Source organism: Pollachius pollachius (assembly GCF_949987615.1).
Source record: "Pollachius pollachius genome assembly, chromosome: 1".
In the NCBI taxonomy this organism is placed as follows: domain Eukaryota; kingdom Metazoa; phylum Chordata; class Actinopteri; order Gadiformes; family Gadidae; genus Pollachius; species Pollachius pollachius.
The window spans coordinates 6,993,595-7,065,683 of NC_136934.1; the positions used below are offsets into that span (position 1 = coordinate 6,993,595).

Genomic DNA, 72,089 nt, shown 5'->3' on the forward strand with positions numbered 1-72,089 from the left:
TCTGGAGGACCCCAGGTAAGGTCCGAGACAATGACCAAAGCTAAAGGGAAATAGCACTGAAGTCATAACCAAGACTAATGCAATTCTAAACCTGCTTGAATCCTATGAGAATCCATGGGTAAATCGAGCAGCAATGAGTTGCAAACTGATTTGCCAGCAAGAAATATAGAAATAGGTGAGAAATGATGCAGCAACGACAGAGTGCACATCACAATCAATATGCTCTCTGCGTTGGCCATAAACTTGTGGCCAATAACCTCAAAGGAAAACATACAAGGTATTAGTGCAACTCTGATTCTGCTCTACCTTGTATGTTGTGCCAATCTTACATCAACAACTATATTACTCCCGTACCTTTTCATGTCAATATTGCATTTCTTTGCTTTGGGAAAAAAACAATGCACTGAGAAGAAAAATATTAAGTCAAGCATCTTCCTTTTTGCACCAAATTATGCTTGCCAAGCTGTAATAAATATTTGGGGCAAACGAATGAAGGGATTTGATTCTGCCATCTTTTTAACCCCCTTCTCTTCCACCATATTTCCAGGGAAGAGGGACAAAAAAAGGGATGTCCATCCCTGGTGCTGGCCTGTTTAATATTCACAGCACGCAAAGTGGGTCTGTGTTCCTCATTTAGATCCATACTGTACAGCTGGGGAGCTGTCGGCCGCACCACGGCAGTATGCAAATGAACGTGGATTTGAATGGAGATGGTGGTAGACACAAAGCTCAATTAGAGTGGTGGTGGTGGTGGGAGGGAGGCGGGAGGGGTCTGAGTGTCTGGAGGGGAGGGGGATGGGGGGCCTTGACTGCTTAATGCCAGCAAAAAAAATACATAGGCTATACACAATGTTCAGAGACATTCAAACACAAAAGGGGGGCTTACGTCCCTGGTAAATGCATATAAACGGCCATAATCACATGCGCATGCAACGTGCATTTCCTTTACACGTCCGACGCTTTCCACTGGCAGTAAAGGCGGTTGACATGTCAACTGCCCGACATCGAACACACTCACAGAAAACATTTACAATAGTATGTGAGCCCTGACAGTACGGCCGTAATGCTAGCGTTAGGGCGCGGGGTTGGCCAGACGCCCCCCCCCCCCCCCCCCCCTGCACTCCTGTCCTTGGTAGGAGCGCACTCACATCAGTCCTGCCATCCCCCTTGTAACCATGGCAACCAGTGTGCAAATGGGGCCGGGCATTTACATGGGGGAAGAAGGGCAGGGTAATTAATATTCACATGGTGGGTGAATTCAGGATTTCATTTTGTTGGCTGCTGTGGTTTTTGTGAAGTCAACACATGGTGGTGGACGAGGGAGAACACATCGTTACAATCACTGACAGGTGTACTGTAAGAGTGATGACAAAATAACCGGTAACATGAATTATCTGAGCTCACTGGACAGTGGAAATAAATTAAAAGGGGGAGATGTGCACCGGTTGGAAACAATCATATTGAATGTGATCATTGTCTTCCTCATGTTCGGTTTAACATCTTTTCACACAAGCCAAATACAGCACATTTGACAAATCACACAAGCAAGTCATACTATGCAATCGTTTGTCATTTCCCGCAAATGCTTTCATATGTGACTGCAATATACAGACTCTGGTGCTGAAGAAAATAAACCGCAGGGTGGTCTAGATTTTTGGGGATAAACCTAACTTGTTTAGGGAGACATGCATCAGACTGATGGGAAGATGGCGCAAAGTTTGATTTCCCGGAACATACCGTGTGTCAGAATGCATAGGCGCACCCTTTAGTCACAGCAGCACAGACGCAGAGCCTGACATTATCCCCAGCAGGAAAAAACTGTATATCCACTATACAATATCTTTCTCTTGTCATCCCTCTCTCTCTCTCTCTCTCTCTCTCTCTCTCTCTCTCTCTCTCTCTCTCTCTCTCTCTCTCTCTCTCTCTCTCTCTCTCTCTCTCTCTCTCTCTCTCTGTCTCTCTCTCTACAATCCTTTTTATCACTTTACCAGTCTATAGTCTTATCTATCTTCTAGAATTATGATTTGCGTCACTTTTTTGCAGCCGTTATGCGTTTGTGGATATTTGAAATTAAATCTTGAAATCAAATGTTTGCAATATATATATATATTTTTTTAAATATATATTATTAGTTTTAACAAAAAAGTCTAATTATTAGAGGCGTCATGCTGACTTGTTTCCCTGCATCACAACTCAATGTAAAGAAAAAAACACCACCCAGCTTACTGCGGCGTCATAAGAAAAAGAGTAGAAGAAAGGTTTTTTGTCAAATTGACAAGGCAAGCACACATGCACGCTTTATGGCACGCACGGCACTGCCCATGCCCTCGTGAGCGCGCACACACGGGCGTACATACAGTAAACGTTGCATTGGTCTCATCAATAATGCATTGGCACTTCATGTTTATGCAAGTTACAGGGCAAGACGAAGCGATGGATACCGAAGCCGCTCACACATGCAGCGACCCAGCGCATCACAGAAATCACAGTCAAAACGTACACGATGAAATATTGTCCGATTTACCGAAAGAGATTAAGATAAAAGTATTCAGCACATACCTGTTAAATCATTATTTCTTTGATGCGGGTGTATGCAGGGCTTGAATGTTTCATGATAACACCGCACTATGAAATAAAACTGTAGCTGTGGTGATATGCAAATTAACAGCTCCCACCAAATACACGGGCATTTATTATTCATAAATTACTCATGTTTATGTAAATTAGGTCATACGGAAAACCTGGCGGGGATGGGATGCTCTGTCTAAACATACAGTGTGATTCAATTCCGGTTAGTTTATTCAATCTAACAGCAAAAGGCTAGTGTTTTTGCAGAATAAGCAGTTGACTAAAGTAGAGCTTGCCTAAAATAAAAGGATGTTTTTTTAAGTGGCACTGCTGAAGATAAACAACACGTTAAAACATGGTTGTTTAATCTTTGTATTTTAAGAAGGGTTATGACTTGGAAGGCTCACAGAAGGCCTAAAAAGCACAAATGTATATATATATTTTTGTCACGTCTTTAGTGTTGCCAAATGACGTCTCAGATAATTGAAAGGCTGGTACGCTCTTTCCTAAATTATCAATAATTATGTATGTTTATACCTTTTATTTTTATTTTATTTTTGTAGATTTTCATGTAGACCTAGGCCATATATGCTTATATAATGCCATAGTCCTACCTATTTATCTTGTTAATAATCAAAAAATGTTTTTTTAACAATAACAATCTTATTTATATACTGATGTATTTATTCAGTAATTTTATTTCCTCCGTCCAAGCACCATTTAGATAAAAGCCAGCCACACTGTAACCCTGTGGGCCAGCGGATCATAGCAAACGAAACGGGGGGGTGGGGGGGGGGGGGGGGGGGACTAGGCTTTCATAAGGCCTAACTGTTAATAAACGACAGGATGGAACGACCGCACGTCTCAGAGAGAACTTTGTCTTTTATGTTGAAAATTCAAAATAGTTTTTTTTATGTCACCTGATTATCTTATGCGCAGTTTGGCACGCCATTTGAATACATCCATGCACATGGAACAGCTTACTAATGATAGTAGTAACATTTGAATATAATGAATATAGTCGAATTAAATATTATATAATATAAGCTATACTATTGTTATATGTGGCACTACTTTGAAAAAAAGATTTCTTATCACCCAAATCAACAATAATCAGCAGTTCATTGGATTTCTTTTGCGCGCTCTCTATCAGAAGCTACGGTAAATTCAACGTCATAACCAAGCGACGAGGCGACATGTTTGAGTTAGTGGTGAGGCTGTTGTGTTGTGATGTTTGAAACTATATGACTACAAGTAATTGCTAAGTACGTTTTTTTTGTTTAACATTTTCCAGGTACTCAATATGTATCATAATAGCTCACACAAAACGTTTTGGATTTTTGACAATGAAGACGCTTTGGAGAAATTAAGATGCGAGGCGAACACGAAATGCATTAACAAGATGTCAGCGAGAGGGAAGGTAAGCCCCCCCACCCCCCTACGTACGAACTGAACACCATCCTTTACGCTGTATCTGCTAACTATTCTTTGACCATAACAGTAATATGTCATTACCTTAAGGAGTCCATGTTGTTGGGGCGGTACGAGGAACAGGTGTTGTTCAGATACTATGAGAAGAGACTTCTAGACTTTTGCAATGCGTTCAAGCCTACGATGCCAAAGGCCGTTGTGGTACGTTCATCATTATACCATATTGATGTAAAACAGATTGTTGTTACAGAACATCATTGTATTTAGACACTTCAAATAGAGACGCTGCACATGTCTCTACAGGGCACAGCCATCATGTTCTTCAGAAGGTTCTACCTTAACAACTCCCTAATGGAATACCACCCCAGGATTATCATGTGAGTTAGGATTATTAGATGTTAAACTATTCCTTTAAAAAGTGTTTAATTCCTTGCCATTGTTTTCTTTTAACATCTAATCGAGACTCTGTACATTGTTTAACATTTGATTAACTGTAGTGGCCCTTTGTGGAAGGGTATGGCGATCTTGTCGAAATCTTTAACTCAAAACATGGGAATTGGCCTAGCTGCAGTGAAATGCATGAAATATCTTCCAATCTTCAATTAAAATGATGGATCTCCCTCTCTCGCTCTCCCAGGCTGACCTGTGCTTACTTGTCCTGTAAAGTGGATGAGTTCAACGTCTCCAGCACTCAGTTTGTAGGCAACTTGCTGCAGGAGACCCCTGCCGGCCAGGAGAGGGTGCTGGAGCAGATCCTGGAGTTCGAGCTCCTGCTCATCCAACAGCTCAACTTTCACCTGGTGGTCCACACTCCGTACAGGCCAATGGAGGGGCTGCTGATAGACATCAAGGTGGGGTGGATCCCTGGGAGAAGCTTGTTTCCCCCCACTCCCAGCACTATCATAGTATAGTGTTATCTTTGGCTAGGAAATTTATCTAAATCTATTCATGTTGTGGTTGATATTCTCCACCCCATCACAGCGATGTCAGTCTATTAGGTGGAGGTTTTTTATATTATCTCCTCAGTGGATAACATGCACATGACCCCTGTCTGTGAACAGACCCGGTACCCCCCGCTGGAGAACCCCGAGTCGCTGAGGAAAAGTGCAGATGACTTCCTGACCAGAGCCACCACGACGGACGCTGGGCTGCTTTTCGCCCCGTCTCAGATCGCCCTGATTGCCATCCTGAACAGCGCCTCGCGGGCAGGCCTCAACATGGACAGGTGGGTCATCCCCCCGGACCACATAGCATGTGCCTGATTGTCTAGGTTTACATTGTGATGGATTGGTTTGATTTTTTTTTCCAACTCTTTCCAGCAGGTTATCTTACAAACTGTACAATAAGCAGTTTTTGCATACAAAGTTACTTTTTAAGGTGCATGTGACTGCTACACATTAGTAAATGTAGGGTAAAGGTATAAAACATGGAGATAATGAGCTGCATTATATTTTCGATCCCAGTTACCTGACCGAATGCATGGGGATGAAGGACAACAGAGAGTATATCGTCAAACTTAATGAATCAATGAGACGTGAGTAAACTTCAGAAACACTTTCCACCACAAGATGGCACTAGCGTACAGTTTCTGTCCAAACTACGCATTGTTTAAGGGCATGTCTTGTTTTAATCCAGGGATGAAGAAGCTTATAAAGGATTATGAACTTCCCAAGGCAGAAGAAGTTAGTGCCTACAAAGAGAAGCTGGAGAGGGTCCACTTGGAGTTTAACACATCAACAAAGTAAGTGGGCAGTTTATATGATATATCAAGGATTAAAAAGACCATGCAAATTAAGTAGCATTGCACATAAAGCAGCATTTTGTAGTTCTGATTTCAGATTTCAAAAACGTTTATATCAATCAGGCATTATTCACAGGCCATAAAAAAGTATACACAGTTGCAAGATGTTAGTAAAAGGAGATAAAAGCACAACAATTCACAGGGTTCTACGTACTAACATTTTTTATTCAGCCAGGTTGTATCTAAGATGCAAAAGATTGAGGTTCGGTATCAGGTAGAAAAATAAAAAAAGGAACACATCATTGGCTAATATGAAATACAATAAGGAAATACAACAGCACATCGCACACCCCCTACCCTACAACAACCAAGACTTTGCTGCTTATCGCGGGGTACTGGGAGGAGGAGACTTTGACTTAGGCTCAATCTCCCCGTCGCCCCCTCCCGCGGTCGTCCTCCTTAACACCCGGTCGAGGTCTGTGGTAGCGTTAGTGCATCAACGGTAAACAGTTTGGTAAACTCTTGAGTTCTGGCAGGCACAGATTCAAAGGGATTACTAGCTGTGAGGGACGGATCCCTGGCGGCAGTCATAACAGTTGCGTACAGTCACAGGTTTCAGCGCAGGGAATTCCTGCACGCATTAACCATTGTGTTATGGATGTGACTGTAAACACATGAAAGCAGTTCTGTTTTTTCTCCGATCTTAACGGAAGCTTTTAGTGAAGTTTCTAAAGAGCAGCATATATGTAGGCCCATACACTTTTAACAAATCTTCATCTATGGTTATTAATCACATGCACAGGACAGCTTAGATATCCTCTACACACATCATTTGTTAGCACGTCATACAACTCCGCTATGGTTCAACCCATTTCCGCTACCTTAATACAAACCCCCTCAGCACAAGCCTATGTGGATAATACTAACAAGCAAAAAGCGGCGTATAAAATGATGTTGGGTTCCGGCTTAGCATATTCCCCCCGACACATGGACGAATGGTGGAGCCGCACATGAACAAATACTTGAAGAGCTTGTGTGGTGAAGTCCCGCGGAGGAGGGTTAGAGGTTGCTGTGCAGAAAGGTTAAGGGAGTTAAGGCTTGTTTTGTTGTTTGTCAGAGAGAGGTTCTAAGTTAGAATTCCCTGATGATGGCAGACAGTGCTACTTTTTAATGCTTTGGATCACCTCTCTGTCCCGACTCGGTTTCCTCGTCAAAGTGTTTGTTTAGGGAGAGGCATAGAAAAAAAAGAAAAGTGAATGAGTCCCAAACCATGGTTTTCCAGGTCACCTACATACTTGCCTTCTGTGTCGTACTGCATGGTTAAGGTAAAATAACGGCGGTGTCCATGTAGCCGAAGGTAAAATAAAGAAGCGGGAGATATAAACTGTTCAGGAGAACTTCTGGGGAGGCCTCTACAGTGAATGATTCAAAATGTATCTCAGGTCCATCTTCAGAGATCCAAATCTCCTTTCAGAAGCTTCACAGTAGTCCCCCCCCCCCCCCCCCCCCCCCCCCCCATACACAAACACGAAAGTATCTGAAGTAAACTTGTCTCGGACAGGCTTTGGAAGGTTTTCAAAATTTGCAGGCGTCATCCCCAGAGAAAGTGAGTTCCTGCAGCAGTGTTGCATTTAAAACGGCCAATAAGGGCTTTGCACATGGCTACGCAGCTACATGCTTAGCAAAATCATATTCAGTTTAGATCTTCTGTCCCTTCACACCGAACCAGAATGTGTAGCTGACTGGCCAGTCGTTCCGAGCATTGTCTTTGTCTCTCCCTCTCTGGTGGCACTTGCTAATTCACATTACCTGGATGGCAGCGGCCAGTGACATAATGGTACACTCCGTCCTGCAAGATAGTAAGCGGACATGTTTGAAAAGCATTTGGAGAGCTGTTCAATTGAAAATAAGATAATATTACAGTTCAGGATTAACTTGGCTTAACCCATTTGTGCCGGCTGCTGCGCGGCGCAACATTGTATCTAGTAGATACAATGTTGCGCCGCGCAGCAGCTGGCACAAATGGGTTAACAGACTAAAAAGAACTACAAAATGACTTAGTAGTTTTAAGTTCTAACAATTGTCTCATGGAACTACAACTACCATGATATGATGGTCATGAGGACGTAGATGGGGACGTACTGTACCTAAGTGACCACATGACAATGGGCTTGAAGGTATGGGGGGGGGGGGAGGTGGGATTGATGCAAGGAGACGGTAGATGTCGGTTTAGAGTTCGTAAAAACGACAGCCTGCCAAGACAACCTTGATTCACAGCCATCACTGAGTACAGTACAAAACGTTATTTCATTTTTTCTGACCTTACCCACTGATTTATAGTAACCAGTATGCCGTCTCTTGCTTTCTCTGATACTGCAGCAAGAGAAAACGAGGCTACGAGGAGGATGGCCATGTCGCAAAAATACAGTGTCGTACTGAAGACGAGGTAAGCCACCGGTCGCTTAACGAGACCATCTGCCACAGGGTTTTCCTCTGGCAGAAATGCTTTACGATAGTACACAAGTGTCTATAAATCAGAGGTAATGGCAATTATAACAAACGTTTTTTTTTACTTTTAGGAATGGACCGATGAAGACTGATTTTTAAGCCAAATCATGTGTAATTTAAGGAGATCCGTTTGCCACAGATTCTTTTAATTATTGCCATACCCTCCCAGTTTCTCCTTGAGTTTTGTAAAATAATAAAAATATTTTTTATTAGCGTCTTATATTCTCTGTGCACACAATTCGCCATTTCTTTCTAGGGACAATGACACTGTTTATATACTTAAACAAAAACAAGTTTAATAAGTGCATGCAGGTCTGATACAATCTGTATTTAGTTACTGCTGTAAACACGTCCATTAGCTTGGTTTCTGATTGTCTTGTCCGTTGATAACAAGTTTCAAGGGAGTCTGAGCCAACCAATCAAAAAAAGAAACATTTTTGAAAAAAGGAATTAACTCATCTCATTTATATACTCATGATTCCAGCAAGAGAATTTATTCTTAATATAAAATAACCACTTTCTGAAAGATTTCTCCAAATCTAAATAAAAACAAAAACATCAATAGGCAAAGAGAACAAAAAGGACAGAGGCTAGCTTCAGCACTTGAGCAGATACTGCCACAGACAAATAAATTGGTCACTAATTACAGTATAAAAAGCATAATCGCTCATAATCCAGTTATAAGTAAAGAGGAGAAGTAGCTTCTTAGCGTCAGTCAACTATCCTCAACGGGGAGAGGGGGACACTTTGGCAACCTGTGCTATCAAAACAAAACATTGTTGGCACAACAGACGCTCGCTTTCCGTCACGCCTAACCGTTGGCCCTTGTAGTGATGGGAATCACGTGTACCCGAGTCATCAAACCACAGAACACAGCTTATTTAGCAAGGAACACAAGCAACAAAAACGCCCTCCCCATGTGCATACAGCAGTCAGAGTCACTGGTGCGAGTGTTTAGTTTTTGTTTACAGCTACTGTGTTGGTTGTTGCGTTTGGCCGCTGTTGTTGCATAGCTCTTATTTTTGAGGAGAGGGGATGGGGACGAGATGGCAGGCAGTTGAGGATGGGCGGTGGCTATCGGAGTAGGAGATGATGGAGGAGGAGGAGGGTGGTGGAGGAAGAGGAGGGGGTTGCCATGGTGATGAAGGGTAGAGCATGCTAGGCCCCCCCTCCCCCCTCTCTCTCTCTCTCTCTCCATGTGTGTCCCCTTCCGGTGGGAGAGCCGGGTCGGCGGAGGGATGGAAGGAGGAGGCGAGGAGGGCAGTACTACCTGTTGCTATTGGACATGGCATAGTGACCCTGCTTCTGCTGCAGGAGCTCTGTGATGGCCAGCAGCTTTTTCAACACGTGCTGCATGGGAAACGGGGCACAGAGCAAGGGACGTTGAGACGCGATGTGTGGCAAACTTTGCAAATAAATAGTACATGTGCTCTGATTGATAGGACCCGGTAGCATGCCCTGGGGCGGAGTTTCTGTCTAGCGCAGGACTTTGCCAAACAATGTATGCTAAACACAAGTGGAATAGAGTAGAATTCAAGCTAACCAAGAGGCACGGGAACAACACCACTGCTAAAGGTCTCAAACTACAGGGTGAGGGAGATAAATAGGACGTCATTGAATACCACAAGAAAAATGAACAGGAGATATTGGGGGGGGGGGGGGGGGGGGGGGGGGAGACATAGGAGCAGCCGGGGGGGGGGGGGGGTCTGTCTGACCTGCTGAGCTCCCCGCTGGTTGCTCCGGATGCGCAGTTCGTCTGAGTGGGCGGCGCAGAGCTCATGCAGTGCCGCTAGGTCCCGGGACAGGTCTGTCCTAAAGTGCTCAGTCGTCTCGGGGAGGTCTGGAACGTTCTGCAGCACAGGTTATTGATCAGCTATTGATATCTGAATCCACGACTGGCTGGGATGAGACGCATAGCACACGTAACACAGACCCGGATGTAACTCACCCCCAATTCATCCAGAAACATGATCATCCTATGTTTGTTGTTCTTAATGAAGGGGTTCACTCCTTCCATGTAGGGCTCCTGAGGTAGAAGAATACAAAGAATTGGTTAATGAGGGATTGCTTGAATTGCTGTCATAGCCTAGACTTCCAGTCTACTCAAAACATTGTCCACAGAACCATAAACTGTTGGCAAATTAAACTATGAAAATAAATCATTATCTTTTAGCGCCATAATGGACTGATGACTATTGTATGATTGGGCGTTTGGAAACCAATCAAAGGGTTGGGGTGGACAGCGGCCTCTACCTTGGCACCAAACTCCACCAGGTTGGCAAGGTTCTGGACCGACTTGGCCACCAGAGTCAGCGTCCTGCCGGCTATTGAGGACGGAGGGTCTGCAGCACAAAACAAGCCCCGAGTCACCACCCTGATCCGACTCCCAACACAGCTGGGTGCCAACGGGGGCAGGTTATACCTCCATTACGTTTGTGTGTTTGTGTTTGTTTGCTTGCTCACCAGCGATGATGTTGAACATTCTGGGGTTGAGGATGGCAGGGCAGATCAGCCGTAGGAACACAAACCCACTGTGGGAGCAGAAGGTAGGTCAGCCTAGGTATAACAAGTGTTCCACTTCACTTCAGGGGATATATTGGTGAGTGTTGCTGTATGTTTTACCTGACGACCCTGGTCCTCATGGTGGTGTTGGCCGGCCATTTCTGCTGTACTGACTGCTGCAGGCAGCCATAGATGTACCGCAGCGTCCTAACATCGATAAGAGCAACAGTAACGTTAGGTCAGGTTCACATGTTAATGGCGGTGACTTATATAGCAATGTGTCTTCATCATCGCAAACAAAACAACCAATGAGCTACTCCAATGTCACTGTGGCTGAATGTGTCGGAGCAAGGCACTTTGCTCCAATTAAAACCAAGCATCTGTGCCGCCCTGATTGGTTTTGTTTGCATTAGAAACATCCATGTAAGCATATTGAGTTGATCGAGGTGACACCGGACAAGGACACTGATGCATAATGCAGGAGTGGGTGTTGGTGTATGTGCACTACCACCTCACGTGGACACAACGAAACAATACCGATCCACGAAGAGCAAAGTGCTTACGGTGGCAGGATCTCGGCGGCCATGAAGATCTTCTCCACCAGTTCAGATAGGATGTTGAGGAGGTGCGCCAGGTTCAGGTTCACATCGTCGTTCTTGTCCAGCTTGGAAGGGTTTAGCTGAGAACACGGAGGGTTGGAGTAAAGGGGTCAATGTGACGGAGATAAGAGTTTGGTACAATGAAACGAGAGAAGGGGGTGGACATGGGTCAGACACACTGGGTCCCCAACCTCATCCACATGAGTATGATGAGTGAGTATGTTCAATGGCACAGGTTACATCATCATTCATATCTGCTGATCAACGTCAATGCTCTGTCCCGTGTCATTTCAGTTCAAATTTGATAGGCGCTACGCCCCATTTCCATTTATGCTGTCAGGACAATTTTTATAGTCGTAAACAAAGTGATACATAGCTCCGCCACTGGATGTGCAATGAAAAATACATGGGTTGGTATTGTTGTGGTCTACATGGGAGGCACGCAGTTGTACTTTGAAGGTCGGTGGTGGTGTATAACAAGAGCTCTCGTGTCTGTGAAACAGTGTACATACACACAGTAGTAAAAAAAAAAAGATGTCCATAACAACAACACTCTCGGTGTGCCCTTAAACACCCTTGCCCGTGTCTGTTTACAGCAGCAGCCGCCGTTACCTCGCAGGACTGCTTGCTCTCCATGATCTTGAGGATGGCTTCTTTGAGGGCGTGGTGGACAAAGGGCGTGGCGGTGGCCTTCATGTACTGCTCCATCAGCGTGCTGGCCAGCGTGGTCGCTCTGAACAGCGTGGTCGCCTCGTCTAGAAGAACAAGGCATCACATCAGTACTTCATTCATCCGGCGAGGTGCAGATGGAGATTGCGGAACGGCAGCACCCACGTCAATCGGAAAGCGATTGTAATAAAAGGATATGAGGTGGACGATAAAATACTGATATGCATCAATAATGCATCAATTAATATAACTAGACTTGAGCGGAACAGGAATCCAGGCATGAGTAAGTGAATATAAATCGCTGATTTGCTAAATGAGAAGCATATAAATTGCAACAAGTAAAAGGAAATTAGGAGACAATTGCACCCCACAACACATAATCCTTAAGACTTCAGCTTGTTGGCAAGTGTTGGCTCTTACCCTCCATATTGATCTCCCTGTCGTTGAGTGTCCTGAGTAGGGGGGCCTCTGTCTTCTCGTGCCTGAAGATCCGGAGCAGCAGGCTGGCCAGCAGGGTGCGGTCTTGGCCGCACACATGGGCCAGGTCGTAGATAACATGAAACTCCTTGTGCAGTATCATCTACAAAGAGGCAGAAAACACCGCTCCACATGACCTTTCCCGCACAGATGGAGAGCCGGTGTGATTCTCACCGGAGACTTCCAGAGGGGGCCAGTTAAGCTGATTTCAAAGCAAGGATCCACGCCGTGACTTGGAGACATGAGGCGGATCTGCGCTGAACTGCCAGCATTTATACGTCCATGTCATGTGTCACATGTACACAAGGGGGCAGCATAGCGCTTTTGACACGCAATGTTCATGAACCGATGGTTAACTCTGGAAATGGAATCACAAGACTGAGAAAATATGTTGAGAAAATACATCCATGTAAATAGGATGTTGTAAAACCATTCTCTAAAACCAGCACTACTGAAATTAGTTGGTGCATTCCGACCAACTGAAAATGTAGTTTTTTTGATATTTCAAAGTGAGTTCTATGTATTCTCGTTCTCTCCATCTGTCAAAAAAACAAAACACTACGGCCGTTCGCTGCTGGACTAATCCGCACTCACTTGACCCAAACCTCCACAGAGAAGGGCGACACACTCCTGCGCTTTAATCGGTGCACCACTGGGGCGCCCCAGTGGGCCACACTTTTAAATCACACAACGAACCGACCTCTTTGAACTCGCTGTACTCCTCCTCTGGCATGATCTTCTCCATGGAGTAGCGGGCGCGGACACGCAGCGACCCCGGCTCGATGCCCTTCAGCGGGACGTGGGAGCTTAGCGGGAACCACTCGTCGATCATCTGGCCCTTCTGCAGGCGGTTCAGCTGGCAGCGCATGAACACTGTGGGGGGAGAGGCGGGAGACGTGAGGCCGGGTCAGTGGGTGGTGGGGGGGGGGGGGGGGGTTGCGTATGTTGGTGGAAGGATTAGGCGGTCTGTTGGGCCTGTTTCCCAAGACCCAAGGCACACTTACAAATGTCACTTTCTTTGCTCTTTTTTGTCTTGTTGCTCAGGCTGATTTCGAATCGGTTGATTTCGCACGACAGGTCACTGAATAGAAAAACAAACAAAAAGACGCGGTCAACCGTGAGAAACAAGCACTGTCCAAATTTGTGCAGAACGACCGCTTAGATAGAGCCGGCTGTTATTCAGGGCAGGGTCCGGCGAGGTTGCACTCACTCGAAGATGAACTCTTCCGTGAAGACGGGGTTCTGACCCTCCCTGGGGTGTGTCTTGGCCACCTGCACGCTGTTCAGGTAGATATTACAGTAGGGCTGGTTGAAGTGCTTCACGGGCAGCTTGTGGGCCTCCTCCACGTACAGGACCAGTCTGCTCACCTGGCAGGAGTTCCACACACCACGGTCAGCTGACACAGTTATTAGTGGTACCCGAGCATGTGCTGGCTGTCTCACCTCTCGGTCCTTACCTGTCTCAGTCTCTTGTTGGTCGTCTGCTGTGTGGGTTTCCTTAGGTTACTGCAGAAGGTTTGAAGGCATTTCATCCAGTCCTGCAAAACAGATGAGCAAGACAATCAGCAAGTGAAAATGCTTCACACGCATCCAACCCCCCCCCCCCCCTCCTTCCAAAGCCCCGACACGTACCTGTGCGTGCTCTGGAGCTTCCCCTGCAAAGTAAAATATGTACTGCTCCTCGCTAAAGTGCTGGACCACAACCTGGAAACAATTTGGCCTATGAGGGAAAAAAATAAAGAAAATGGGAGCAGAAAACCCCATGTTAGGGTAAAGCCAATGACAGAGATACAATCGTGCAACAACTTCTTCCATCAAGCGTCTCAATAAGTGATCACTCAAGAGTTGATGATCGCACTTGAAGCAAACAGTCAGCCTTTTGGATCAATGCAAAGAGGAGTGTTCACCTGCCAAACAGACTGTCATGCACTCCGTAAACGGAGCACACGCTGAGGTCGATTAGCCCTTTGGGTTTGGTGGCTCTCTTCTCACTCTCAAAGTAGATGAGCTGCGCGTCGTTCCCCTCCAGGATGAAGTAAAGGTTCTTCCACCGCTTGCCTTTACCTGTGCGTGTGAGGAGCAGACATAATGGAGGTCATTATGGAGCTGCAGACAGCGGCGATGGGCTGGTTGAAAGTACGACAATCATGAAGTGCATCTAGCAGTGTCACTCTGAGGAGAAGAGACCCGGGGTGATGATGTACCTTTGTTGAATAGGAGGTAGCCTTTTTTGACTATGTTCTTGTAGAAGGCGTCTTTCGTCTTCCGTCTGATAGTGTTGTAGATTTCCTTTCCATCCACGATGTCAGAGAGGACTTGTTCTTGATGCTAAGGCAGATGTACATATGCAGAATTAAAGTTACAGGAAATCCAAATACCAATATCTATATGGTTTTATCTGGGCAACACATTTTTTAATTTCTCTAATGTCAAAACCATCACAGAAGATACTGGTAGTCTGGCATTGAGCACAAAATTGTGGATCAGTGTGTATTAAATTGATGTTGTAACATCAGTCATATTGTAAGACCACCACAGACATACCTGAACTGAAACCGCCTCATTCAGGTTGTAGCCCTCAACAATCTGCTCTTTCTTGTAATGGTCAACGATGTCATCAACACTGCAAGAGTGGATGAAGAATCAATGAGCTGACCGCATGAGGACATCATGAGATGTGAGATAACGTTATGTTAACCACGACGAGTCTTACATACCTGTAGTAGTACCTACCCCCCATCATGTACTGATTGTTGGGGGTAGGGGAGATTTTAAACCTTTGGATGTTTTCGTTGGTGCGAAAAAACAGGGAGTAGTCACCCGGCGTGTTATCAGATGGCCGGACGAGGAAACTGCACACCTGGCCTACTGCACGAAAGGTAAGAGAGGGTTAGAGATATTGGGCCAAAGAGTTTGGGTCTGCATGCTCAGCATTTGTTTAATGATGAATGGACTTGGAAGTTTAAAATCTCGCGTCGGCATAAAGAATGTGAGGTAAGGCCACGAATGATTCATATCATGGGCCTGATGCAAGGAAGGGAGGGATGGTACCTGTCATCAGCAAGTTGTAGGCCTCCTGCTTGCTGATCTTGCCGTGATACCAGCTGCACGAGGGTCATGCCGTAAGCAGCATCCAGAGGAAAAAGGCCCAACACACATACACTCACATCAAAAACATGCTGGATGTTTAAAAGCCCATCACCAATTTTAGATCCACTCTATGCTGCACATTCACATGGGACCAGATCATTTCGTATGCAAATAATAATATTAGTCCCAAACTGACTGATGGACATCTGCTGAATAAAAAGTGTGTAGAAGACTGTTTGGCAAACCGAAACGTCAACATGAGCGGATCGTTTGGCTTCGCCGGCTGATAGTCATTTGAGGATCGCTGAGATGAGCCAACCCGATATGTCAGCCGTCTGCAGTGAGTCTTACTCCTGTGCTTGCTCAGGCGGAACATAAAAACATCACTAAGAGCTACAGGACATGATGGCGGGTTGCGTGTAAAGAGGCGACCGGCGAGGCCGTTCTGTCGGGGATCGCTTCTAAGCCTATAATGATAGGTTGTCTAGAAAGTCGGCACTCATTCACCACTAGGGCTTACTGTTAAGAGAGGGCACACTATAACTGTGGTACATTCCACGGGATTTGACTCTAGAATGCATTTAAAACACAACCACACACACCATGATTACCGGTTTCAAAACAACCAATCAAATCATTATTGGAACTTACACTTTGCCCTCATGTGGATCCTCTTCACGGCCCTTAAAAAAACACAAGACACAATCATCAGTGGACAAGCTCCTCACAGCTCCCACACAAACGGTTGCTCTACTTTAATTACTGAGAAGGACCCGAACGCGAACTGTTTGCGTTCGAAGTGCACTGTTGCACCCTGCACGTGTAAGCTTTGAAGGTAGTGAGCAGCCGTGACAACTGAGGGCCTGACCTGAGTTTTTGCGGTACAAATCTAAAGAGAGGAGTCCTTCCTGAATTATTGATGGTGATCTTTGCAAGTGGCCTGTGAAGGAACGATGACACAGAGCCCTGGGGACAGAGTGTCTCCTCGCCAGTGGGTAGTACTCACCACCTCCTCCACCAGGTCTTCCACGATGAGGCCCTGCTCCTCAGTGCGGACGTTGGTCACCCACAGCCAGCCGTCATCCAATTCATTGTGAACGATAAACATGTCCCCTTTCAGGAAGCTTGGGATACAAAGGAGTAAAAATACATTATGAACCTCATGAACTGTCCTAGGATATATTTCGTTGAACTCCTGCTATGGGATTTAATGTTGGTCTTCAGCCCTAGAAAACTTGTTTTAGACAAGGTTTTTGATGCCATGGATTGTATTGCTTATATTGTATAGCAGTATCACTTAACCACCAGTAGGGGTCTCTTGTGGGACACTTAACATGTTGGGTAAGTGTGTAGGCTCTGCTTCAAGCTAAGCCTGTTAGTCAGACACAGAGTCATGTTTCTGAATGAGGGTTTGGATCCAGACAGATGTTTATCAGATTTAGGAGATCAGGCTTAGGATAGCTAGGATCACCAGCAAGTGTGCCTTTCTCAGATAATTTGACATGGACGTGAAATCTTTTCCATTGAGAATAAGTCTGAAGATAGAACCCGCTACTGTCTAGCTAGAAGAACAACAGCAGGCTAACTTGCCATGTTTGTGCTGGGCAATGATCAGAAACTTATGATATGATCTTACTAAATAGTGCAGGAGTAATGCACGCCATGTTGCTCGCTGCTTAGCTTCTCTGTAACGGCAAATATTCAGCCCTACTGCGTGTGTAACTGTATGAAGATAAAGATAAAATAAGATAAGGAGATAAAATGGCCACAAAGGGAGACGAGTGAGCAACACAGGAAGAGAGCACCCACCTGATTTCATCGGTATCTGGCACTTTGGTGTATGGAAGTATAGCCCTCACTCGTCGCCTGTCTTCTACAGGCTGTGGGCACATTCAAAAGAGGAGGATTTAGAAACACATCATAATAGAAAGACATACTCAGCAATCAGCAACCTCAACCCCCCCACCCCCCAAAAAAAAAAAATATATATATAAAAATATAAAGCTAAACCCCCAATTATCCCCGTCTGGGAAAGCCCCCTCTGGGAGATTTGACATGCAACACTGCTCATTTGCATTAGACAGAGCCTTAAGCAGCGCTGACTTTATTGCCTGGAGGCACAAGATGAGAGGCAAAGGGAGAAGGAGGAGGACATGAAAATCAGCACTTGTGAACACATCGGCTGGGTAGAGAGAGAATAGGGAATGCCCTCGAGTCATCCCAAAAAGTTCATTCCTCTGTTCCGTTTTTCCCCGTCAACTTCTGGGGGAAGTTGTCAGGGGAGCTTGGAACAAATCCCATAGATACGTCAGGACCTCAACCTGTTGAAGGTTGTGTATCTGTTGGGGCAGAGGAGCCGGCCTCACCTCTGGGGGCGCCACTGGAGACAGCAGCTTCTCTTCCTTCAGCAGACAGGACACATAGCTGTAGTAGCCAATCAGGTCAGACAGGGAGGAGAACCGCCGGCCTCCAATGTAGTAGTCCCCACACATGGCAATAATCCTGTTGAGAACGCACGCACACGCACACGCACACGCGCACACACACACACACACACACACACGTTAAAACAGCTACTGTAACACACAACCTTGCAGGTTGCTTTCAGGCCTCATTACTCAATAAAATGAACTAGGGGTAGTGCACACTGCTCATTCAGCACTGCACCGACACAAGGGCTTACGTGGGAAAAGATGAATCCACAACCGTGTGAACAAAGCAGACTTGATGAATGGCTGCTTTGGGAAATCAATTGAAAAATAAGAGCATGGAGTTTCCTTGTTGAATTACACCACCCTGGCCCAGCTAAGGGCCACTAGAAACTACGCCAGTAAATGATGAATATAGTTAAGTTATAAAATGTATGGGTCTGTACAAATTCTGATTGGACAGACGGACAGGGGTCATAATTCTCTACTGATGTGCTGTTGAGTGGACCCCTGGTTGTAGGGAATTGATATGCATGTTTTTGCGTGTTGCCTGTTATAAGAAAGAAACAGTTAGCCTAGACGGGAGACTGATGGTTGGTCTGTCTGTAGATTTATTTGATGGGGGCAAATGGAACAAATTACATAGTTAATACAACCATTTCCGGAATGGCATCTGCATCCATCTTGGTACATTTGAACGAAAACATTAGCCAACATTAACCGCATTGGTGTGATGGCACTTAATTAACCCTGTTTATATTATTCACCCACAGAATGACTCTTATCTCCACCAAACAGAGATATCCTTTTCCTACACATGACCAGCGTGAGGGAGGGATCCGGTTATTTATATGTTGCATAATTAGCTATAGACACAGTTTAATGAGGCGACTTAGGGGGCTTAGACTTGAGAACACAATCCTAATGTATAGCCGTAGAGTAACTTGATCTGGGAACCTAATGCACTGTTACAGGCATTTTATTATTAGTCTAGGCAAGAAGGAGACAAGGCTCTTGCTGACACCATCAAACTGATCCCTTATACTCCATTGAGTGAGAGCGAGAGAGTGAGGGAATGAAAGAGAGCAAGAGACAGAGGGAGAGTGTGAGACAGTCAGTGAAGGGAAAAAGAGAAATAAAGAGAGGGAGAGAGAGAGTGAGCCGTACAGTCGGAAGAGACGGATGTTATCACCAGGGAGGTACGACCAGGGGGTCTGCAGGGATATAATACAGCTAGTGAGGGGTGGACAGGTTGTGAGGCGCAGCCTGTCCGGTCCGACTTACTTCACCGCCATAAGATACTACACTGCATTGTTGCCAGACTGCTGCCCCTCCATCTCTCGTTTCAGCACCGCCCACGCTACTTCCGTCCCTCTGCAGTCTTTAGAGCACACGCGAACAAACACACCATCTCATAGTTCTGCCCGGGCCGGATACATGGCGACGAGGCCACGTGTGTCTACTGGCATGACTTGTGAAACTTGCCTGGCAATTTGCAAATGCTGAAACCCAACCAAGTATTCTGTGTGGCTGAAAGACTAGGACCATTTGCAAGGCAGTGTTAACCTTTAAAGTTCAGCAGACAATGCCTAACCGCAACCGTTTCCTAGTTCCTACTGGCCAGGGGAAGTGGTGAGGGCTGATTGCGTCTCTGTGCTAGGAACACACCTGAAATGGTTGACCACGCCGGTCATGCTGAGGAAGGACAAGACGAAGGAGCCGGGCCGGCGGTCGCTCTCCCTGATGAGGTAGCTGCCGGGCGTCTTGGCCTGGCGCAGCCGCTCCTCTGCGATGGTCCGATCCAGTTTGCCATGGTACCACCTGGAGTGAAGGGATGAGCGGAGGGGGGGGGGGGAGAGGAAGTTAGAGAGAGAGATCAACTGTATGTTTGTGGAGGGAAGCAGAAAGACCGCACCGCCACATCCCCCATTGCTATGAATACCAGTATGGTTTGAGAGGGGGAAAATTAAGATGAATGCTGCTTTGAGCTCAAATGGTTTTTTTTGGTGTTTGTTCCTGCGTGCCCGAGGCAGCTTGTGTACACCAACTGCCTCTTAATCTAGGCCACCACGGTGTAAATTGAGGACAGTGGTTTGGTCAGGGGTCCTCTTAGATTAATTTAGACATGATTCTACATGTATTTGTAAGCGACACTGGCTATAGCCACGCCTCCGTCAGCTTGATAAGCTGGGAAGTGTCGATCTGCGTCATCATGCAGAAGGCTGTCCGAGGCTTATTCCGGTATTTTAATGAGTTAATGAAGCCATGTGCCGAGATCCTGTAATCCTGATTTCCCTAATCCTGTATGGAAAGTCATCTGAAGAGCAATTTAACCCAAAACTGTATTGTTTTTAATGTGGTAATATGTCTGATATGATATATGAATAATACCCTAATTTAGAGAGAGTTGAGCTACTCAGACACCTGGGAATATGTTGGCTGTTTTGCGTCCTAGAGAGGGCTAGGCTTCCCTGACACCTATAGTATTACTCTGCGGTGTGTGTCGCATTTCATAAACAACATACAAAATGAAGTTACCAAACAATACAGATTGCTATTCATTTCTTCTATGATGGTGAAATATCAACAACAACTCATCTGTGCACACAAATTACTATTGAGAATGTTTTTGATGCACTCGCACTGCAGTAACCCTCAATAATATAGCCTACGAGAAGCAAATCCTTCATTGAGGGTGCCCATACAGTGAAACAGCAATACAGCACCCGACTGAAACACTGTTGCCGGACAAGTCCACACACCTCTTGAGGTGCTTGGATGACTTCATGGGGTGGAACACCATCAACCTCACACTAAACCAAGAGTCTGCTTAAGAGCTGACGTGAGCTGAATAAATAAAGCACAGTGTAACACCTGTTTTCGAAACAATCGACGATCATCAGGCACACTAAACCTCCGCCTGAGCCTTAGGATCAGCTGTATTTGAGTGTATAGAATATTAATAGACTAGGAAATAAGCATAAAAATGCTGATAAGGACAGAAGCAAGAGGCAGACAAGATATGAGCAGATAAATACTGGGCACAAGTGCAGTAATAGTGCTCAAAATAATAACGTGTGCACGGATGTGTTGGTTGTGCATTTGCATATAAAGTAATTTCAGCAAACAATTTTAGGAGACCGTCAGACTGAGTCATTACTATTTATAAAATCTACCCTACCTGTGAGGGACAAGAACATCGTCTAACCGAATCACATATCACCGGCAGATTTATGCATTTAGGTCTGGAATTGCCAAAAGGAGGGTTATGCAAGATGTACGAAACAACCATGCACTAGACAGAACATCTCCCTCCTGGCAGAGAGAAAAACAGGTTAAGAAAACATGAGTCTAGCACACTCTACACTCAAGCCACGGAAGTAGGCGGCAATATTTTACCTACAACCCCGTCTCCAAAATGAGAAAAGTGCACCCTTTCTCTGAAACAAGAAAACACAGGAGGGGGTAGAAGCACAGGGATTTTGCACGTCTGACACATCTACTACTGGTTAAGGTTTCGGCACGTCGGGCTCACTTGAGGGGGGGGGGGGGGGCGCGCTCGCCAGACGGGTGAAGCATTAACACACTTATCCAAACAGAGACAAACGGCATCACTCAGAGAGGTGGGACACGGGTAGCGGGGAGAAGATGAAAGAGGGGCTCTTGTGGTGCTGCCCTACTCAGCAGACCCTACGACAAGTCAACACTGCTCTGGATCCACAGAGGACTCACTGACACTGAAGAAGACGAAGGAGGAGGAGAAGAGAGAAAAACGCAAATAAATAAAAAGCGAGGAAGTGTGTGAGTGTTTGCGCGGCGAGGGGTCAGGAGGGAGACTCTCTGCGAGGTAGAGGAGGAGAGGCTGAGTCGGGGGTATGTGATGGGCCTTGGGGAAGCGGAGAGAGGAGAGAGCATTGTAGAGGACAGACGAGTGGCCACTGTGTGATTAAGAGAGGCCACGGAGCGGGGACAAGTGATGCTCCAGGGGGAGAGTGAAGGGTACACACACACACACACACACACACACACACACACACACACACACACACACACACACACACACACAGTAATGGTATGCCGTAATGCATGACATATGGGTTATAATTACGGTGGTAGAGAATAATTTGATTAAAATAGGTCAGCCCACAGGAGAGGAATAGAGTAGTAGGGGTATGATGAATGATAGATGGGAAAGATAATTTTGTAGGGTCAGATTCAAGCAACCCGCAATTTGAAAACAAAGTGGGGCCAGTTTAAGGCTGGTAAGGTGACTAAATAGTCTATACTCAGGTGCCACTGGCATCAGACTTATATAGGGTGGCTTCGTTCTTTGTGCCTCGGATCACTAGAGGCTCAAAATGCTTTGAGAAATCCACCCACACAAATCCATAAATAGCAGGTCCTTAGGCAAGAAAAATATGATTAGTCATTCTTACAAACCAAGTAGCAGTGTTTATAAACAGCTGTCTGTACCACATAGGGAAAGCTGGAGTGGACCATTCACACCCTAGTCTTAAGAGGCTGTTCACGTTTGTTTTGTGTGCTATGAAGTGCCTGCTGAACCGTGTACACTCACTTTGCTCTCATAAAAGCTTGACTTTGCAAATTATGTTGAGCTCCCAAGATTGCAGGTCTGCATTAAGAATAGGGTATTGTAAAGCAAACTATATATCTATAGCAAATGATTTGGTCTGGACCTTGACCTGGTTTTGAATATAACATTGTTTTCAATCACAATAAAGTTGCTATTGAGAAAGTCAGTTAACACAAAGAAGGAAAACAAAAACACTGTCATCAGATAATTTTTTACAATGCACCAGTTCAAAAGAGCAATCATATCTTGAAGATGTACCATTTCATTGGAAAAGGGATGCATGTTTAAAGCTTTATTGACCCAAACAATACACAGGTCTAAACTGTAGATCTGTGTTATATAGAGTGAGGTGTGGATAGAATACCAGATGAAAGTCAAGCGCTAAGACTCTTAATCAGGCTCTGAATGTAAGAACGGGTGCATGCCATATCCCTACAAAACATAATATACAAAAGACAACAATTATACTAGTTGGGGTCCAAGTTTAAAGACACCATATAATAAAAAATAAAACAATATTTGTGCAGTCAGGAGGGGTGTGTGACGCGGTCCAGCGGTGTGTATTTATAGAGGATGAAGTGTCCTCACTTGTAAAGCACTTTGGATTGCATCGTCTGCCAAATGAATAAACATGAATGTGTGGCCATAAAGGACTTTTATGTGTCTTCCCCAAACAGGTCCGGTTACGAGCAGCAGACCGCCTCACCACCAAATGATACAGATATTGCGCCTACGTTCAGAGAAAAGTCAACAGTCAGGTCCACTGCTGTGACTATGAGGTGAAGCGTGTGCATCACACAGGAAGTTCTGCAGGTTTACACAGGAAGAAAGTGCTAATGCAGCTAGAGACAGATTTCTATAGAGGAAGTCCCTGAGGCTCTGTGTCTTCCTGGGATGTGTTGTAAAGATAGACTGCTGTGGCAGCAGTTAGAAGCCGGCTGAGACAAGCCACACATGTCCCAGAACTTAACTGGCGGGCCGACACTGTGCTTCTAAGATAGTAATGCAAGACCGTAAGGCAGGGATCTTAACGTGTTGTGTTGCCAAAGCATATTGTAATATTATAGTCATGCTTCTTAAAAAGGGAAGGGGTTTTGATTAAAACATGCTTTCCTCGCCATGTAATGAGTCACGCTTGCATGCTTACGTTAGTGTGAATAAATCCTGGAATGTGTTAATGCATTATAGAAGTGAAACATAACACACTTGTTCCGTTAAGAGCACTTGAAAAGCATGCTAAAATTAATATTTTACTGACCCCAGCAGAATATTTGTGACCATGTCTCTGGTTACTTATCAAGCCAAGCGTTCTGGGTCACATTTGAGAATCACATCAGAGTTTTCCATGGAAAATGTTCCATGGGAAACATGACATCTAAATATATTTAAACAAACATGGCATAATTCATCTGGTGCTTGAGATCACATTCCAAACCAAGTCAATTGGGATTCAGGTTTAATTTTGAGATTTTAGGTCATTGTAATTTCAATAACGATGATAAATTAAACAGGATTATCTAATGCCGTGCTCGGATCAGTCCAGGTCTCGGGACAGGATTTTGCCAGGCTACTATCAGACTAGCACACAGTGGGGCTTCGAGCAGTTTCCAATTCCCTAGTGGTCGTAATCATGAATATGTTAATCATAGAATCAGAGAAAAGGGACACAGACGTCATCGCCGTGCTATAATTTCACTGCTGACTTCCAGCTTAATCAATGTGACCTCCAAGACATCATTTATGTACGGTCTGGGGATGGTCGCCGGGGCCTGATGGAGAGAGAGAGTGAGTGAAGCCGGTAGGCTTGCTGTGATAAATGGGCTGGTTACACGAGGCACTGCAGCGGCGATAAGACATGTTGCTTCCAACAGCCAGAGGAATGCCCTGTCGTGTCGGTGCACGAACCAACACACTTAGCTCTAATGTTCTACTCACTAGAGTAGCACGGCTCTCTGGGCTAGCAAGCCAAATGCTCCACGTGTTGGAATGCAGGCATCAGAAGAATGAGTGAGTCCAAATTGATCAGGGCATGAAAAGTCACATCTCTCATGTTCTACACTGAGGCGGATATAGCGGCTGTGTGTTCAGCTGTTTTAAGCACAACTGAAATTGTTAACCCTAAAAGGGACGTCATCAGAGCTGCAACTTTTGACTTCAATAGCAGGAGGCTGTGGTTTGGACTCGGAAGTCAGAATGTGGTTTTGGCTTTTCTTTGTCGCCTCAATTGCTTTCCTGTTTCAATGTCGGTTCACCAAAGGTAAATGGATGTATAAAAAGGACCATGTGCAGTGCACAAAGCTTCAGTAGTTCATCTCACAAGAATGACCCCCAAACAAAGCAACATATCCATGTCCAAATCACTTTATCCCTGTGCACTAGCTCTACAAATGCAGAGCTAATTCTAAAAACCCTCACCATCAGCATCCTCTAAAACGTATAACAGCAATCACATCAATAGCACTAAGGTCAATTCCAGAGTCCTGCATAAGACAGCATGATAAACAGGCATGTTACTTCAGCATGTATAAGTCGGGAATGGACCTTTCTGCTCCGTTTTGTTCAGATTAAAAAAGGCTTCAATCAAGAGGCAGGTGTGGGGAGGGGGCTGGGGAAGAAGTAACGAGAGAAGCAGGGATCTGAAAAAGACGCCAGGTCTCAGAGGCAGAGGGCCGAAGACATTATTTGCTCTGAATAGATCAAGATGGACAGCGGCTCTCAATTTCTATCTTAACCTCTGTCTCGCCCTCTCATTAAGCTGCTCTGTGCACCGCTTTGCTCGCTTTCCTTTTTTTCCATTCTTTTCTTCTGTCTCGAACATAACATAGAGCTGTCAGATCTCATCAGAGTCAATGGGTAATGGAATTACATTACTTTACATTAGACTTGTGCATGTTTTCTTCGGATCAATGGCCATCTTTACCAATCCTGGTAAAGGGAATGACGGTCCAGATAAATCAATAAAGATTTGGTTTGCAGTTTTTAGTTGTGTAGGGTCGTCCTGTGCGATGCGATGAAGAAACTTTCACTGGAATCGCCACTGTCAATACAATTTTAAGCCATTCTAAAAACAAAATATAATCAAAAAGCCACCAGCAGAATTTTGACCAATGAAGAACACAGAGGACTTAAAAGATCTATGCATACCAATAAAATAATCCAATGTGCAAAACGAAAAAACAGATACAATGGATTTGAGGGTGTCAGACTGCTTCCGCCAGCTTCTCAGTCAGCAAGAAGCAGGGAAGGGTCTGGGAAGCAGAGACAGGGGTAGGATGCCCCACTTACTCAGACTTTGCCCTGCGCTGCATCTCCTTTGTGCACGTTCGGCAATCTCACAGGAGGCACCCGCACCACTGATGCTGATGCTGCTGCTGCTAGTGATGCTGGTCGGGTTGAAAGTAAGTTCGAGTTTGCGGAATAACGTCAGAACTCTGGTTCAGAAAACAAAGCGGTCGTGGGCTTAGATCCTTCCAGGGCATGTTGCTTTGAACAAGCTGTGGTGGCCCAAACGCAACCATCTCCGTGTGCTAGTGAGCGGAATGGGACCGAACGAGGCAGTGGACGGGAGGGATGGGAGCGCAGTGAGACATCACATATGTTGGGAGGAGCCTTATTAGTGAAGTCAGGCCAACCGGATGGCCACAAATCTGCTTCTCTTATCCTCCTTCTGCTCCCGTTTGAAAGCAGACTTCTGTACCTCTTCCTCCCTCTCTCTGTCTCTCCCTCCCAACATTTTATGTGCCTAAGCATAAGTTAGTTATATACGGAAAGAGGTAAAAGATATGAACAGTGACAGGAATTGACTTGGTAGCGCTCATCAATTTCCACAAATCGATGAGTCACATAAAATATCCAAATTTACCACACACGAATAAAGTAAGAAAAGCATATTGACGACAAAATTAGATATGGATTTAAACATCAGATCGTTGCATTAGATATGGAAATCCTGATATGCTTGTGTTTGAGTAGGCACGTTTTTTTCTATGAATTAAATAGAAGCTTACAACGCTGATATAATCCAATTGTGCTTGACATCGTTGTTTGCATTTTCTCACATTAGCAATTCTTAAATGACGCATTTCCTTGACAAACATAGATTGCGGTCCAGAAGGCCTGTACATAAATGGGTTTAAGAGAACAGAAAAACATTTATAAATGTTGTTATAGCAATAGTGGTCTCAGGAATACTGTTGGCATTCATGCCTCATTAAATAGTTCATATTTTAGACTAGAGCCCACCTACTGCCACCTGTGTAGACCCACGTCCAAAGAAAATATCAAGACCAGGTTTGTTATTTTCAAGAATTGTACAAAGATTCATTCTTTTGGGTGTAAATTCATAGGTCATCTAACGTAAATACAACTAAGGTTTAGCAAAAACCTACCGAGCAACCATTGTGCAAATATTTTTTCCTTAACTACTAAGCTAAGTTTTTGTGTTAGAGATTCCACAGTGGAAAGAAAGAAAGAGGAAGGTGGCGGACTATGGCATGGTGTGGCAGCAGCTGAAACACTGTTGTGCTTTTAAACATAGACAACCCTCAACAGTGTGTTACCTGAGTCGGGCCGCAGAGTGACAGCAAACAGGGACCTGGCTGACACAGACAAATGGGGAATGAAATGGGACACGACCATTCATGCATCTCAAGCATTGGTTTGTCTGAATGCAAAGCTAACTGCCCAGGGAGGCAGCCAGGCACAATGCCATTGAAGCAGATTATAACTATATGGCCTCACTTTAGTCTGAATTAATTAAGAATCAAAGTCAACAGACGCAAATCAATGGGAGTGATGTAAATAGAAAGTGAGTTTCCTTCAGACGCAACAACGACGAAGCAACTGAAAACACAGCAAAATCAGACGTGAAGTTGGAATTCCTTCATTCAATTTAATGGAATATTAAAATAGTCAGAGTATGGTATTTGAATAAATTTGTAGTCTTTGGGCGCTGTCAAAGTCAAGTAAAAATGCTTGTGAGGATTCTGCAAAGGCCACAATGTGTGGCCCAGAAGTATGGAAAACAGGATGCAGTAGAGAAAAGGCAGGGGTGGTGGGTATTGCAGGGGCATGACAGGACATTGCGTAACATGTTGGAAATGCATGGAAAACATAGTCTATGCCTTATCAATGCACAAACCAGAGCTCTCCATGAACATGTCTACATTAGGTGAACAGGTCCGCAAGACAAATAGCCCATGTAATAAAGCTTGATATGAAAACATAACATCGGCCAAAAGGTTTTACTAGTGAGGCCACCTTGTGACCATTGTACCATTAAGATCAAAAATACTACACATTTTCCAAAAGCAGCAGTAGTCTGTATTTTAGTTCTGACTATTCAAGCAATCTAAAAGGCTTAGGGAAGTAAAGGACAGTCCTGCTGAGCTCACATGTCATCAAATCTGTGCAATGACTAGGTCCATGCCAATGCCAAAAATACCTTTACATTTATTTAACAGACATTGACGTGCTGTTGACTAGACATTTTGTCAGTGGTCTTCTTAGCTAGGTGTTTTCTTCTTAGCTAGGAAATAGTCACAAACAATGTAGCCCATACACATAAGTTAGGCTATGTGACTTGATCCATGTTTTGTAAAAACCAAGAAACTGTATTTGCCTCACATGACAAATAGCAATAATGAAGTGTGTGTGCTCTATTAGCAGGTTCCAAAGATGTTTCAACAGTTAGGCCTAATCCACAAAATCGAGCAAATGCATTCACACAGCTTCAACTTCAAAATTCAACTGTACACACACACACACACACACACACACACACACACACACACACACACAGCCTTAAGGGAAGCCACTTAGGATTGAAAATCCTCTATAATCTTCGTGGAAACTCAAAATCAACTACTTGTTTCCCAGCAGGTTGTTTGTTTTAGCTTAGGCGGTATACCATCGATTTCTATGAGGGGAAAGAGAAAAACTCCATACAGCCACCTGGAATTCACTCTCACCTCTTTGTTAAGCTATTTATAGCATGAATAATATTGCAACGGCCATTGTGTATTTTAAAGTGTTTTGAATAATTGTGTCTTCCCAGCTCAACGGAATAAACACACACACAAACAGATACACAACATTCTCCCAGTGGCGTCACACAAAAGTGCTAATCCCAGGACCATACAAAATATCAAACTGATATTTGGAACCAAAAACATATTGCCATTTTGAGATTCATGTAGGCATTGCATAATGAAGCCTTTAAAGCCAAACGTTTTTAAACAAGTTTAATATAACTGGCCCAATAGTAGCCGGTGTGTCATAGGGGTTCCATAAAGGAGGGCATGACTTCCAGGGTTCAAATTCATAACAGTGCTGCTGATCCTCACAGGCTAGATGATTACCGTCGACCATAGATGTGATAATAACTGTATGCACGCAATAGTCTACGTCCAAGCAAGAGACCTTAAGAAGACAATTGTGTAATGTTGCCTTATGTATGTGAAACAACGATAAAGGAGTCCTGCATAATCCATCTTCATAACTAATTCCTGCATCATATTCCCTAAAGGCAGGCTGATGTGCGTGCAAGGATACTGGACATGGACAGGTTCACTCTCTTCAAGAGGACCAAATTTAAATGGGAATTATACCTCAGGACTCAGGTAGTTACATCATCCAGGCTAAAACACTTTGATACACTTTGGTATGAAGCTATCGCTTAGGCTAGAAAGTTTACGCTCAAAGGAAAAGAAGAGGAGTACATCGCTGGCTGGCTGACTGGTGCGGGACCGTATGTTGAAACCTAGATGCATCCACAATATCTGTGCTCTCTGCCGCCAGAACAGACTAAATTGGCCAGGTTAACTGTGACTACCATGCTTTTTCCTGCTAGAACAAGGCTATGGATCGGTAGCTGCAGGGATGACCACGCCCCTCTCCCACAAAGCCGAAGTGCATTCTGATTTACAAGGCTACTGGCCCAGCAAAAATGTGTGTGTCCTCTTACAAAATTACTGATTTCTTGCCATAGGAAAAATTGCTAAAATGTAATATACAATAGTTCTGAGTTGTTCTCCTATCGGAATGAAAAAAAATGTCTGATACTTGGTTGACACTAGAATGACTTGAAGATATCCTCTCCTATTAAACCCCATCGTAAATACTGCAGCAAAGTCTCTGTGTGACGTATTAGCGCCTACAGAATTTGTGTTAAGCCGTGTCTTAAGTGAAATACTACACAAAAATATTAAATAGGGCCTAAGGTAGGGGCATTGCACATCACCATTAGACATAGCTTTACAATATCCGATGTGTTTTAGCCTGTAGCATGACTTTAATCGTACATGTTTATTTGAGTAATTTTACTGAGGAACCCTAAAATAGGCTAGTAAATAATCACTCGGTTAGCAAGTAATCACATGGAAATGATGGCGCCGGGTTGTGGGGCAATACATGTGATTAAACATCACTGGACTATGTGTTTTGAAAACCGATTTTGCATTCAGAAAGTTTTTTAAAGAGGAAACATCACAATATTTAGAAACATAGATTGACGGAAATTGACAAAAAACTTTCAAAAGTATTTTGTAATTACAATATCCTAGTACATCTCAGATGCCTTACATCCTGTCACTCTTTATAGAAGACGTCTATGTTTAATAGATTATGTGTAATATATTGCCCAAGAGTACTGGGTTCCTATGTAACCCTGCAGAGAAGAAGGCTTGCCTGTCAGAATAGATCAGTTGGGACATGCAGAAGGCTGGGAGACCCTTGGCTAAACTAGGTCGAGATTATACAGCAAAGGCCCGTAAAACCGGATATCCCTTTCAGAAGACCCCGCGGTCTGGCCAAACAGGCAAATGAATGAGGGCAGTGTGCCATTTCTAGCAACAGGAGACGCTGTACCTGTCTTTGTGGCTTCTTCCAATCGCATTTGTTATCATCACAAAAGATGGAACATCATGTAGGCCTAAAAGGTATCTAGGATGGGCATCTCGGGGCTACAATGCATCATATTTAGAATTTCCGTCCGAAAAAGAACAGGGTGGATACAGCAAATGTGATATAATCATTTGTTTGACTGTAATGTCGCCCTAACCCGAATTGGCTGATAAGTGTCAAGGTTTTCTGTGCCATGCCTTGTTGTGTTGAAAATGTCAAGTGACAAATTGTGTTTGTTACCCTTTTTGTCCCTGTGGTTTGATTTAAGTGCTTGCCTGAAGGTTCTCTAGTTTAATTGGACAATATTTTGTTGGAACTAATTCTCAATAAGCCTGGGTAAATTTGGTCAATACAATGCTGAAAAATAATTGAGTAAATTTAGTCATTGTCAATCACTCTTAACCAGACAATTTTTTTGACAGGACCTAGCAATCAAACTTTTTAATACTAGCAGATTCTCCAATAATTATGTATTGTCAAACAAGCAGTGGTATGCTCCTTAACATGTATTTGTAGTTTTGCTGCAGTAGGGAGGAAAAGCATTGATTGGGACATCCCAATCTAATGTCTGAATTTCACAGATGGGAAATGTTATGAATTAAACTCACAAATCTAAAAAGAAAAAGGAAAACACTAAGCTACTTTCTACAATCAGTTCCTGAGGGGAACTGAGTGGACTTGCTTGACCCTTCCAAAAGTATGAAGTGCTTAGTGTGAGGATGCATGTGGCTGATAAACATCGGACCACAAGACAAAACAAGTACTATCCTTGCCCAAGTGACAACTGAGTGACTGTGTTGGTTTCAACCTTGCAGAAGCAAAAACAAGATTCTTAAGGCTTTCAGACACTTGTATCATAAATGTAATTTTCGAAGAGGTACTACTCTCGAAGACATTGATTCAAAGACCCAGCTCTTAAAAAAAGGCTATTCATTCGAATAAAACATTTTGAAGTGCTTCCCTTACTCTTCCTCTGTAATCTGACAGGGTGATATAGGGTTGCTCCTAAAATAAAAGCTGAATCCACACTCCTCCTCCAGCCACTTCCATATCTCACAGTATGTGGGCCAGAAATGACACGCTCAGCACTTCTCTAATGAGACTGTAACAAATGGGAGGACCATTTAGCCGGCTTATAGACACACACTTGTACAATAGCCTAAAATACATGAATGTTCAATGCAACGTTGACTTGATAACAAAATGATGACAAATGTTCACAATGTGCTTGCTATGCTCTACAACTAATCTAGCTAGTATTGGGTGTAGTCAACTTCTTAAAAATAATAATGTATACGATGTATAACGTGAATTAAAGTAAGGCACATGATATGTTATCCCTGTTTAATAAATCAAAATATCGAAATGAAAAGATAACATAAATAATGATTTGTGTTTTGGTAAAGTCTCCCAACCGTCCCATTTTAGCATTTTCCTAGAGTTTATAACAATAACAAGATAACAATATAGGACAGTTAATTTGCAAACACAAAATTAGTGTACATTTTGTGTAAGCAAAGGAAGCTTCTTGGCTGTCAGTGAAAGAGAGCTGTGGAGCTAACTAGAGCATAAATTCGGGACAGCAGAGCAGGCCAAACTGGAAAGGGGGTGTAACCACCACGCTCCTTTAAAACAACATAGCACTGTGGATGTGAATGAAAAGGATTTAATGTGACGTTTCCATTGATGTATTCTTACTGGTTCGTGGGTGGCGCTGACAGGGGGAACACCACCTCCTCTTCCTCGTATTCTGGTCCATCTTGCATGTCACTCTCATCCACCGTTCCCAGTACCCCGCAGCCTGGAGGGGGTGGAGGAGGGGGTGGCAGTGGGGGAAAGAGATTCGGCCCATCCGGGCATGAAGATGTGGGTGACATCCGGCAACTTGGGTCATCCGATGTGGGAGAACACACGCCGCCCACGGTTCCTGAGCTTGTTCCAAGAATAATTGAATGCCCACCACTCCCTGTTGCGGACATTTCTCCCCTTGAAACGGGATATATTATGCTCATATCGGGAGGAGAGTCTGGAGAGGTGTTGGAATTCTGGCGCATGGCTGGCTCCACTACTGGTCCCAGATCAGTGACTCGCACTCTGGTGGACTTATAGTACGGGAAATGGGCCGTGTCGGGCCCTCCGCTGCCTGCCACCCCTGTCCCTGTTGACACTGATCCCGTCTCCTCGCTGCCGACCTCCGCAGCCATCATGTTCACGAAATGTGGCGAGGGAGGAGGGAAAGAAAGTCCAGAAGGGAACCTGCCCTTCCCCTCTTAAACGCTGCAGCGCACCCTCCCCGTCTGGTGGACAAAAACACGAAACCAAAAGTTTCTTGAAAACACGTTTAGCTTACTAGCACAAGTAGCCAATCCGCTAGCGTCTCTTATTTCCCCGTTTAGCGGGCGCTAGCTTTAGCCACACAGGCGCTAGGCTACCGGATAGCCGAGCTAGCGGAATTGCTAGCAGTCCTCAAAACACTTGATGAGTTCTCGCTTTGCTAGGTCTTCATTGTTTCCTGAGTTTAAAGTTCACTCGAAGATAGTATTACAACACTTCAACTTAAATACCGAGAGAGGATAGTCGGGACCATATCAAGTTTTCCCGTTGTTTCAGTCCTCTCCTTGAGTCACCCAAGTCCACTTGTACTGGAGGAGTGTTGTTTTATTGTCACGGTTGTAGTAGTATATTCCCGTTGTTTTTTTCACCCCCACTCTTGTTTTGTTTCGCTTTAGTTCCGACCGATCCGTGTTGCGTCCGCAACTAATCCACACGCATAATGTTAAAGCGCGGAGGTGGCGGGTTCTGCTGACAACATAGACCCCTCCAGGTTGGTTCAGAGGAAGAAGACGTGTTTGGTTATTGCGTACACACAAGCTGTTCGCCCTTGTTCCTCGGCTCCGGGGCTGGTGGCTCGGCTCGCCCGCTGCTCCTCTGCTCTCTCCCCTCCCCTCCCCTCCCCTCCCTCCCTTCCCCACGCCGCTTCACAGGCGCGTGCTCGGTGCGCACGCCGAGGCAGCCCTGAGAATGTTGAGCTCACCAGCACACAATACAATTATTATTATGAAATTGGTAATCAACTAAAATTGTTTGTGTTATATATATATATATATATATAGAGGGAGAGAGAGAGAGAGAGAGAGAGAGAGAGAGATAAAGAGATATAGATATATTATACGTATCCCCAATTCCTATACTGTGATAGAACAGCAAACATGCAGACATTTCCTTCAATCACCAATAGCATAATTAATTCAATGTAGTCATGGGAACGAAAACGGATTGCCCATACAGCCATGTGTGCGTGTGTGCGCGCGCGCGCGCGTGTGTGCGTGTTTGTGTGTGTCATCGCTTTCTATCAATGCTTTTAATCTAATGACATCAGGAAAGCACCCTCTAACCATTTTTCAAATGACCATTTTCCCGTTACCCACATGTCTGATTACCATGTGGATCGTGTCTAGCATGACGCTTGTAGACATACACGAAGTGTGTACACGGCACCATAGCAGATACGTGCAAATAAGGTATAACCTACTGGCCTTTGTCACACATTTGTCGAAGCTGCATTTATCAATATGTCAGCCCAAGAAGCTTCACATAATACATATTTTTTATTTGGTTGTATACAATACTGTATTATACATTTATACACAAGTTTAATAAACAATATTACCGAATACAAAATGTATCGAATAGTTTTATTTTTATTTTATGTGTCCCTGATCATCTATTTCAAGCTTGTCGCCGCAAGTGTTAAATACTTCAATGTATGAAAGCTAATACTCTCTGTTATCATATTTCAATAATTTGTAATATTACTTTATAGGTTATACATGTTACACCTGATGACTAATCAGGATGAACACATACTTTACTCAGACAACTACTTTCATGTTAATGTGTGTATTTTCTTCTGACATACAGTCTAATCAAGCAATTGTTGAGGACATTGATGTCAATACTAAGTATGTGAGGTGCACGTTCCCCATTTATCAAACTAGGACCTCAGCCTCCCTATGTAAAACCCTGGTTGCCCTCATCTCCTGTGGCACAGAAGTTCAGTGAACCGTTCAAACCTAGGCTGACACGAGTTGGCATTAAGACATGCGGTCGCCACTTTGCATACGCAAATACACACTTAGCGGTAAAGACACAAAAACCTGTATGGATTGGCACGCACCTGAGTTTGCATATTTAACCGTGCACTTCCATGTAAATGTATGACGAAAAGAAGTTTGATTATCTACAATATCACAATACATTATAGCATTTCACTGCCTGCCTGCCAACATACATAGATATATATGTATTGCCATGTACTGTATGCATCTCTTAATGGTCCCTCTAAGTACTCCAGGCTCTTTACGCTGTATAACATCTATTTATGTGTTCCCGTATTTATGTCTTTTCCAGCTCCCTTTGCCAGGTGATGACTTCGCTCCCGATTTCCTTCAATAAGGAAGAGCATAATTTCCCATGTAGCCTCAAACATCCTTCATTTAGGTTTTGAAGGATTAACAAAGACCCTGATGCAAAGAACCGTAATAGAACATTGTTCATGTTTCATCCATATTATTTCATTCAGCATTTTAAAACATCATACCATTGAACGCACCACAAAACAGCAGAGCAAATCACTTCTTTTGTAAATATTATAGGATCTTCAGTCAAACAGGATGACTGCCTTCAATTGATCCACATAATCCTAATCTCCATGAAGGGTTTGAGCCCACTAACCCCCATGATGTCTTATTTATGTGTGTGAATAGCAAAGAGTGCCTCAGGTAGAATACACATATTTACACATATGATCCCCGGCCGCTGAACCTTGCATGCCCATTTGCCTTTTCCCTCTTGGAGCGCACCGGGGGGCACTTGTAGTCCATTTAGGAGAGGCGGTGAATAATTCACCGGATTGACATGAAAGTTTTACCAAGGGAGTGAGTGCCACACTACTGGATGGTGTGAGTTGAGGTGCTGTAGAAAATAACCTATCTGAGTTCCAACCCTAATATTGAGTTAATTATAAAAATGTATGAATGACATGCATCTGATAGTGGGTACACAGTATGGGAAAGTAACACTGTGCACATACAGAAGAGAAAGAGGAAGTTAGAAGAGAAGGAAGTTAGATAGATGTTCATTGTTTTGTGGTATTGTGTGCTATGTGCGCTTGCTCCAGCTTGCCTAATGCAGAAGGCAATTCTGTAGCAAAGAACTGAATGGCATGCTCCTCGCCTCGTATGATAGGTTTTAGTTGATGAGTTTGTGGCGCAGGCGGCTAAGCCAAACACCTTCTCTAACCCGGGAGTGAATTACAACAAACCAGATGTTGGGATTGAATTGTATGCTTTGTTAGCGCCACTTGTGCGAATGTGTTTGTTTTACGAGGGTTAAACGTGGGTGTAAAAGACGTCTACTGTATTTCCCAGAGGGGCAGGAAAAGGTAGCATGTTGTGTGTTCACCTAAATTGACATTAAGAAGTAGAAAGAGTAGCCAGAAACAGAAAGACTTTCCAGAAAGAAGTGGGTTGACTATTACTGTTGTGGTTTGTCTTTTTCTTTTTTTTGATTGAGTGGGGGAGCGTGCAGCTGCCACTTGATGGCACATATGGACAGAGAGCTCTGGTGATTAGAGAGGGGGTTGGGTGTAAGTGCACATGGCCCCCTCAGTCACCCTTTAGGAAATAACAGTGGAAGAAAAGTGTGCCTTTTCACAAGTGCAAGTGAGGTTTGGTATGAGCAGAATGCAACTGTGGTTGAAGAGAAGTGAGCACTTGATAGACATTGGAAATGTCTACGACAGAATCAGGGTCTGAACTATGACATATTGTGTGGATGACTCTGTCCATATGTTTATTCCACTGTTTATAAAGTAGAATAAAAAGTGAGTATATTATTATTATTATTATAACAATTTTAAGGAAAAAATTGTGCACAATCAATTCCATTGTATCTCTGTCTCTTATATGTCATGTGTTGTTTTTTATACAGCAGGTGGCCAGACAGTAAAATTTAATTTACCCAGACACATGCTTGCTTTCAAAACAAGAGGAAGGAAGTTGGTATTTAGAATAAACAACCCTTTGTTCTAACATAATTTGAATATCTTGACCCTTTATGAAGAAGTGACAGCTGGGACTATGGGTATTCATTGCAACCAACTAAAAATGTCTTGCCTCTGGTAAATGGAACTTACAAGCATGATTAATGACAACACCAGAAAACAAAATACTTTACATGCATTGCTAAATTACTTTCTATACTACTACTACTATACTATATTGTGGTTATATGGTTTATAACTGGATATACTTTGCATTACATAAAATAAAGCATCTCCCTTCCATTCTATGGATATTTAAGATCCACATATCCATGTATATTCATATTTATGAAGGATGTGTTTGTATAAAGAGATCCCTGTATTTACATTAATACATTCATGCACAACAAACATAGTATCATATTTCGAATATAGTAAGTGTTTGAAATACATAAGGGATGTTTAACAATATAAATATACATGAAAGAGCAACCAAAATGCCCATGTGCATAGAACATGTGTAGTATGCTTGTGACGTGTGCACGGGTTACAATTTTGCACAGCAAAAGCATTCTTGTCATCTTGTTCAGGAAGAGGAGGGGGGGAGGGGAGGCTTGTCCATATGGACCCTGGTGGGAATAAAGAGCACTCAAGCACAAACAGAATGGCATCTGATACTCCACACGTTATTCCATCTAACTAAGAGCATCAATACGAGGCCCGAGCTACATCCAGACCAAGATGAGGCTGCCACAGACTCAGACGGATTTGTGTTAATAAGCCTGATTCACTTGGCACACGCTCAGAGAAAAAATAATAAAACCTCATTTTATATGGCAACCTCATTGCACTTGTTCTATGGGATCAATATAACTGGGGGGAAAAGCACGATATCAAAGGGGCAAAAGGTTTGGAGTATGCAGGGAACTGATGAAGTCGTTGATTATTTCTGGGTCCAAATGCGCAGTGTGGCTTGGCGCAGTGGATTTTATTTTGGTGAACAGATGATATCACCCTGGCACCGCTCGTTTGGGCGGCTCCATTCCCATCCGGGGACAGAGCCATGAGAGATGGACGACAACCCTCTAGGGGCCAATGAGTGAGGCTGTCAATAGAGGCACTTCCTGTTAAAAGTTACTTGGAAATATAGGCCTCCAAAATGTAAGTGTGTGTGTGTAGTTCTATGCGATAGAGACAGACACTGACGGAGATAGGAGATACAAAAAAGCTTTTAAAGCTTTCAAGTAACTGGATTCAAATTATGACACAGAAATATGTCACTACAAAGGATCATTCCTGGTAAGATGTGGATCCTGTTGCCAAGACAGGGAATACAACCAAGGTCGTGCTGCTTTGCACTGTTTTATGAAAACCGCCCAAAAGCATTACTCATGAAACGTAGACTAAATAATATATCATGGATATCATTTGGTAAAGTGGGTGGGCGGCTCATTGCTTCATCATGCCTGCTGACCTGTATCGATTCCCTGCATGAGGTGATGAGTCATTGCGGTCACAGTCTAAATGGGGCAATGTCACCCTACTCTACTGCATAGTAGAGGTGACTCCAAGTTGAGCCCAGCCCCCATAATGCTTTAGGATCGCGCCTGTCCTCCCGAAACAATGTTCTGTGGTGTGTTACGCAGCAGTGAGCAACAGCTGGGGCCTCACACCTTAAAACCTCATGGTCCCATTTCGGTTAGCTCTTTGCAACCCCAACTCACATGTTCCCTTTTCTCTCTCTAATGAATCTCTTTGGTTCTGTTTTCCTGTTTTGCATTTCATTTTCCACGTGTCTGTGCCTGTCCTTCACTCTCACTCTGTCCATTGCTCGCCCTCTCCCGTTTTTCTCCCCATCTTCATGCACACCTTTTTCTCTTGCTACAAACACACACAAACAGACACACATCTACACACACACCTACAAACACACCAACACACACACCGACACACACACACACAACAAACACACACACACACACACACGCACACACACGCACACACACGCACACACACACACACACACACACACACACACACATACACACACACACACACACACACACACACACACACACACACACACACACACACACACACACACACACCCCTCCCCTTCTGCTTTTAGGCTTCTCTGGGTTATTCATGAGCTTCCTTTGGTGCTGTCAGTTCTCATCGGGGCCAGAGAGGACCGCACAAATAATGGAGCGTCCCCACAGACGGGTATTTAGGGTGGACAGCGGTAGGGCTAGGCTCTCCCATGGAGAAACCACATTTGAGGTCTCTGTTTCACTGACACAATGGCAGATATGTCAGCCATTTTGCATTCAGTTTTCCATATGGATCGCAGAAAGCAATGAACCATGACTTACTGTCTCTCAGGCAATGCGTTGGAAGGGCAAACTAAACCAAGAAGTGTGGAGGGAATAAATTACTAAAATTGACTGAACATAGCTTGGGTTTTGTGTTTGAAGCAAAATAATAGTAAAAATAAGTACACCGTACCTTTGCTCATTAAGTGTTATACTTATATTAATTTATATTTGCAACAATTGATTAGCAAACATCAACATAATAGCTGAGGCCCAGATTAAAAAAATCGTTCATCCTTAAAATCTTTCCGTCTTTCAATATTTCATTGTATTGACGCCATACGCCAAAGGTTGTGTGAGTGAATTTCCAGAATCAATAATCTTGTGTGGTATCCTTCCTTTAATTCAATAGTAGGAGTCCCCAATCAATATTACTGTGTGAGAACGAGAATCCATGCCAATAACATGGAGGCAAAATCCCCAAAGATCTCTCACAAGGTCTTCCTTCCTTGCACGCTGCCTCCTCTGTTTGTATAATAATGCCATAATGTGATACCTCAGACACACCCAACACAAATCCTAGACAATATTATCATATTTTTTTTGCAGCATACTGTTCTGTGTCTAACAAAAGTAAGATATGGATCTGGGGAAAGTTGGTGCTGTAAAGCTCATTGTGCCGAATATGCTCTTCCCTCATCATTTCCTGCATTTCTTTGGAAACATCACTCTTCCTCTCTATCTCCTCCACAGTCAGTTTGCCGGCCATCAGGCATTTTTACGACACACCATGAATTGAAGGGAGAGGGTGTTGATGTGCAGAGGAATGATACGTCTGCTATGGAATAAAATAATAACCTGCCGACACGGAGCACTCCCCAAAGAGTGGAAGTCCCTGTCAAAGCCTTTGCAATGTATATGATTGACCATCTCTCTCTCTCTTTCTCTCTCTCCTTCTATCTCTCTCTCTTTCACCTCAACCTAGCTCTCCCTATCCTCCAGCGATCTCTCTCTCCATCTCCCTTTCAAACACCCTCTCCCATCTCCTTCTTTCCACCCCAGTCCCTGTCTATAGATCATAATAGAAATGACATCATCTGTGGTTATGAAAGTAATGGCCATTTTTAATTACACTTTACATGCAGTGCATGTACATGAAGTGAGGGCATGTCAGACAATGTCATCCCATCAGGTGTGTGTGTGTGTGTGTGTAGCAGGTAGATAGATTGATTCTTTCATTACATATACAAAAAAAAGGAAGACAGATAGATAACTAGTAAGAAACAAAGAAGGAAAGGAGAATCCAGAAGAGAGAAGTAGTGGTGTGTGTGTGTGTGTGTGTGTGTGTGTGTGTGGGGGGGGCTGGGGGGGGGGGGGGGGGGGGGGGGGGGAGGGAACAATGTATGTCACAGCAGTTTAATCAGTTCAATGAGGGAAAGCTCTTAGGATAACGACCTGGCAACACACATTGTGTTCATTGATTTTCAGCATGCTAAGCAAACCCAACACTTACACTAGCTGTGTTTAACATGCACCTGTGGAACCCCCTGCTGCTCATTGAACCCCCTGCTGCTCAGAGCCGGGGTACATCCCTCCTGTGTTCCCCTTGATCCGTGCCCCCCGTCGCTGTACCCATGCAACCCACCGGGGATGCATTACGTGTTCGGAATATTAATTGCTCTTCATACACAATGGAAAATGTGCACGTCGCTCAGATCACTCTAGTTGATTGAAGCAGAGAGTTACCTGGACGCCCTTTTGTGCTCTAATGTCTAGTTGTTTTAGAAGCAAACTACAGCGAGTGCAGGGCAGTAAAGGCAACCGTCCACACGGGTTTCAGCACACGTTTAATGAGGAACGCTTTTCTGCTCTTTGAGGTTGTCCTGTTTAACAGTCATACAGTAACACAACTTACTGATGACTCAAGAGGATGAGTGGGTCATGCTTTTGTTTGTCTTTGCTCTGCAATTTTGGTAGAAGAGTAGAAGATTTGTACTTTAACACTTGAATACCAGAATAAAATAAGTTTGACTTCTTAGTTATCAAGCAATTAGGTCCTTCTGCAGATCACTGGTTTAAGGAAGTCTCTTGTACCAAGAGAGCCAGTGTTACTGGGCTGGAAGGGGACTTTGTGACTGTCATTGCGGCTGCACTCAAAGAGCTAATCTTTCATCTGACAGCCATGTATCACCGCCTTTTTTCTTTTTTTTTTTCTTCTTTGTTCATCCATTCAACTGTGGTACAAAAAAAATAATGTTATAGCTGCAGAGAGCAAGAGAGTGTGTGTGTGTGTGTGTGTGTGTTCCTCGCAGGGGTTCACACATCATGCTGCTGCTTGATAACAAGTAATTTATCCCTCAGAAAAAGAAAAGTGCATTGAAGTCTGAATATTGCAAAAAACAAATTTAGATTACTGGACAGATTGCTTTTTAATCAAACGCTCGGAGCTAAGAGGTGAGAGTTATCTTCCCTCCGGAGTGTATGTGATAAAATGTGTTACTTACAAAGTGATGAAGTTGCGTCTCACCAGAACAGCTCCCACGGGGTGGGGGTGTGGGGGGGGGGGGGGGGGGGGGGACAAGAGGGGTGTCTGGTTTGGTGTTAAGTGGAAGAGTGATGGTGTGTTCGAAATTTACACCAGAAACGAGGGCACCACAGGTGGGAGAATCTAGGACAAGCGATTAAAACAAGAGAGTGCATATTCATTGAGAACGGAGTAAACCCTGGCAAAAAATAATGAGTGTAGAAATAAAGCAAAACCCCTTCTTCAATGGATACAGTAAATGTAAATGATGCAGAATCTGCCTAATGATGCATTATCCTAATGATGTTAAAATGCTCTTCATTTTAATTGGATGGGAATAGATTTCACTTTTATTGTCCTTATCTAAAACTAAAACGGAAATGAATATATTTCTGAAATAGGTCTGGTGATGCAGTGAAGGAATACCAGAGTAACAGGTCAATGACATACAAGCATACAAGCCTGATTATGTTGACACACATACACTGTAATTTGTCTGCAAGAAGCCATAGCATCTCTGTACAGTGTATTATTACTCGACCCTTGCTCTCATAATTACACACACAGACAAACTCACACACACAGAAACACACGCACACACACACACACGCACACGCACACGCACACGCACACACACACACACACACACACACACACACACACACACTTTCACGTACATAAACACACACACACACACACACACACACACACACACACACACCCACCCACCCACCCACACACACACACACACACTCACACACACACACACACAATCCCATCTGCTCATCAGCTTGATTTCATCCCCGGATTATCTCCCAGTACGATAGATTAAAATACTACTATAACAAACTATTATATCTTCAAAAGCATTCCACTTTCATTGCAGAGTAAAAATATTCAAAGACAATGACAAACACATTTAGAGCCCTTCTTTAGATTTTAGCAGTACGGTTTGATCATGACTGGATGGGACAGTAGCCATCTCATGTCCCTCTTGGCTTTCGGGCCTTCAAAGCAGATGTAGGTTTGCTTCCGGATCAGCAGGTATGGTTTTGTCATCACTGGCTAGACAGGGACTATTTTTACCCGTGCTTTCCTTCATTACCTTTCAGAACATTGTCACATTTCCAGAGAAAGAGACTGTTTTCAGAGCTATGGAGCCTGTTTTGCTCAAAGCAATTTTCTCGTCTGTGTTGTTTACCCTTTTCTTTTTTTCAACCAAATCCAGGCCTCTTTTCAATACAAAGCTGTCAGAGAGCTTATAGTACACGAGCGGCACACACCTTGCCTTCTCCTGTGTCTAGCTGGGTTGAAATAGCTGACAGAGATAAATGCACACTCAGAATCCAGACTGTTGCCGAGCATACTTATTCATACAATCTGCATGAATACCTTCATCGTCAAATCATGTGTATTTTGTGTATGTATGTGTATGTGTGTGTGTCTGTTTGTGTACGTGTGTGCATGCTTGTGTGTGTGTTTTGCTGATAAGCATGAATCTACATGACAGATGCCCATCTGTGATGGATGTCCACATGCCAAAGCCCTAAGAGATGACACTAAGAGATGGCCCTGAGTCTCTGCTCTGCATATGTCTACGACAGACAGACAGAAAGACATATAGACAGACAGATAGAAAGACACATAGACGGGTGGATGGATAGACAGATAGATGGACGGCTGGATAAATGATGACTAAAGAGAGACAGAGAGACAGATGGACGGGTCGGGCTGGAAGGCAGGCAGGCAGACAGAGAGACAGACAGATAGGCAGACAGATGATGAATTATACAGTTGCTCTCAATGCAATCTTCAATTCAGGCCCCTACAAAAGCTTCCTTATAAACTCTTATAGCAGCTCATGCGGGACAGGGGAGTAGAACGGGAAGGGTGTGGGAGCTGCCCCCTCTCCTGGTTGGATTTAGAAGCTCTCCCAGCGCGATAATAACACAAGGGCAAGGCAAACCATTCACGATGTATGTCGTATGAAAGTATCATAGATACTGCACTGAAATAGGGGTTCAAGCCACAACAAACCTCAATAGTGAATTATACTGTTTGTTTTTTGGAAGGGAAATTAAAACAAACAGCCTGGTGTGCATAGAGGCACAACACACAGTGAACATTAGCGCGTGATTCTTAGTTACAATCGTCCACCAGGGTCTCAGAACGACAATAGGGACAGTGTGTGCTTGTGTGTGTGTGTGTGTGTGTGTGTGTGTGCGCGTGTGTGTGCGCGCGCGCGTGTGTGTGTGTACGTGTGTGTGTGCGTGCGTGCGTGCGTGTGTGTGTGTGTATAACCCTAACCACACAAACACACACGCACAAACACACACTTATGAACCTCGCATTACCGTCCACTATATTACTCTCCAGTAGAGGTCACTGTAGCATCAGAGCATATTGTGAGCTCTACAACAATTAATATTACTCAAAGGCTCTAACAACTTTAGAGAAGAAAAAGCAATATGACGGACACGCCAATGAACATACAAACTATATACATAATATAAAAGATCCAAACATTTGTTTTCATTTTAATACAAATTGACATGAATCATACTTTCCAGACGCATCACTCCAAGTGACAGGGCTCCAGAAAATAGTTACTTACTTATTCCCTTATCGGGTAAGTGTGAAAGCATCATGCTTCCTTATGAATATAAATATGATCCTCAAGCCTCAATATGGTCTAGCGAGCGCTGTTGTGGACACTCTCAGGAGCCTTGTTCTGATTTCTGGGGAACAATGTGGAGTAAAGGACACAAATAATGGCCTCTCTGCTCTGCTTTTTCTGCCATGTGATCGCCGTTGCCAGCCTCATGCAGCTGTAAATAAAGGCAATTGTGCAAAAGCTTAATTAAATTACATAAATCTTTTTTATGATGTCTGGGTTCTACAGAGCTACTGATTTGTGCAGCAGAGGCGGTTAGAAGGTTGTCCAGCGTGTTGGCAGTAGTCATGTTTGTTAGTGTGCCGAGGTGTGTGTATTTGTTTGTGTTTGTGTGTGCACTCTCTTTTCCTCATCCAAACTATGAGCAAGTTTTAATCCTATTTTTCCCAGGCATGCACACATGTATACACACACACACACACACACACAAACACACACATACACGTACCCAGTCACACACACAAAGAAAAACTCATACACCAACATTCACATTTAAACTATAAAGTAATTTCCATTTTTCATATGGACATGCACAGACAAACAAACACAAACACACACACACACAGACACACAGACACACTCCATTCAACACACAATAGACTAATCAAACCAATACACAAAATACAAATAGACAAACCAACACAATACACAAAAGACAGACACAGTTAATGTGCTTCCCATGGACACAGACGGTTCATGTATTTTTTTTAATCGCTCTAATGTGGATTGTGCCATGCTGAGGTCAACGCCTGTGAAGGACCGTGAACTTAGAGAATAATAACGGATTTCATTAGGACAGAGTGTGCAGGGAGAGCGGGGTATTGCTGGAGACAAACCACAGGCACACAATGCCCGTGTGCTGCCTGTGCCCACGGCCCATGACCCGTTGTAGCCCCTGGGTGCACCAGAGCAAGCAAGGGTATGTCATGAGCACACAGGAGGAAGGCTTGTGCTAACCCACAGCTCACAAGGGGCCATCCCAGATGCAACGGACCGGGCTCCCCAGAACTAAGGACACAAACAAGAGGGTGCACACTTAGTTTGTTGTCCTTTTGCTCTTCTGAGGAAAATTATACGGTTCAGACTTGTTTGTGTGTGTGTGTGTGTGTGTTTGTGTTGAGTCATTATAAACGTCTCTGAGATCACCAGTTAATATCCATCCGATCTGTCTCAATATCGTCGACTCTATCGTGTAGACGCTCCGCCCACAACGGGGAGAGGGGGTGGGGGGGTCACTATGTTCTGATCCCCCCCTCCAATCCACTGTGCATGAGGCCCTTTGTGATTGATCGATATTAGGGTTGATTAGGGTTGGTTATTTCAGCCCCATTTGCTGCGGCAAAAGTCACAGCCTGAGATTACAACACTGATTGGATTTACATTTTTAATGAAAAGCGTTGGCTTTCGTAAAGTAGTGTCCTGTTCGAGATCGCAGAGCGCACTTCATGACACTACCAAGCCTGGGCAAGATAAATCGGTTGCATTACCAACTGCTTAATGCTCATTTGTTATGTGTATAATAAAGTGGCATGTATTTGTGCAGCACTGAAATTGATTATGTTGTACTGCACACCATTCATGAAAGGGAAGAATGCTCTCTTCCACAACCTCATAAGTCATTACTGAGCCTCGAGGCAGTTATTAATGTCGTCGGTGTATGTGTGTATGTCTATGTGTATATGTGCAAACACACATTTGTCTGTGTGTGTATGTGTATGTGCGTATGTGTGCATATGTGTGCGTGCTGTGTGTGTGTCTGTGTGTGTGTGTGTGTGTGTGTGTGTGTGTGCGTGCGTGCGTGCGTGTGATGATGATGACCTGCTGTTGGATCAACCAGGGCCTTGGCTGGCTGGGCCATGTCTCCCGGCTGCAGCGAACAGCCTCCACTCTGGCGAGCACAGCACTGCCCCTGCCCAATCAACTGTAGACCATTAGACAGGCATTCAGGGTGGAACTGATCAGGGTTTCCCCCACATACTGAGCCGCCCTACGTGCCGGGGATTATGATTAGGACATGATGCATGGGTGGAGAAAACAGGTGAAATTTCTAGGCCATGATGTCTGCCGCAGTCACCGGGGAGGGACTGTCGTCCGTCAAGCGCTCTGACACTTGCAATCGGCCAGGCAGGCGAGTGAGAAGGGGGGGGGGGTGTCAAAAAAAGGAAAAAGGCGAGGATGGATTTCACGTGGTGGCCAAAACTACAATATTTTCGCTCCAATAAGCCTACGGTACACAACGTGAGAATGGGTAATGGGAGCGTAACACACACACACAGTGCAAGAAACAGATGGAATACGACAAATAAACGACTTATGTTTATAATAACCGAATGACGATGAAATACAAGATGACAGCCACAGCGATTTGACAACCCGTTCACTTCGGCCCAAGTCAAAACACGAAATGCGTCACGTGACACAGGTGGATGTGAGGTCTGCGCTATTTAAAAGTTATCCTCCTAAAAATGGAAACGGAAAGGGACTCAAATAATTTCTCCAGTAATACCACAGATGAATAATTCACTGGGAATAATGGTATTGCTCACATCTGATGTATGTCCAGCTCTCCCTCTTTGGCAGGGGAGTGCAGCAGCCCATAATTGCTAGGGGCGTGCAGCAGGTACTTAAAGTCCAGACCGATGTAGATCATAGGCCACTGCACACCACACTGACAGGCGTCGCCAGTAACCAGTGTTTAATGCCAACTCCGCTCCAGTGGTAGAGGAAGGGAAAAGATTACAGCCGGCCATACGGCGGAAGTGCTCTGCTGAGCCTTACTACGGGCTATAATTCAGATCCATACATACAATAACAGAAAATTGCCCTTTGAATCAAATAAAGAAGAATTATGACACTAATAGGAAGTTCATAAAGGTGCACCAGCCAATGCAATACATGGCGGAGAACACAAGCTCCTCCACAATTCATATTGGAATGGGAAACAAGTCAAGTAAGTATTGAGGAGCATGCGATTGAAGGACACTGCTTCGGTACTGTATTTGGTCTTCGTAATAATAAATGTGGTGTGAAAAGTACAGGCATAATCAGCACTTGCTTGGCTGCACATCACTGCACCCGAACCCTACGCCTTTATACATAAGTAAAAGAGGAAGGGACATCCAGAGGATAGTATAGGTCTTAACGAAAGTGCAAATCACCTCTCGGTGGATCATTATGTATCTATTCTCATAAAGGTCAAGAAAAGCTATTTTCTTTTCCCCCCCTTTATAATAGTAAAAAAGCAGCTATAACTGAGCAACTGATTAACTCACTAACTTACTGAATAGCTCTCATGCTCACCAATCACAAAATTATCAAAATAAATCGAACATCGGTCAGCATAATCAAAGCTTTTATTCTAAACTCCATCTAACAACATCATTCTTTGTGGTGTAATTGTCTGGGCCTCATTATCTGTATTGCAGTTATCTCACATCAACAAACCTTTTCCATCTTCCACGGATTAGCCATTTTTTTCCCTAATATGTTCTTTCTATCTCTCAAAGCCACCGCCATCTTTCGCTATTTCTCCTGTCCTCCCGCAGCTGCTCGGGTTGATTTGATTCAGCAGATTTGATTCCAGCGACCTTTCGCTCCCCACTGATTATTCTCTCTGCTTCATTCACAGATGGCTGCAGAGCAGGCCCTCGGGATTGCTCACTTGCGTGGAATGGTTTTGGCCAGATACACATCGCCGGCATATATTTACAGAACTCCTCCGCCACCACACTCTCCTGCCGCGGCTTGTCAATGTCTCCAACGGTGCTTCCTCTTCCTCAAGCTGGGTGAAGGAGGGTGACGTTGTTGACTCACTCGATGATTCGATATTCAACGCAGTAAATACCTCAAGGCCGGTTGTCTAGCAGGGGACACACGATTGCCCATCTGCATGTCATGTTTTGCAACGTTTAATGGAGGAGCAAACATGCCCTCTTATATTTTTGATTTTCTTTCTGCCTCTGTTGCTTTCAATAGCTGGGAAAGTGATCGGTCATGTTTACTGGTGGCATGAACCCTGGGCTCTTCCCACAAGGCTGACGATAAAGCATAACTGCCGTTGCTGTGCGTTAGTGTGGAAAAGGTGAGATGGAAATGGTTATTTTTCAATGTCAGTTGTTAAATCAAAGGAGGGCTTGGTAAATGCAGGAAGGGATCATCTAGCTGGCGCAAAATAGTTTTTCTTCAAAAGCTGTATGTTCAGAAACTTGCCATTTACCTATTAAGAGACAATGTAGGAATCGCACAAAGGAAATTAATTGAACCAAATGCTCAGATGGGAAGTGAGTAAAATAGGAGTTCATGCAAGTGGGTCACCCATATGAAACCAATTGAAGAAATCCAACATAAAAGTAATTAGCAAAAAGACTACTTTCTAAGTAACCGATCATCCTCCACATACTCTTTTTTCAATTTTTGCTCACAATAGAAATCCACTTAATATAATGTGGCCTTTGACAAGGGGACCCCTCATAGCAGAAAGAAGATAGATGTTATAAATGCCCATTCTACATTGGTGAATTCAGGTTTTTTTTAAATCCAATTAACTTTGAAGATCAAAAAATCAAAGGAAAGACATTCAAGGAAAACCACATTAAAGTTGAAATAATGGAACTTTATGGTTTGAGAAATTGATGAGCCTTTGAAGGTATGTAATTCACTTTTAAAGATTAAAATATCGTAGTTCCACCAATTTAAGTCTCCATACTGTAACATTGTTCTGAAAGTATTTGATATTACGACATAGCCATGGGGGAAAGATTTCCATGGTTAGATAAAGACATTTTTTCAGAATGAAGACACTAATATGATGTTATTGCATCAAGATAATACTGATGAGAATGCATTCTTTAATATGTTGGATTATTCACTGGAAATGATGCAACAAAAGTGGAATTCTGGTAATCTCCGATAAAGTTTCTTGATATAAATTATTTTAATGTAACCAAGAAAAAAGTAATCTGACAATTTTAACCTTCCCTTCTCTTGTATTCTCTTTCAACAAAATAATTTCAATGAAAGATACACACATCCTTTTTCTTAGGTTTTGAAAACTCACTAGCACATATTTAGTTCACAAACCATTTTCGGAAAGATCCCTCATTCGTTTTTAAAGGTCTCTGTGTGCCAACAGTTTGGATTCATAAACAAAAAGTGTAACAGATATGAGGGGTATATTGAGATGCAGAAGGAGTCAGGCTGAGGGAGGGAAAGAGAGATGTGAGAAAGACGTACATCTTTGTTTGCTGCAGCAATGAATCCTATTGTGAATGGAAATACATTCTTGACTGAGTGTGGTGCTTGAGGTCATAGTTACCATTATGACATAGTTGTCATAAGAGAATAAAAGTAGCCATTGTGTATGATAGAGCATGTATACAACATATATCAGTCTAATTTGAAAGCTGGCAAAAGGAAGAGAATTACACAAGATGGACTGATTTTCCTCTTCACGTAGAGCAAAGGATTTGTTCAAATCTTTATCCTGTTTATTATGTACCGAAATAGGGAAGAGCAAGATCTCCTATAACAATGACTTCCTCCTATTCTGCTGGGGCACAGATGCAGATGGGAGTCATAGTTGCGGCAACACTGTTGGTGAACGTATGTCATTACTATTTAATACAATTAAATATGGCAGACGCGTAGATGAGAAACGACATCGGTTCCACAGGCGTCGAGACACCGACACAGAAACCAATTCCTTTGAGGCACCCTCACTGAGCCAGCACAGCTGCAGTTGAGCTTGAGAAAGTTCTGCCACACTCCTTGCTTTCTCCTGGTGTCCGAGTCGGTCCAGTCGTCCGGCCACAATCACCACACGCTATTACACATGCGGTAAATGTTTTTGTTCACCCCATTCGTTCTCATTTGCCATGCAAGCAGCGTCGTAAGGGGTAAAGGTTGGGTGGGGATAAGGGGCGGGGAGCGGGGGTGGGGGGGGCGCTGCGTTCTATACTTCAGCCCTTATCAGCCGTGCTCTCATCCGTTTGTTCTTCCCCCTCCCTCTCCCCTCTCCCCTCTCCTCCCCTCTGCATCCCCCGGTCCAGCAGCCTTGGCTTTGTTCAACAAAAGATGCACCGGGCCACTTGTGTTGTTGTGTTTGGTGGAAACACGGGTGGTTTGGGGAGTATTGATAATTTAATGTGTTGGCCTTGCTTATCACAGCAGATGGTATGAAATACAGCCGAGGCGCAGACTTTTGATCTGTTGAGAATCAACGGTTGCGAGAAAGAAAGTTGGTTGAAATTTGTTTTCATTGCGTTTTTTTTTTTTTAAAAGGACATGGTTTCTCAGAATGCTGAAAAAGCAGTGGGTCTTTGTACTATTTGGATAAAAAATGAACATAAAATCTAATCTCTGTAAGCAATTTCTTTTTTTTTCATATTGTGAAGAGCATTAAATGGATTTAATGAGGCCTCACCGTGTGAGTTATGGGCACCATTTTGGTCCATCAAACTTTGAAAAGGACCATTTAGCTACAACACTTGATTTGTTAGAACACCCTGGAAGAGAATAAACTACAGAAAAACAAGCTGTGTCTTACAATAATTTCAATCATGAAACTATGTTTTTATTCACATTGGCCTCAACGCAGTCTTTTATGTGTATTGTACTCATCGTTTGGCATGAATTCCTCTGTTGAAAGGAAACACCCCAATGTCTGAGAGAAATGCTTTCAACCTCAGCTGCCAGACTAAAGTAGACTTATATATCATTGTTCCCTAAAGCCTCAATATTGTACTGGTAGCCTTTGTCGTTTTCAAACAAAGATGACATGACTAGGATATGATGATTTTGTACACAACTCTGAGTTAGAGGACAACATAGCCAGCTACATCCTTTCCACCAGGCATATACAGTATGTTTGGAGATCATATCAAAAAGTACACTCCCGGCTGCCTATGCCCAGCTGGGGGTGCTATCAGGCTAACCATCCCTCCCAGCCCTGCGGGCCCTATACAACTTTGGGCTCTCAGATAGCTTATGCATTTTGTTATCCGTACTCTGCTGCCATGGGTTCTCATGGAGAATAACGGAGAGCTATGAGTGAATACCTTGCGGTTATGGTAAACAGCGTTCCAACATCTATACAGTGCTGACACCGGTGACAACCCCAGGGGAAACAAATAACACAGAGGCAGGTTCACACTGACAGCCACCTGTACTTTTCCTGGATTTCTTTCTTCTATTCCAACGGTGAATATAATTAAAAAGGTGCATTGAAACAAATCCCATTTATGTAGTGAGACTGTCTGCCGAGGCTGGCTGACTAACGGGAGGTGGTTTGATTGGGCTCTATTTCAGAACCACCCCTTGCAGCATGTAGTTATACAATGGCAGTGGCATTAAGTGTGCTAAGTTTGCTTTTCATTTTAATACACATTACAAAAGGCGCTGTGTTTCACAGCTCTGAGAAACTTCCGGCCCAGCTTGGCTGTTGCCAATAAGCCACCGTCTCTTAAGAAACAGAGACAGTAATAGGCTGTGTGAGTATGTGTCAAGCATGTGTGGGTGTGTGTGTGTGTGTGTGTGTGTGTGTATCGTACAGCTAAGTTAGCACTCAGCTACCTGTGGGTGTGCGGTCCTTTGTGTGTGCTTTGTATGCTTATTGTAGCAGATGTCTATCCCTAAGTAGAATGTAGTGGGTTGTATTCCTGTGTGCTGGAGTACGGAGAAGGGCAGGCAGTTAGAGACCAGCAGGCACAGTTGCCGGCAGAGACCGGTTCAAATATAGTCCGTCTTCACGTGGGAGGGGGAGATAAACTTATGCAAAGCAAATAAGTGTTTTCTGTTCCTCCGTCTCTCCTGCTCCCTCGACCCTTCCAGTCCTGTGAGACTTCGTTATTCTGAAAACCCAACCTGTTGGATTTCCTATCATCTAGATCTTTTTAAAAATACACCACTTGCCCAGCTGCAGAGACACAGAGGGGCATTTGCCAAAGGGAATGTGTTAACACTACTTGTGTGTGGATCTATTGGCTGTGCTGTGTTTTAACTATCCATGATAAATAGGCCACCCTCAATTGTCCTATTAGGAATTGGTTAACAAGGCAAGCTGGTTAAGAAGAAGAATAGACTGGCTTTGGAATGCCATTACCAATTTGATTAGGCACACATATGTTGGAGGTGATAAAAGAATGATATTTTTATAAAACTATGATGAAATTCAGGTACTTCACCAATTGCAGTAGGGGGTTGAATTATTGTTACCAGGGAAATAAATAGTTGCGATAATGGGGACGAAACCATGCCTCTTCAACAAATTGTAAAATGCACTGCATTTAAATTCAGGAATAACAAAATCACATTTAATTATTTCAGAGGTACAGGCGTAAGACTTAATGTTAGAGAGCACACACTTAAGTAGGCAAAATTATTTTAAATGAAAAATCTCTCACCCTGAATCTGGCTACTATTAAGGCAGGCAGTGTAAAGTGTTACATTATTGAGCTGGAGACTGTTCTTGGGGCTAAATTGGGCTGTAGTGGATCTAGACATTATGCAAGTTTCAAGTCCCCTTCCAGGTCTCTGCACCCATTATTTTAATATAAAACTGAGTATGAAATAAATTGGATTGAAAGCGCTCCTCTTTGCCCTAGCCCTCCATGTTTCTCACATGTCCCCTCTCGCTACTTGGACTCTGTAGACAGAATTATCTCTTTTTAGTTCATGTGAAGGGCATTTATTTCCCCCTTGAGGACGACATTGTAATGGTGAGGGCTGAAGAAGTACAATGTGAGTGTGTGAGGACATGGCCGGGTGCTATGTACTTGGAAATTAATTGCTTACGTCACATGTGGTTGTGTGAGCAGCTGGTCATTATTTTTGGTGCATTATTTATGTGCACTGCTTTTTTGGTGTGTGTGTGTTTGTGTCTGTGTGTGTGTGTGTTTGTGTGCGTGCGTGTGTCTCTGTTTTCATGTCTGTGCGTGCGTGTGCAAATATGAGGAAGGCACACTTTATTTTTGATTCCTCGCATATAGTTTTTTTCAATTTAATTGAAAAGTTCATCCACATTTCCACTCTCACAGACGAAGCAACGCACATAAATCCAAGCCTGCTCTGCGTCTAGCCGGCATTCATCTACTGTGAACAGAAATTCCCTAAAGATAGGGGAATAACAGCAGCATTGAGAAAGCTGAGGAAGAGGAGCTCCCTCTCCCCGATGAAAAGGGAGGAGTGTGTTCACTTCATCTTCCTGCACTGACAGTTCCGTACTTCTCCACCAGTCAGCATGTTTGAGGTGGTAAACAAAGGAAGGGGAAGGGATGGTAAGCCAAGCAGTTAACTCTGAGTGAGTCCTGGGTGTCCTTGAAACTGTACGGACTGGCATTGCAGTGTCAAAGACTGGGGCAACGGGAAGTCAGGGAACAGACACAGTTGCAGATATATCACCACGAGTTGTCATTCAAATGGTTTTCATGGCCATGCCACATGATACCACATCAAAAAACAGTGACGTTCTGACTCAGACGTTATCGGTGCAAAGCAAAAAAACAAAGCACATCATGAGCGCCCATGCAGACGGTAGTACTAATGCCTGAGGAATAAATAAGTTTGAACGTCTTTTCAAATAGTTTTTGCAACGCAGTCCCAAACCCACTACCAACTTATCACAATTAATATTGAGTTATATTATATTGTGTCTATTCTGTAACAGTGTGCCTCAGATATGCCGATGCCTCTAGTAGTCTAACTGATCCAGCGTTCTGTGTTTTTATTGGATGGATTTGCAGGCTTGACATCAGACTAAGCCCAGTCTTCTCCTGTGAAGTGCAAATGAGGCTATAATTTGATTACACACACACGAGATACAGAAAGGAGTATTGCGCAGCCTGGAGAGACTGCAGCACTTACATGGAGGACAAAAATGGGCATATAAGTTTAATTTTGCATTTACGGATACGTAGGCCTATATGAAAATAGATAGCATTGTCCATTTATTTTGAGCATACAGTAAATGATAACGAACGAAATACCTGAGGAGGATTATAATACCTAATGGTTTTCCTGTCACAATATATATATATATATACTGTATATATGCGATCCAGGAGTATAATTATTCTGTGACGGAACAGAACCTACACCAGTTTTCATTAAACCACTGCCTGATTGGACAATTACAAGCAGGATTGCGTTAAAATGCATGCGTGTATAAAAGCGGTTAAATACACAAATGTATTTAACCAAAGTGGTACGGATTGTGCAATATATAATCTGAATATAAAAACCCAAAGGTGCGTGCCACACACTCATCTTTTCTCTCTCTTCTCCCGCTTCACACTTGGGTTCTAAATGCAGCATGACAGGCTCCTGCAAGAGGCTGGCATGCTGCGTGCGTAATCCTCCTAATGTATTCTCTTTCCCTCTTCCCCCTCTCCCTTCCTTCCTACCTCCCTCCTGCAGCCTCCCAAAGTGCCACGCTGCGGAGAGATGTCAAGTCCTTTAAGTGATCTAGGCCATTGTGGGCCACCGTAAGGGCAGTGCCGGCGCGTCCATGTAGTCAAACTAAGCAATTGCCAAGAGTGGCACTTTGGCAATAAGCGGACCAATCAGAGGCCAGCTATTAAAAAAATTAACGTGACAATCACTCTGCACCTGCAGCCGCTTAGCTCCACCTCCCAGCCCCAGCTCTCATGAGCTGAAAAATGAAAGCAGGCTGTAGCCAGCGAAGCCCATATTGGCGAACTAGCACTGCATGAAAATCTGGCCCAGGGTGTTAACTTCCGTTTACACCCTGTGAAGTTTGTGTTTGGCTGTGCCACGAAGCTGCCAACTCAACTCTCACTCATTGAGTGTGAGAGTTGAGGGGTTTTACTCCAATGACCCTCTGCACACGCTTTCATGAGACACCTCCTATTACTCATTCAAATTACACACCTTTTCACGAATACGCAAACTGATGATGCATGCCCAAGCCTCAGTTTGAACTGTGCAGAGCTCTTTGAAATGTGACCGCGACTGTACGCAGACAGAGCAGAGCACACTGAGTGGGGCCCCGAGATCTGGTTGGCTCAGGCTGCCGAACGATTGGATTGGCTGGGGTTTTCGAGCAAACTCATTGGCTGGGCAGGGGTTCTTGGGTGATCGGAGTGGCAGGGGTACTCGAGCAATCCGACTGGCTGCGGTTTTTGAGCGATTAAGATTACCTTTGGTGTAATACCAATCCCCTATTGTGATCAACAGGCAGCTGAGGTTGTTCCACGCAGGGAAATATGAAAAAAAAACATATATAACTATTTCACAATATTAGACATACACTAACCCAGTAAAAGGCACACAGCTTCTTCTCGCATAAACCACTGGGACCGCCTTCCACGACATTACGTGGCTATGGAAATGCCGAAATTTACATTGTAGGTTCACTCCAGCTGTCCGTGCGCTACGATGAAAGGGCTCTGCCAGCCTTCACATTCCACGTGTCACGCCATGGGGCCAATCTACTTGGTCTCGACCTCTTTCACAACCTTCCACACCGTCGCTACCCTGTGGCAGAAACAGTGGCCTGCATTGTTTGACGGGCTGGGCTGCACCACAGCCTTTTCTCACCAGCCCCTCGTAGACCCAAACATCGCACCAGTGGTCCAACCACTCCGCCGTTCCCCGCCGGCATTGCGAGATGACATCACGGCGGAGCTAAAGCGTATGCTTGATGATGACATCATAGAGCAGGTCAACGCTTCACCGTGGATATCCAACTTGGTGGTGATAAAGAAAAAGACTGGTGGCCCACGCATCTGCGTGGACCTTAGAGCAGTGAACAAGGCCGTAATATCCGACTGCTAACCCCTTGCCCACCATAGAGGAGCTCACGGCTCAGTTCCATGGGTCAACAGTTTTTCCTAAATTGGATCTTCGCCAAGGATACTTTCAAGTGCTATTACATCCTGATAGCCGCAACTTAACAGCCTTCATTACCCATGACAGGGTGTTCCACTACAAACGCATGGCTTTTGGGTTAAATTCAGCCCCAAGTTGCTTTCAAAAAATCATGGCCTCCAGCTGGGATCCCTGGCGTGGCCATTTACCTTGACGACATTGTTGTCCATGGAATCAATGCCGCTACACACGATGAGCGTCTCCAGAAAGTGTTCACCGCCTTGGCTGAGCACCACTTTACGCTGAACACTGACAAATGTGTCTTTGTGTCTCTGTGATCGACTACGTGGGGTTCCGCCTCTCAGCAGGGGGCATAAGCCCACTTCAGTCGAACACGGAGGCCAGCGTACCTGGGCCAACGGCACCAGCGCAAGTTGCTTCCTTCCTGGGCCTGACTGCGTATTATCTCCGTTTCTTACCTCAGTACTCCGACACAACTGCTCCACTGCGCAAACTACTGAAAACCGATGAGCCCTGGATCTGGACTCCAGCATGCTCCGAGGCAGTCCATCGCCTGAAAATACACCTCACCACCTATCCTGGCACACTTCGAATCGGCCAGCCCCACACTTGTGACGTGAGGCGCCGTGATGTCTCAACTTCAGGGTGACATGGAAAGGCCAATCACTTTTGCTTCCCGTGCACTCAGCCTTACGGAACAACAGTATTCTGTGGAAGAGCGGGAGGCACTGGCTTGTCTCTGGGCCTGTGAACGCTGGCACATGTACCTGTATGTACGTGAATTCATGTTAAGGACTGATCACCAAGCCCTCAGCACACTCTGGGCCACTCACCGGCCACAAACCACTCAGATTGCACAGCTGGGCCGACCGCCTACAGCAGTACAATTTTCGTCTTCAGTTCACACCAGGAAGGGACAACGTAGTGGCCGACCCGCTATCTCGCTCCATCATCGCACCCACACCAGAGTCTACAGCCCCTGTGCATGACGAGGCAGAGCATAACATTATACAGCTTCTCTACACGCCACTGCAGGAAACTGTGTCACTGAGTGAGCTGCAGGAAGCCTCAGCTGCCGACCCTGCTCTTTCCCTGGCGGCCTCGTACATCAGGAACGGCTGGCTTAACAACGTGCCGGACAATCTTTCGGCCTACTTCAGGGTCCGCGAACAACTTGCATGCTGGAATGACTCCTGTTGCGAGAGGGCTCTGCACTGTGGTCCCAAGTGTCCTTCGGGCGCGTGTCCTTGCTATGGCGCATGACGGAAGGACTCACAGACTTAATTGATCTCAGGTGATAAGTGAGCGAGTGTGTGAGGCCACACGGGCTGAGATAGGTATATGGGATTGGGACAGCACTTAACGAGAGCACATGTTACCTTGGCAACGTTTAATGAAAAAGATGTTGCTGACACTTGCCGGTTTGGGAATTCTCATTTTTAGTTTTTTTTTTGTTCTTTTGTAAATGCAATGAAAACAATCGGCTACAGCAATTTATTGATATTAGAAAATATAATTTTTACTTTTTAATACTTCAGTATAAAGGATGTAATGAATAATTTAGGTGATTAATGGCCTACACATAAGGCCTACTAAATATAAATTAGAACGGGCTACATTTGGCTGAATTATAAAAGGTATAAGTAGTAGCCTAATACACGGCTCTCAAGTCTCACTCATTCGGCGTGAGACACACGCAATTCAACCCATGCATGCACACACTCACACGACACACTTCGCATTTCTCACGCAGATGAATTACCAGTAGACCTATAGCGCCCACCAATTTGCGCCGCTATTTAACAGTGGAACAGGTAGGAATCAAATGGGTTCCCCATACGTAGGGTAACCAGACGTCCTCTTTTGCCTGGACATGCCCTCTTTTTGAGACACTTTTAAAAAAATGTGTCCGGGCGGAATATCAAAATCGTCCTGGATTTTATTACAAAGCCTCATACATGTTCTCAGTGGATTTGCGTTGCATTTCTCTGGGTCGTTCACAGACTAGTTAGGCTACACCCTCCCCTACTCAGTTCTGTTCACTTTGCATTGGAGGAAGTGAGTAGGGGGAGAGGTTAAGTAGAGCCTTCAGATTGGACAGTTTGACTTTAGAGTTACCGTCATGTTTTGTATTTATTTTTTTACCATTATCGTTTTACAGGGACAAACATAACAAATTTCTCCTACAGGGGATTGACAAAGTTCTATCTATTGATCAGAAAGAAACACTTGGTCATACTTTACACACTTTAACACAGCATTTATTTGGCCTACTGAATGCGACAGATATATTTTAAGCATTGGACTAAATGGCATGAGAATGTTTGGGCAGCGTGAGGCTGAAGGTTAGAGCTTATGTAGGGGACACTTTAAAATGACCCCTGATGCAAGTCTGATGCACATTCCTCTTTTCATATAGATCGTCAGAAGCCCTGATGACGTCGTGGAGTCTGTTTCTCACTGCAGGAGTCTGCTATTAACGGGATACTCAATTTTCAAACCTTCAACTAAACTCATAATTAAAGCTTGCGCAAGAGACCATTGCTTCTTGACATCCACACCCAGCGTCTCCCATGTGATACGTCAGATGCTAGGAAAGGTTTCTACCCAAGGCTAAATCTAAGCTAATAAGCTTTTCAAGTGCTGAAGCACACTAGAACACCATTGTCTATAATTTGCTCAATTTAAAGTAATACTGCCCTCACTGCCAGTGAGAGTTCAGAAAGTCATAGTCCCTTCTGACCTTTAGATTAGCTTTATTATAGTGTTATGTATGAAAATTCTAAGTCTAGTATGAATTGATTTGTTGAGGACCCTCTGCCGTACCCACAATAAATGTAATATAAAAAAAATGGTAAGAAAGAAATTGGATGCGTTTTCTGGCTGCTTCATTGTTTTGCAGTGTACCCACTGTGCCGTTTGGCTGTGATGTAGGGATATGTGGTTTGCATCCCAACACAGTGTAGAAAATACACTGACAGGGTGTACTCTCTTCACCTACCCTAGAGTCATGAGAAACACCATTTGATTATTAAACAGGCTGCACCAGTGGAATACTTGTCCCAATCATTAAGCCCATTAAATGTCTAATAGCTTCATCCCCAGCCTTAAGACTACAGGTTAAGATCTTTTGCGGGGGTTATTGTCCAATTATCTCTCACAATTCACAATCTTTCATGCCATCGTCCAACCAAACATCAGTTTACAGTAAAGTCTACTCCCCTTCCAACCCCAAATATAATCCTAATAAGCATAATATGAATGTAAAAATGTCCAACGTAGAAGCATATTGTTCCTCTATTGCAAGCGGCTGGCATTATCCACCCACATATTTAGTCTTTGTCCGTGGATAATTATAGCCACCAGCACAGGGTTAATTGAACTGAAATAGGTGGTGCATCGAGTTCAACCGAAGCACAGCGCTGCAGAATGGGGATATAATATCCATCTAGAAGGAATGACTAGATTTTTAACGGCGACATGCATTTATCCACTTTTCCATTTCCAGGGCTGCAGGTAATAGGCAAGGCCTTTGCACTGGCAATTAGACAGGTGAACATTTTGAACATAGTTTTAATGCACGATTTTAAACCATCCGACAGAAAGTTGACCTTGAAAATAATAAAATATTAAACGGATTATCATATATGCAAAACCATTATTTCCCCTCTACAGGATAATCTTCAAGGACTTCAAAGTGGGATGATTTGCCAGGGGTGATTGACCAGCTTAATAGGCTAAAGAAAATACACAAAATCAGATTGATTTCAGATAACTTTATTTACAAAGACAGTTAGGGAACTCCCATTCTTTGAAACGAATAGAACTCTGGTGGACACACGTGTTCCATCTGTAGCCCTGAAAAAACGAACAAAAAAGACCAGCTGCATGAGGTCTGAAGATGTGCATTACGAAGACAGAAAATAAACAATTTTGCGCAACCGCAGGCAATGCATAATGTGACAACAGCCTCAGACCTGCAGGTTTGTTCTGATAAAGATATATATACATTAACGTATGCAATAAACTGTCAGAGCATTTTCTCATTTGCCCAGCTTATCTTAACATTCATCCAATATGGACCCATATGACATCACTGCTGTCAAGCCCAGAAACACAGGTAATGCATTCAGAGGGGTTCCGTTGAGGAAAAGATAGTTTGAAAGATATTGCCAGAGACAATTATCGAAGCAATCATTCAAGAATGTAATTTCACCACCCAAATAGAAAAGTGTCGAATGGGCCGGATGTGGAATGCAAATCGACTGACCTTGGCTCCAGCGAGGCCACATCGCATCACTTCACTTCTTGAGGATCTGGTGTCTGACGACGATGAAGGGGAATGCAAAGCCGCTTCCGAAGAACAACACCATTCCTGCGAGCAGGCGCCATTTGTTTTCCACAGAGAATGGCAGGTTCTGAAAGAAAACAATATATCAGGAACATGTCTTGCTAAAAGCCTTCATTTTGGGTGCAGATATTACATAAGTAAATGTAACTGCTCAAAAAAGGTTACAAAGGTTTTTTGTTTTTAAATAGTAGTGCTATGGATTGCTTCTGCTCTGTTAATCGCTACTGTTTTGGGTACCAGGTAACATTCTAACATTCAGGGTCGGAGTAGCTTAAACAAGAGTGTTGTGCCACTTTGCCTTGAACGTTGACATGTGATTCTTTGTGGAAATCTGTTAGAACCATCGGTATATGTATTTTATATTAATATAACGTTTAGCTGTCTAGAACAGTGTTGGGTAGTTAAAGAGCACCTATTATGCTTTTCCGACTTTTAGGACCTATAAACGTTCTAATGATTTCTAGTCATGTTTAACCAAAGTGTCAAATAATTTACTTAAGTGTCAAATAATGACGTACATGCATGCATGCATTTAGACGTATTCCCTGCTGACCGTCTGGGGTAGCTGTGCAGAGCGCTAAACTCTAGGGACGCCGGTCGCGATTCACTTGTTACAATTTCCGGGATTTATCTACGTAGAGAAATCCGGATTTTCCATGCATGGAAATGCTGCAACATGCTCTTCCGGAAGGTAACCAATCACAACGGAGTGGGGTTGGCAGGGGGGGGCGAGGGGGCGGAGATGGAGGAAGCCGAGTGTTGACAGAGAATGCTGAAAGCGCCCCGATGAGGGGAAGAGTTTCCCGAAAATCTACATCGTTTTTTTTGCTGTGATTCATGTCAGGACATCTTTAAGGATAACTAGATAAACATGACTTGACTAGTTCAGTGGGCTTTAGTCCAGTAGGATAATTTGTCCTGTGATGTTATCACTAAATATTGTTCAACCACGTGGACCTTTTCTAACAAACATACATATTAAATAAAAAAGCATCCATTTATTTACAACCAAGAGCAAAGGAAGCGCGACACCATCAAGATGAGGATCTTTTAGTTTGGCAACAGTATAACTCATTGTATTCTTAAACCTGCTTCGTAAAAAGTACAGCTTAAGCTGAATTCAGTAAAGAGGATTATTTAATGTACAGGAGGACAATGGAATCAAAGCCGAAACAAAGCATTGGTGAGTTAAGCTGAATTCACAGTTCTGCGTAACCCATGGTTGGAAAGAACCGGGACTCAGTGACACGATGCAGATCTTAGCAGAGCTGACTAGTTTATACTTTAATATCATGTTAACATCTACACAAGGAGGCATTGGAGCAATTCTGACCTAAAAAGTACATTAATTGAAGAGCAAATACGGAAACCGAATCACAAGGCGGAGTCTGCTTCATTGAATATAGGTTGTAAAATCTGATTATGTGTTTTATGCCAGGTGCTTTCATTTATTCACTTGTCCGGCTGTGACCAAAAACTAAACACTACGCCTGCTCCCTTGTCTACAGCGATTATTTGACTTGTTCCTCTACAGAGAAGGGCAATGCGTAGGTCAACGCCTGGCAATCGGGCGTGTACAGTCTGACTAGCAACGTGAATCTTTGTGGATCTTAATATACGTGCAGGACATAGAGGTGTTATATGGCTTTAAGGGGACAAAGGCCTGCTTGGCCTAACTGGTCATGGTTTGTTATTTGGTGGCACTGCATGCACTACAATTTTTAAGCTGCTGTATTGGATGATTACTAGAGAAGGACAAATTGAACCACATGGGATTGTTGATTTTATTTTGTTTCATTAGGATATATATTATATTACTAAAGCTTGAACAACAGATTGTGCTCTATATAGTGTGAATTCTCTCCAATTCAAACATGAAAGCAATCTCATGCATACACCATGTATCAATGTATTGTATTACTGCTGGCACATACTACAAATACATGTCCTTAGATGCTAAACAGGTACCAGTGCTAAACGTGTTTCCTCCAATATAAATTGTACGATACCTTTACATTGGATAAGCATACATATGGCCTAGTAGTGATGTCATAACAGTGTGACCTTAGTACATTCACCTGAAGGTACTTCCTTTAGAGCAAGTGCTAATGAATAATCAGTTAATTGAATGTGTAACCTTAAAACTAAACTTAAGAACCGTTTAAGTAAAATAATCGTAATTATTAGAACTGTAGCTTCATACATGTACCAGGTTTTGGTGAGAGTGCCTTAACGGGTTAGCTTATGCTAACGATGCAAGCCTACTACCCACTATCATATGCAAAGAAACGGCAGTGATCGGTAGGTTTCTTTATCATACACGTACAGAATGTACTATGAACTTACGAAAGGTGTTAAGGAAACCAGAGTAATGTTAATATATCGCTGGTGTGAGAAAATTATCAAGAAGCATGTCGCGGAAATGACCTCCAAGCGGGCGCATGCTAACAACAAGGCCCGGTCACCCTGCAAGTTTCATTAAAAGCGTTCAAATACTCGTTTATAAAGTATATTACCTTTCCTGGTCCCTCGCCATAGTGCGAAGAACGCACCGCCGATGTGGTGAAGCGACGTACAGCCTGTCCCAACATGATCTTGTTTAATAGTTTGCTGTCGGTTTCGGATGTGTTCTTCTTGCGACCTTCTTTCTGCTAGTGACGTGAGACCGGCGGCGCACAGGAACCTGTTAATCAGGGCTGAAGGATTCCGGGAAATGTAGTTCTTATATTGTAGTCGGTAGCCTAGCCGTTCAATTGTTTATTTGAATCGAAATGTAAGAGTTTTCACTACTGTTAAAACAGAAAGATGGAAAGACCCTATTTAATAATGAAGTTTAATCTTATAGATGCTTTATTTATTTGTACGTTTTTGTAGATTTTGGATCGAACAGTGTTTGGCATACCAAATGGAGCCATTCATTTTACCGTGGGGTAAGTTAATACAATTTAGGCATACCCTCATTTTTAGATGGATTGATAATACCACAGCCGAGGGATTTAGTTAAGTTGCTCTTTTGGTAAAAAAAGAAAAAGAAGCAATGTCCTCCTAATGACTACATGGCACTGCTGACCTCAAGAAAACAGAATGTGGTCGCTTCTAGTCCATTCCCGCCAGGGAGGTCAGGCAGGGGTCAGCTGCTCTCGAGAGGCCGTAAGACCACGGTAAGTAGCCTGATTCTTTGGCTGGCATTATATGATCTTTTTTGTTGTATGACCATGTTTATCCATCTATTTTTACAGGTCAGAATAAAGTATATCCACTGAACGCATAAGGTAAACACTTCAGCAAAGAACATAGCAATTATTTACTCGACATTGTCAAATAAACTACACCTTTTTGAAAAATAACCCCTCTGGCATCTAGCTCTATTGGGATCCCAGAATAAGGTATATTTATATATCTATACATTTATATATATTTGTATATATATATATATATATTATTTTTTTACAAAATGTCTTAACACTATTATGAAATAAGGTTGGATACATCCACATTGATGTTGCATTATAAGTCTGTATGTCATAATTTGCGGGAAAATAATAATAGGAGCACCAGAGACAAGCTGGTTCGGCAGCCCTTGAGACTCCCTTGGACTGGTTCCCATACCGGTAGAAAGCAGGGTCACACTGGTGCAAGGTGTTTTTCACCTGCCGTAGGACTCTGCCGCTGCACAGTACTGCCAAGCTCTCATATGTGTCCAATGACTCCAGCACTCTACAGCCCTCCTGTTTGCAGAGAGGCACACAGTCATGCAGGTAAGCCCAGCATGGTGTCTCAGATTATGGACTACCTCAATGGCAGGCAGAAGTATATCAGTCAGCGGGACACCCTGTCAGAGAGTGATCCAACACAGACGCACCCCAGGACACTCCAGCTTCAGTCACTAATTATCTGCACCTCCTCAATCCCTTCTGCTTCCACTGTGCCAACCCCCGAAGTCCTCTGATCCGACGGGGAGAGTGGAGGGCAAGGAGGAGGACAGTTGGTATACTGAAATTATGAAAAAAATAATGCTACTGAGATACAGCTAAATTCATATCATCCATTAGTAGGTCATTCTTTTCAAAGCATTAAATTCGTTTTTATTAGTTTTTTTTATTTTTTACAAAATGTGTATTTTGTGCATGTCTTTTGAATAATTTATAAAATAATCTATAACATATTGCTTCTTTAAATTGGAGGGTTACAGCGTTACACTCACAGATTAAACATGAGTTGAAGAGGGGAGCATTTTAGGATGGTTTAAAATTGGTTTAATGGCCCAGTCGTTCCAGATACATATGTGTGTTGATAAACAGTTTTAGTCAGTCAAACCTAAATGTCTTTGACCTTCAAATGTAAATTTACTCAATTAGCTTCAGCCCAGGCATGCCCTATATCTGATTTGCATTAGACTGTGGTGCATATCATTTAGAAAAACCTTACCCTTTTAAGTGGTAAAATAACCAATTACCATTCCTTTTAAGAAAAAGCCTTTGAATCATCAGCGAATTTGCTAAAACATTTCTAGCAATTGGGCCAAATAAACAGTACACTTGAAACTTGGTTGCAAATATGAATCCTAATCATTTTTGCCAAATTTGAACAAAGATGAGATTTGTTAGTTCACAGAATTGGTTCAAAATAAATGAAATTCTTATGTTGAAATATATTTCAAAATATTTATACCTAAGACATTCTCAAATAGTACATTTAAATTAAGAATTGTGTAAAAACAACAGAATCATAAAGGTTTTTTTGTGATTCATCCAAAATGGTTACATTTAATCATCTACTGTGGGGCAAGATAGGTGAGTATATATTGTACAGACGGCCACAACAAGCTACTTAGTAGCCCATTCCATCCTGAGCGACCACATCCATCAAAGCAGGGTCACCCCCTGGTCCTTGGCCCCCTGTCTATCCTGCCATGCCAAGGCAATCTGTTAAGCACATAAAGGATTGAAAAGAAGCCAGCTATCTGCCTAGTAGCACTTGCCAAACAAATAATGTCAAAAGGCCATGGTTCTTTTCTATCTGTTCAGTCAGAGAAAGGTGTGGAAATCAGAGTCCTGAAATAAATGTTTTCCCCCCTCTTGGCTAGAGTTGCTGTTGTTGTCCCCATCGTTGTTGTTCACTTGCGCTTGCTTTATTTTGTAATCGGCTTTCACTGATTCATGAACAAAGCTTTTTAGATAAATTGTTTTGTCAATTGGTTTGTGATAATCTTTGCTTTGAATAAGAAGCAATACAAAAAAACTGGCTGCACCCAAACACAGGCTGTCGTTATAACAACACATCCTCACATTTGAGAGCGCAATTAACATTCAGTGATACTCTAGCTCAATCAGATCTGTAAACAAACCCATAATCAACCATGCGCATGATTATGCATACTAATGTGGACATTTGTATGAACGGCCAATCTGTGCGTATAATCTGTACATGATATCACTTCCTGATTTGAATCGAGGATTCTCTTTGTTAATGCTCATCATGCTCATAATAAATCACTCACGTTTCTATTTTCCATTAGGAAAACCCTCCTTACCTCAAAAACTGCTGTGTGTCTATTTAAATATCTGGGAAACAGAAGTTCAATGGATGTTTGAATAAATACAAGCAATTAACTCCAGCAGGAGACACTTGTTCTGATGACCTTAGTGTTCCATCACCGCTGTATACAAAGCGTTCTGCTTTGTTTTCATTGGCCAACTTCAGCACAAGAAGTGGGCTTCTTTGTTTTTAGGTGTAGAACATTACAAAGGTCACATGCAAACTCTCTTTCATACAAAGGTCTGGTTTGAAGGCTCTCTGCAGTCCTTTTGAAGGATTCATGGATTAGAGTAAAAGGAAAATGAATTGAATCTCACCCGAAAATTTCAACAGTTTCTCCAAGATGTTGTGTGTCTTTATTCTAGCGCCTTAGGGGCTCTTGAACCATAACCAACATGACCCCCTCCACATATCGAGAAGAATAAGAGTTCAAGCATGCATTATGCTGATGCTCTTGTTGTAATTAAACCCATAGCAATAATGTGGAAACCACAGTCGATAGTGTAACACATTTCTGAGCGCATAGTATAATAACATTTTGCCTACAATTTTTCAACAAATAGAATTTGTTTACCACAAATTACTCTCAAAAGCAGTGCCAACATTTAAATATGTTTTAACCATTCAGAGAACAAAAGGCAACAGACAGTTCATCATTTAGGGGGCAACTCAATGACATGCAGAAGCGTCATCAACTCACCCACTCGCCCCAAGTGGTGTGAGAAATACTGACTTTACATTCCCTATAGAGAAAATAGATCCTCAGAGGCAGTATTATTCAGGGTACAAATGTCAGGATATGTTGTTCACACATACGGGCCATCAGGAGAATATCAGGACTTTATTTTATTTAATTATATTATAAAATTAGTCAATTTATGGTAACAGGTAATTGTTCAATGGAAAGTGTAGTATACTATGCATGCAAATCAATTATTAAATAGCTTTTACTGTTATTCAGGGCTGAAAAGTGCATTGAAATTTTAAAATGCAAGGCAACAACTGGTTAGTTGAAAATAATAATCATCATTGAGGTTAAACATCTCTTCCAGTGTCCTGGCCAAGACAGGCAGCAGTAGCCTACAGTCATACATAGCATACACACAAAACATAAGGAAAATAAAACAACTAAAACAGTCCGCAGGGGGGAGGGGGGGTATCAATATCGCAAGACATTTGGGGAGGCTCAAGGAGGAGAGCATATTTAGAGCATATATATTAAGTATGAGCAACAAAGTGTAAAGACATTTCAGGAGGCTCAAGGAGTGGAGTAATATTACATTTGAGCAACAAAGTGTAGTGTTGTGGTGGACTCTATAGACATAATTCACCATGCTGTGTTATTGACATGTTTTCATTCTGTGTTATAGGGACACTGTCTCTTTACGATCACGTGACTTATGTGTTGATATGCCGGTCGGTGCGGCTTGAATTTAATGGTTTTTATATGACAAAATGAACGACCCGCCATTGCTTGTCGAGGTGAGAAATTGTCTCTTCCCTTCTTTTATCGCAATTTCTACAGTCTATAGACAGAACGTGTTACCTGGGAGAGTTTGTCGACGGCGTAGCCGTTATGTTTAAAAACATAACGTCTTACCTGGGCGAGTGACGCTGCGGTGTGTGCGTGTGTGTGTGTGTTCTTACCTGCGCGTGTGTCGATGGCGGAGCCATTATGTTTAAAAACATAATGTCTTAGCTCAGCGAGTGTGTCGCTGCCTTTGTCTTGACGTACAGGGTGTGTGTGTGTGTGTTTGTGTGCGTTTCATGTATGTCCGTGCACATGTGCGTGTGTGTGCGGTGTGTGTGTGCGGTGTGTATGTGCGTGCTTGCGATGTATGCGTTCGCGCGTGCCGTGTGTGTGTGTGTGAGCTGCAGGCTGCTTGGCACATGCGCACATGAGTAACTTGAGTAACTGGTGCGACAGGCCTGCTATTATAGTAGTAAGATATGAGAACGTTTCTTGGATCCCTGATTAACCCATTGTCTGGGAGATAAATTACCAATCGCCTTGAACGTTTGGACCTGATGCCACCAGAAAAAACAATTGTTTTTACCTGGAGTTGTTTATTTTAACACACCTACTCGACCAAACAGTAATGCAGCATTTATATGTTGCATCTCAATAATGTTTTTTGTTGCATTCTCTTTTCATGTCTGCACTTTGGCGAAGGTTTGCCCTAACCGCTGTCTTGAAGTGTTATGAGGTGTGAAAATGTGTTCTTGGTTTCATGCCGCTTGCGTTCTTGTGCAGAGCTTGTACTGAGGCGTTTTTCATTCCTTTTCACTGGAGTATGAAAATGTGTATGATGTACAACATAGTGAACCATATCTTATACATTGCTATCCATCCATCCGTCTGTGTGGCAGTCTATCTGTCTCCACATCTATCCGTCTATCTATGTGACACAGCAAGTATGAAAATACTCAAGTTTTCCTTTCATTGGGCTAACAACGTTTTTGTTTAATTTGGTTATTAAAATGAACATCAGCTTATAGTGCCAATGTGTCAGATTGAGCCCCTCCATAGTAAGTAGGCAGAAGACTTTCAGGATTAAAAAAACTCAATAAAAATGTTCTGTCCGCTCTCATAGCTGTGCAACTGTGTTATGCCAACTAGCGTAGCTCTGCTATGTGGGAGGCGTGAGTGGGAGGGGTTTTGGGAGTGTCGATAATACGATTCTTGTCAACAAAGAAAGAGGTATGGGCTGGCAAGCCCTTTCTATTTATAGAATTGACCAGTTATAGGATGTGATTTTATTGATACAATGTTTTAAATTGCTAGTTGAAATGTTACACATTGCAGCTCTAACTGCACATGTTGTCCATTGTCTTTTGTTTGTTTTTCTCTTAAGCGCCTTAAACCTGGAGGCAAATGTTTTTTTACAAGTTGTTTTGCTCATACACCAGGTTGGAGGAATCAAATTTAGAACATCACAAGATATCAGAAATCTCTCTCGGAAGTGTTTCTGAAATAGCTTTGTTGTATCTGCAGAAAACGCACAACAAAACACTACAACTTTTTGATTGAATTGTGACTACTAGAGCATCTAGTAGTCACAATTATGGGTATTATATTGTGCACAAGCAACGAATTATATCTCATGGCAGATGCTAGTGTATGATAACCTGTCCCCATTCCTGTATGTATTTTCTCTGCCGGTCATTTTGTGTGTATGAAAAGCACTATGGAAACCACTCTTCACAATCCCAGCACTCCATTAAAAATGAGCTACTGCTTTAACACCCTGTCAGCCACGAGACGAAGGGCCACAAAGCCACCTGTCAGTGTTCCCCGTTCGGGAGAGCACCAGGCCAGACGAGGACTGACCGGGAGCATCTGTGACAGTGTTTGCATCTAATACGCTAATGAGAGCTGTCAAGCCGTCAGATCACTCCCGCTGCCCGTAGACGTTTACAATGGCACCTTCAATTTAGCTCCCCTGAGTGACGTAGATAAGCACAGTGGCAAATAGGACACAAAGTGTGCCATGGGTACATTTGTATGTGCACTGGCAGACACACAGGCATACACACAAACAGACACGCACACAAACACACAAATACACGAACGCACCCATGAATGTGTGAATAAAGATGTAGACGTGCACACGCTTGCGCGCACACACCACACACACACACACAAACAAAAAACACATCATTGTGCATTACTTTTACCAAATCCTTTAGAGAAGCAACCTTCTCTTCAGTCATTGCCCCTTGAAAACAAGATTCACTCTAAAATTACATTTCAATTAAATAACTAAAGTAGATTTTTGTATCCAAGGTAACATAAGGTTATTTTAGATACCGCTGTTGACATTGGGGATCGAACACTGTTCATATTGTTTGGGTGTGTATGAGGTGATTCTCTAAAGCAGGTCTTCAAAGTAAACATTTTTTTCAAACTATAAATTATTCGATTTGTGGATTTTGATGGATTGATGCACCCAGAGTACCACTCTTCTCTACCACTAAGAGGCCTGTGTGGAACCATCATGGCATTGCGGCAAATGTGTTTTAGTAACGGCTTTTAGTTTAGTTTTACGTAACCAATCTTTACTCTGAAAAAATCCAAAGAGCTCATGCGAAAAGAGCAGTGAAAGGTCCACTGAAAACAAAATTCCTTTGTTTTCTGAAAATGTTATATAAAGCTGAATTGACTGAACTTAATAACATTATCATTTAAATGACCAAACACATCTCAACCTCAAAAATGCAATGTTATATATATATATATATATATATATATATATATATTTGTTATTGGGATTATTGAGTGTGCGGAAGGGATATGAGTGGATTAATTTAACTGTTTTTCCATTGTGTTAAAATATTTGGAAAGTAGGGAGTATAACGATATGTACATAGCAATTTCATTGATATTATGATCTATTTTTAATCTCTAGAAACAAATATTAGTTATATTTCTAGAAGCAGAGGTAGCTCACTAGCACTAGATCAGTTCTCACCAACCACCTCAGTATACATGTAATATGGTGACTGTGGAATGAGTTAACAGCTTAGGTAATAGACAGGGGAAACAATTGTACACAGTTGCAATTAAACTCTGGCATGATGATGCTAGTAACAATGATGATTGTGCTGGGAGCGAGTGAGATAATGGAGAGAAATGTGAACACATTTCTTTCAGAAAGGAAATTGATGGGGAAATAAACTGAAAATTGCACCATGACAGCATCCTCGTGATGTAGGGTGACCATCTGATTTTTGCGTCATAAAACTTTTCATACATTGGAGTAAGTTGTGGAGATAATACATCATGCATGTTTTGAACGACTCAGTGATAAATGCATACCCTCCAGTTGACTGAGCTTACAATGCGGATACTTCAAAACGTTATTTTACTAACAAAGGATGTTCATTTATCATCTCTAAAAGATTATACCTGAGACTGCAGTGTGAATAATGTAGGAATAAAAACACAATGAGCTGCTGTTAATGTAGGAATGTCGGAGTAAAATAAAAGGTTTATGTGGTTTAGCAGTGCATAATCAAGCAATTAAAATGCGTTAAAGACCTCCAGTACCCAGTTAGTGTCAACTGTTATTGTGGAGGAGAAAAATGAAAGCATAAAAATCCCAGGAAAGCCATATGAGTTACTTGAATGAAATGGAATAACTAGTAAATGGAAAAACCAGTCTGGGTTTAATCCGAGAAAATAAGTTATTGTGAGTAACTACATGTTGACATCTGATGGACTCCTCAATTACAGTCAATTTCCCTCCCGGTATATAATCCTTCAGAGTGAAAGAAAAAATAATTATTACCCTAGGTGTGAGGAGCCGAGAACCCGTGACACTGACAGGCTGATTGGTCGCAAGAGAGATGGTGCAGCTGTGTCCCACAAGCCCCTTCAGCGTTGTGATTATCTGGGGAGAGTAGGTGGGTGGGGCGCTGTCTGGAGCATCGGAGAGCCAGAGTAGTGATGCCGGGGCTGACATCGTTTTATCCTGCCAGAGATCAGACGTGATTATCTGGGCATGAAAAGCAGAAGCCAACGCTTGGAGAAACACAGGTGGAACTGACGCGTAACCCTCCTTGCCACTGATTTTCAGCGCTTCTCCTTGTTTAGCCTGAGTTTGAAATGGCGTGTGGGGGGGGTCTGTCGATTATATCCACTGTTTGGGTTGAGGGGGAGGTCGAGACGGCAGACAGGCAAGGAATGTTGCACAGGGAGCTTGTCTCAAACTTAAACTTGATACAATTTGGATAGGAGACCCTAATACCATAGTCTAGGCCTAGGATTACTGGTCATTAACAATATGTAGTTAACCTACATCCTACATATAGGTCATCATGTAGGATTACCATTGAATACCATTGAATTACCATTGAACCAAACTTGTCTTCTATGCACAACCAGGCATAATTCTAATTCGTTTTTAGGTTTACATGCTTGCTGACTATCTAACCAGATAGTATTAATGCAAATAGAACAACGTTCACATAATGTAAAAGGCATCCTTTGTTTGTGGTTATCTGTGAAGTGTAAAAGACTCAGACAAACAGTGAATCTAGTGCTGATCAGAGCAGACACAGCATTCATTATTATGCTCATAAATCTCCTTGTAATTTCCTCTTGCTCGATGCATGCTGTCAGTGTTGCTGCTGTGGACCTTTACCGACTGCCGGCTCACAGTGTGAAGCAAAACACTGTATAACAAATGGCTTTTCTGGTTTTACCTAAACAGATAATGGATGGATAACACAAGCACGGAAAGTAGGTGAAAAAGTATTTTTGAATTAGTTTTTCCGTATCTAGAGCTTGC

The 72,089-nt window shown here is 43.3% G+C and overlaps 2 protein-coding genes across 2 annotated transcripts; one reads left to right on the plus strand and one right to left on the minus strand.

Annotated features, from left to right (window-relative positions):
• Positions 1 to 3,812: 3,812 nt before the first annotated feature.
• ccnh (cyclin H) lies at positions 3,813 to 8,457 on the plus strand (the record flags this gene model as incomplete). The annotated part of the gene is given in 10 exon segments (XM_079751817.1): positions 3,813 to 3,828; positions 3,831 to 3,988; positions 4,090 to 4,200; positions 4,303 to 4,376; positions 4,637 to 4,850; positions 5,061 to 5,224; positions 5,463 to 5,533; positions 5,635 to 5,740; positions 8,120 to 8,186; positions 8,320 to 8,457. Coding segments are annotated over 10 exon segments (1,002 nt in total). The 3' UTR covers positions 8,341 to 8,457.
• Positions 8,458 to 8,467: 10 nt separating this feature from the next.
• Positions 8,468 to 33,431, minus strand: LOC307086559 (ras GTPase-activating protein 1-like). The gene is made up of 25 exons (XM_079751805.1): positions 32,209 to 33,431; positions 19,683 to 19,835; positions 17,952 to 18,087; positions 17,395 to 17,465; positions 16,592 to 16,709; positions 16,237 to 16,268; positions 15,547 to 15,599; positions 15,213 to 15,363; positions 15,040 to 15,118; positions 14,700 to 14,823; positions 14,403 to 14,559; positions 14,128 to 14,215; positions 13,953 to 14,033; positions 13,706 to 13,863; positions 13,500 to 13,576; positions 13,196 to 13,368; positions 12,439 to 12,598; positions 11,962 to 12,104; positions 11,314 to 11,429; positions 10,871 to 10,957; positions 10,712 to 10,779; positions 10,502 to 10,590; positions 10,197 to 10,274; positions 9,964 to 10,098; positions 8,468 to 9,598 (listed from the first exon to the last, which is right to left on the minus strand). The coding sequence occupies exons 1-25, from the start codon at positions 32,715 to 32,717 to the stop codon at positions 9,515 to 9,517; spliced, it is 3,120 nt and encodes a 1,039-aa protein (XP_079607931.1). The 5' UTR covers positions 32,718 to 33,431; the 3' UTR covers positions 8,468 to 9,514.
• Between the last annotated feature and the right edge of the window lie 38,658 nt (positions 33,432 to 72,089).

Coding starts and splice junctions, on each gene's coding strand:
- LOC307086559 (XM_079751805.1), bottom strand. CDS start 32,717: ATGATGGCTGCGGAGGTCGGCAGCGAGGAGACGGGATCAGTGTCAACA. Junction 15,600..16,236: donor GATCCACATGAGGGCAAAGT/GTAAGTTCCAAT, acceptor ACCCTCGTGCAG/CTGGTATCACGGCAAGATCA. Junction 14,560..14,699: donor CTACCTCCTATTCAACAAAG/GTACATCATCAC, acceptor TCACACGCACAG/GTAAAGGCAAGCGGTGGAAG.